A 64,599-nucleotide genomic window follows, 5' to 3' on the forward strand; every position below is an offset into this window, starting at 1 on the left:
AATGTTATGATTGCCAGAGATTAATGACGTCCAGTGGCCGCCCCTTCCCCGGGGGGGCTGAAGAAAAGCAAATTTTGCCGCCCCTTCCTCAACAGCCCGAAAAGGTTGCCCCAATTTTTTTTTCAGTCGTTTGAAAAAGTGAAGAGCAAAAAAAAAGGATTTATAGGCGCTACCGCCCCAAAAGCAACACATTTTGATGTTTAGTACAATTTTTTCACATTTTTCGCCTTTTTTTTCTTTACTAATTCTTTTTGCCGCCCCTTCTTCTTCCACCGCCCCTTCTTCTTCCCGCCACCCCTTCGATTTTGCCGCCCCCTGCTTTGACCCCGGGCTGGCACCCCCAAAGCCTCTCCCAAAATACGCGCATGACGTCATAGGCGTGTATATAGCCTAACTTAACTATTTCCAAAATGTACAAGATTGTTTTAATTATACTCCATAATATATGACAGTGAATAATTCGGCTTAACACCAACAGACTTGGGTCGACATCAACCTGCTTGATATGTGATGAAAATTCTTCAAAAGCATCAGACAAAAAAGAATTGGAAAACTTTTGTTGTTATTTATTAAACAATTTGGAAGGTAAATGATTATTGTAACTATACAATATGTCCTAATAAGTTATTCGTTAGTCTTACCATTTACCCATACAACGTTATAATACTTGGTCAATAGATACGTACTAAAAAAGTTTCCGACATTCGGCATGATGTTGTTATATTACATGTACTTTGCAACTTTTCGCAAGGACAAAGTTTAAATTGGTTTAAATTGGTTTTTTTGGAAATGTTCTCAAAACAAAAATAATTCCATTAGATGTATCATGGTTTAAATGTGAAAACTTTTTAAAGTTTTTGTTGTGAACTTAAAAGTTGACAATAAATCCTTGTTATATACCATGCTGGACCAGTACACTTCAAATCAAAATGGTAACTGGTTCCACATCTTTGGTATGTCCACTTTGTTTATACATTGTATTCTATCACATTTTAACTATTCTTGTCCTTAATGACCAGTTTCTTAAAGCTTGGCTAGAGGTTATGCTACTGCACTATTGGGCTAATTTGTCTTGGATATTTTCTTTTTGACTTTCCATGTTTATGCTAAAAAGTTCCAAATTTAACATTTTGCTTGTGATGTGTACAGATTAGTGGAAAGTCCAGAAAGAAGTCTACCTTGGTACAACTAATTCCCATACAAAAGCCATGTCTGTAGCAAAGTATTAAGAAATAAGTCTTGTTTCTTTTGAGAAGAGTAAGATTAGTTGCTTCCATTAACTCATCTACCTAACATCTCAAACTGACTCATCTCGTCTATACATTAGTAGCTTTCCAAAGGAGAGCCATTTCCTGATAATTCATGTCAGCATCTAACTAGTATTTTTTTCTGTGTGCAATCCATCCCTTTCATCGCATATTGACTTTTACTATTGTCTGTCCAATTAACTTAGACACCCAGTTTTTGTTACTTATTTGAAAAAATATCTACTTTTAAAGAAAGTCATGAAAGAAAAGTGTTAACATTCGCTGAGACCTAACAGGATTTTTGTGTTTCCAAAGCATTGAGTGAGAGTTTACCAGAAATTCTATTGAAATTGGAAGGTTTTTCTCAACACTTTAAAAATAATCCGGTAGAAGTTGGGTACCATTATTTTGGAAGGTCTCATTATACAGATTTGTAGGTATGGTGATTTTGGATAGTGAATGGATGAAGAGTAAATTAATTATACTCCTCACCAAAAACATTTTATAAAAATGAAAAATATAATTCAGTTCATAAAATGCAGATATTTCTAATTGGCATATTTATTCTTAGTGTATTAACTATAAGTGATCCCAGCTGTCCCTCAACCAATTACAACAATTCGGCGCGGTATTTGAATCTTCTTCTGTGCATGCTTTTGGCTTGGCCCAATTCTAAGAAAAAAACAATTGTATGCACTATAAATGTTCTGATGTTATTGGTGAGGAGTATAATTCACAATACACTCCAGCCGCATAGTAACTTGCTCTATCATTTGTTATAATGCACCAACTGTGACATCTTTTGAGTTATAGAGGTTGTGCATGGAATTATTGATTGGCTCCGAACAAATGATTTGAACTGGTGTCCTTCACCGATATCATGGCACAGTGTAGTCCATTCAATCAAATATTGTCATCAACATATTTGATCGTAGTGTATTTGTTATGTGTGTGAGACGACCTCTCGCGGTAGATTGCAAACATGCTTTTGTTGAATGCATTTGAGTAGACCGCCATTATTGTGACTTAGTAAAAGGATCAAAGAAAAAAGGGTGGAATCACTGATCAATATGCATGATTACAATGTTCAAACACCCCTTACTGTAAATAGATTATCGCATCAAAAGTTTCAAGTCATTAGGAATATTCGGCTGGACCCAGATATCTTGCTGTAAATCGGTCAAAATTGAATAAAAGTAGACAATGAAGAATATTTTTTTATCGCTTTACTAATAATTTATGTTAGGTCTGACCGTGTTTAGCAACTTTTCTTTCATGACTTTTTTCCAAAGTGAAAACGTTTCGAAATATATCCTAAAAACCGGGTGTCTAAGTTATTTGGACAGACAATAGTCTACAGCTCTCATTCAGCGTGATTATAGTGAATACATCGCATTTTGAGTATACATATACGATAATCCTTGTATATGTAACGATACTCTTGCTGTTTATAGTGAGACACAGTTACCGCACAAATTATATACCAACTAACATTATCGTACATTTGCAATGACCCCGAGGTCACATGGGAAATGAGTAAATATTGTGGTGCAGGCTATAAACGGCCCCATTCAACAATATGATCATGGCGGCAAACATGTAGCTTCTGTTTTGATTACTCTTGGGTGGTGAAAATCGTTCCAAATGTCCAGCGTGCATTCTATGCATCACGAAGAAGCTACTACTTCCGGTAATACCACACACAATTTATACTGGTGTGTTTATAGTGCAAATATCTCGCAACAATATCCTTCGGTTGAGAAGGATATTGATGTATCATACATACATATATTGCTAGTGTTTATAGTGGGCAAGTATCCAGATAATTTCTGACCGGATAGAAATTATACCGCAATGTACCGCAAATCTGCTCCCACTATAAACACGCTGAATGTGATTCTAAGGAGAGCTCACATTTTAAGTCGGCATAGTAATTGATTTTGAGTATAGCACCATCAATGTCGTTAATTTCTTGCTTTATCATATTAAAACAAGCTTTCATATTCTAGCATTTGGGCTCTGAGGAGGCAATGAAACTACAATGTTTATTTATAAATTGTATAATTGCATTACTCATGCACTAGAGCATTTTTCCCCATATTCAAAACTGAGGATACATTTACATTTAATGCAGTGAGTGCAAGCTTTGTAAACAATTACAATGGTCATGCTTTTTTTATAATGCACACCAGGTCTGTGCAAAGTATCCATGTTATGGACATTTATGGTCCATAGCATCTAAATCTCAAAGTAGGACAATTTTGTTAATACTACTACATTACCTCTATATAAATAAGTCCACATAATGACATTAAAAGAATGCAAATAAAAGTAATTAAGTAACAGCTTTTTCCATCACTGTCGAGTACAGTATAATGGGATAGAATTTGGCCATGTATCTCATCAATTCATAATTAGTAAGTTAATACACTAGAACAATCGGAATGTTTCAAACAATGTGACTTTCACTATAACATGTTAAAATTATTATCCTGTTTGGCAAATTACTCATCAAAAGCTCTCAAATGACCTAGACATCCCATTATGTTGAAAGTGAAAGCTGATTTAATATTATACCCTGGGCACTTGACAATATTGTCAACGTGCATTAATAAAATAACAGCATAGGCCCATCACACATTCATCTCTAAGTTGTACTTGAAAAGTGAACGTTTTTTGTGCAGGCATCTTTCAAACTATGCTTTGCATAAATGAGTGCAAGAAAAACATGGAAAAAGAAAAACACTTTTGGACATAACGCTTACATGGAGAACCTTGTTTAACTAACAAGATGGCGGATATGTCAGGGACGTAAGTTGGACTGAAGAAAAAATCCTACAAATCTGGAAAAAATCCTGAAAAAGTGTGTGAATTTGGGCTAAAATGCCCCAAAACGGGCTGATAATAAATAAAAGTGCGGAAATTTGGACACAAAAAAATCCTACATTCAGGATTAATCCTACAAACTTACATCCCTGGGATATGTGTGAAGGTTTCATTACAGAATAAAATGAAATTTGGCACTTTCAAGATTACACAAAAATTAGCCTATTGTCAAGACTTCATTGTGGGATTATACAGCTTTAATCCCGTCTTGATACTACAGCTAAAATAATAGTTTCTCGATCATGAGAGCTCAATAGGCACGCAATGACAATTGCGTTGGCGTACAACGCCTACAACACACGCTCTGCATTTCCTGTGTGTGCACAATCGATCGCGCTATTGTGTCATTCCACTAAACTTGCGACATTACGCAGTGCACGCAGTACATTCATACTCTCATGATCGAGAAACTATTATTTTAGCTATAGGCTAACTCTGAGCATGCTTGCATAAAGGTAATACTGGTGTTTAACTATTAAATCCCTGGCCACAATCAACACATCTCTAATTAACAGTGTACCATAGCATCGTTTTAACTTTTCAAAGTTCTACCACATGTGTATGTGTACAGCCCTTTATAAGATGATGCATACGACCTGATGCATTGGAAATACCACCAACCTGGTATTAAGCATAAAGCTTTTAGTTATATTTCGGTGGTAACAAAATGAAACAAAAATAATAACAAATACACTAAGCATTAAGGTTACAGCAATGAGTTTTTTTACATAAAATACAACAATTTGGTAAAAGCACGTTTTGAAAATAAACTAAACCCTACACTTCGTACAAAAACTTGTTTCTTTTGAATAAATAGTAAAAAACAATACAGTAATATCTGACATTGTTGGGAAAATCTAATACTACACAAGATACATACATACAAAGGTACTCGCAGCAACATATATCGTACAAAATAGGGATGCTCATGAACATGTCAATATATCTCCTAGCTCCCTATTGACAGCACACTCTCATAAACTTGCTTCTACATTCGATTTTGTAATAACTATCATCTCTGAATGCAAAATAACAAAAGATATATGCATGCCCAACACAATACTATTTACTGTTTTCAAGTTATATTCTCCTGAACAAATTCATTTTTTAAATAAATGTATCATTAGAGCAGATTCAACCCATGTGGGAAATTTTTCCAACAAATCCAGGCTGCCGGTCAATCATCTGCCAATCATGCATAGCGTGATATGCATGATCGGCTGGTAGCCTGAACTTGTTTGAAAAACGTCCCATGATGGGTTAAATCTACTATAAATTGAATTAAACATCAAAATCTACTCATTTAATAAGCTATTTAGAGAATTAGAGAGAAATAAATTGTCAGCCTTTAATGTACTAGTAGCAGTATTAATTAATCAAAACAATATTTGTGGCAATTGTCACAAACAAGTCAATTTTGGAAATATTGGGTGCTTTTTTAAAGTTTTGATTGTTGGATAGGGTTGGTCAGGCAGGGCAACATTTTTATTTACCCTTATGGATAGTTAGAAATGTAACAATATTAGTAGTATGGTAGTGAACCCCACTTCAGCATGAACAAATGTGACTAGCCAGCTCAGGGTCAAAAATCCACTTGGACAAAAACAGCCCTTCCCTTATCCTAGTTGACCACCACATAGCCCAACATGTGAAATCTTGATTGTGTTAAGAATTATCTACCTATTAAAATTGTTTTATCCGTCTATAAATAAACATAAAGAGGAAGTTAAGCAAAAAAATAACAGTGTCAGATTTTGTGTTGAATTGTAAGTAGTAAAATGTAACCATTAATAGGACAAAATAAACGAGAACCGGAATCCACCATGCCAGTACAAGAAAACCATACATGCTGTATACTTGTGTTTCCGATTTTGTTTATATTCATATTCAGGATGCCAAATTTGTAGATTGGTGGTCTTAATATGATTCCTTTGTGACATGGCCAATCAATGGCCCAACTCAACAACCACATTCTATTTCTGATAATTCCTTTCTTCAGCCTAATTACCTACATTAATTCAATGATGAGCTGAGGGGCCATCAACATGTCACAAATGCTGGGCAAATACTTCATGAAATAATTGTTGCTTTGTTTTTCAGGATATATTTTGAGTCCTTATTTTGTAAAAGAAATCATATTAATTTAACATTTAACCAGTAATTCTTAACTTGACATCCCAAAATACTGTCAAAGTGTTAATCTTTTGCATGTGTAATTGTTCACACTTTGCGAAAATGTCCACTTTTGTAGAATATGAAAAGGCAAAAACTACAGAGATGATTTAATTGAAGACAATGGTGAATGGGTGCTCCCTCCAATTGCTTGCATCCTGTCCATTTGTCCATTAATATAAAACACAAGCCATAAACAGTGACTTGCAGAGTAAAAATGAGAATCTGGAAAAAAATTGAGAAAAGATATTACTATTAACATATTTATCAAGCCAAGTTGTGTTACATTCTAGACATTTTTAAAGAGATGAAAGAGATCAGGTTTATTATTTACTATGTCTAAGATATTACTTTTTTTTTTCATGTGTCCTATCCCATAGGACATGACAATCCGTCATATGCCCATACACTATTGGGCATATTTGTTTCTAAACAGACTTCATTTGTTAAATTGAAATTGAAATTGAAACAAATAAGTGATATCCAGGAGAAAGATTATGAGAAAATACATTTCTGAAACAAGTATAACATGGTCAAGTAAAAATACAAATAAACACACACACACAAAACCTATCAGGCAGTATGGATAAGTCATCCCAGCGATATTTCTTTGTCTAAAATGCATGAGTGCATTACATGATTAGGAATTTAATTTGAAAAGATGAAATTAAACAATTTTAAACCTACTTTACTTGGCGAGCATCATTTTAGACAGGCTCAGATGGCATTCCACCTTGTGCCTTCATCTGTGCCTGCATTTGTGCCATCATTGCTTGCAAACGTTTCAACTGTAGAGATAAAATTGAGTGCAAATTAATAATTCAGTAATAAAGTTCACACATAATCTTAGTTTCAGTACACCATATATTACCATAACTCCCTATACTAAACGTGGAAACAATAACTTTGATACTCACATTACAGTAAGTTACATGCAGTATAATTGGACAAAACTTTTCACCACACAACATGAATAATAGCCAGTGAAAAGGATTTTATGTTGGTTAAAATTGCAACATTCATGTTTATTGAAAGACAACCATTTAAAATGTATTTGTTGTTGTAATAACGTGTTGTAAATAAAGAGAATAAATTCAATATCACGACATCTTACCTCTGCTTCCTTTTCTTGTAAGATCTTGTCCTTTTCTGACCCACCACCAGCACTACCACCATCTGGTTCATTCCTACTGCTTCTTCTAGAAATAGAAAAGAGAAGAATGCATATTTTTGTAAGTAAGAAAATTTGTGATGGTTATAGCAAAGCTGCCAGAGTTAAAAACACACACCTTTCATCCTAAATTTACATTTGAAGTGATATAAAGGGAAGTAAGAGTTACAATAAAACCACAATTATTCTACGATAAAGTATCTTGATTCTTCCGAGAATTCTAGACTTGGATAATACTAACAGCTATCTGACTCATATACACATATATTTTAGCTGTTTTGATTGTCTTTTCTCTATCAAATTATTCATATTTTTCTGCTTTTTTGTGGTAAATTTTATTCTATTATCTATATTTGTGTGTGTGAATTGGGGGCACCATTGACATATATTTTCAATTTTATTTAGTCAATTTTAATTGGCTAAATAAAATTAAAATTCTTTCATTTCAAGATTAAACTTTTTTTGAAAATGTCCTCACTATTTGTTACTCATTTTTCTGCTGTTTTAATGCCATTATACAATTGTCTACCCTTTATAAAGATGCAAAGAAGATTTAAGATAAATAGCACCATCAGTGTTCAGCTTAAGCTAAAAATGACTATAGTTCTACAATCTACATGCCATCAAACATCCGTGAGCATAAGACTGCAGACACATCTATGATTGTATGACTATATTAAATCCCACCGCATCTTTCCCCTGAGAGTCCTAGCGACATACAAGTATCAAGAACATTTATAATTTTGAAAGTGAGTGTCCCTCTTACATCAAAAGTAGAATAGACTTACGCTGTTCTCTTCTTCTCTACCGTTCCACCGGATCTTGCCAGTCTTTCTGATCGGAAATTCTCATAATGCACCTCATGAGTGACTTCTTGCAGATCCTGCATGTGAGTGCTAAATCAGAAAATAGTATACATGTGTAAAGAAACTTCATATAGATGAATGTACAAAGTGCATTATCTAAGTCCGCTCACTACAAATCCTCTGCAGGCAATGTCACAGCAGGTAATGGGCACCCTGTGTATTTATAGTGCCAAGCATCAATTTGGACACTGATTATGGGCATTAACATATTCAATTTGAAGCAGTAAACCTATGCTACTGCTACATAGGGTATGAAAAATTGAAATTTTTGCATAAATGCTAAATATACTTTAATTGGTCTTGTATCTCATCAAGTCTTTTCAAACTGCTGGAATACTTGGTCATGAAATTTCAGGTTTAAAGCTATTCCTCTATCAATTACTACTACTAGCCCATTTAATCTGGAATAGCTCTATTCTCTATACAATATCACTCATAAGTTGACTTCCGCTTTACAGCACTGCACTTACATTAGCATACTTCTGAGCTTGATAAAATCGCAGTGGTCTGGATTTTCAACTGAAAAGAAACACAGAAGAAACACAAGCTTTTAAGATTTGAAAGATTATTTTCACAATTAATGTTTGATATTAGTTTGAGACACATGAGCACAATTTATTACATACCTGACACAACTTACTCCTCCTTTATAAGTGGGATTAACAGTATTTCATTTAGTTATGAACATTACTTACCCCTCCCGATAGTACTCAAATGTTCTACAGGTTTTACCTAATGTGTCTAATACCCATTTTGGTGTCCCACAGGACTGCAATTAATCATCTTGAATTTTTGTATACATCCATCTCAAAGTTTAAACAAAGTCTGATGGATTTATTAAATTTTCACAATGACAACAAAGCCCAGTGAACAAATTACATTTACATATTTTAGTATATATCTAATGCAATGTAAAAGAGCCTACATACCTTCAACAACACCCCATGGGTAGAGTCGACCTCTAACCTTACGACCTTTCACCTCAATCATTTGACTGGACCCACATACTGCAAATGGTACACTATTCTGTTAAACAAAAGTGATAAAGAAAGGTCAGTATTAATCAAGTTTGTGAAAAAAAAAAAAGTTTTCATAAGTTAAATACAGCAAAATGTGCAATTTCTGAAATATAATGCAATTGATTTGAAAGTCATGAGAAATGTAATTATAAGTTACCCTAGCTTTTGCAAAACTAGAAATGACATGTGACATACCACATCATAAGCTCTGTAATATAAGTCACAAATCAGTAATAAAGTGAATCATTTCTATTTGATACCAAATCCTACCACATACATGGCACATTCACCATTTTAATTTTTCAATATTATATTAATCAGCAATACATTTTGACAGTATTCACAACATTACCTTTAAACAAAATAAACATTTGTAACCATTTCCTTTATAAGATTTCATTGATCATTTGGTTTGTTCCCTAAAATTTTCAAAATAAAATTATGACTTGCAATACACTCTATAGACTATTCACAACATTACCTTTAGCTGTCGATTTTGCTCCTTGAAATCTTCATCCTCATCTGAGTCTGATTCTGGCATATGGTAGATCTTGATACCATGTTCATCAATCTCATCTAAAATCTAAAGAGAGGAAGGAAAAGTGACAGACCTTATCTTGACAACGCTTCTTGCTAGGGCACTGCTTTATGTGGCTCAACATTAAGTCAATGAGGCACTTCTCAATATTGAACAAAAATGTAAATTTACCAATACTCTGCAAGAATCAAGCAACACTTTAATACCAAAACCATTAATATTATTTCCTGTTAAACAATATAGCATATTTAAATTTATAAGATTTACATGTTTATACTTTAACTGTAACGTGTTGGAACTATTTAACATACTATGAATTTCCAATTATGGTTTAAAATAAAAACTTTCCCATGCAAATCCCCAGAATTGTAATATCTAGATTTTGAACCCAAGACACACATACTATAAGCAGATTCAACCCATCGTGGGAAGTTTTTCCAACAAATCCAGGCTGCCGGTCAATTATCTGCCAGTCATGCATAGCTTGATATGCATGATCGCCCGGTAGCCTGAATTTGTTTGAAAAACATCCCACGATGGATTCAATCTGCTTTAACAATACTTCTCCACTGCAGAACAACTCGGAACAAAAGTGCATATTATGGGCCTTATCATTTTTCAATGTGTGAGAAAAGAAGAATAAACAGACATCATGCTTCAAAAAACTACGGAAATGCACATTTTAATAATCGAAATTGGTTTTGAAATTTATGTCAGGCAATATGTGTGCATAAATATGAAGAACAAATGTTGAGAGGTATCTGACTTTGAGAAACCAATGTGTTTAACAAAGACTTACAAATTGCAATTGATCATATGGTATATTAAACATAAAAGCAATAGTCTTTGTTAAATGAGCTCCGGGTCATATACATGAGCTTTTGTTGCCAATGTTATGCAAGCATGAAGTATAATAGTATTATAAACACTTTACATAAAATCACAGCAATGTATATGTACAAGATGGAGGAGGAAAACAACACATTTACAGTTAAGCCACTATTAAGGATTTGGTCAGCTTTGCATCTGTGCTGATTTTAGACAGTCAATACATTAAGGTTGGTCTGAACCCTGGAATTATGGAAACTTTCGGGCCTCATAACTTCTAAATTGTTTGTCTAAAGTATATAAAAGTATACATATTTAGAATGGCAAAGACTGGATAAGTTCATATGTGAGGTCAAATTTGGGCCAAAATGGCACTTTTATTTAAAATCTAAAATAACAGTTTTGGCCCACTTCTTTTTGTGCACCATAACAAAAAAATTCTTGGGCCAAAATTTAATTTTATTAATTTTAAAAACTAGATCAAAATATCTAGGACCCCTTTTTTTTTTTTTTGAATTTTGACCAATTTCACTAAAAATATTTGAAATTTGTGCCAAAATCGGGCTTTTTTATGATTTTTTTGAAAAATCAACATTTTTTGACCATTTTGGGGGCAAATTTCTCAAAGTTAGTCGAAATTCAAAAAATGAAAAAACGTGTCCTAGATATTTTGATCTAGTTTTTAAAAATTAATTTAAAAAAAATTTTGGCCCAAGAATTTTTTTGTTATGGTGCACAAAAAAGAAGTGGGCCAAAAACCGTTATTTTTGGGATTTTAGGCCAAAAGTGCCATTTTGGCCCAAATTTGACCTCACAGCTGAACTTATCAAGTCTTTGCCATTCTAAATATGTATACTTTTATATACTTTAGACCAACAATTTAGAAGTTATGAGGCCCGAAAGTTTCCATAATTCCAGGGTTCAGACCAACCTTAATACATTATGAACCAATCTTATAATTGGCGCCTTCCTGTCGTTGGTTGTGTGAACATTGATACAAACAATGAAAGTGAGGTCAAGAATGGTGTCATGTGATACATGTATTTCGATATTTTGTACCCAAGTGATACCATTCTTGACCTTGTTTTCCCGATTCCTGGTGATACTAGTATTCTCCCCATCAACAGCAGAAAGGTGCCATTTACAAGAATAGTCTGTTCAATTTATTCCAGGGGCTGTGTACTCCCATTCCCACCCATGGGGAATTTAATTGTGTCAAACGTTGTATGTACATGAATAAACAGAATATGGATACTCTTTGACCGAGCAAGACTCGACACTAAGGTATCAAATTTACATTTATTTTTACAAAAATGGTATCTTTTTAAGGACCATCATCTGCAATCAGGGTAGCTCTCCAAATGTTATTTATCAGAGTAGTCAGATATGGTATTGTTAATTGTAAGGGGCTGTCCTTATAATAGTGAATCAAGTGACAAGAGTAAGTTTCTGAAACAATTTAAGTTCCATCTTAGAAGGATCATTCATATTCATACTACAACAAGTTTGATTGGTTGCTCTTGAGATGTACATAACAATATAAGAAGATGAAACTTCGTAAGCCATAGATAAGCCAGTATAATACGTAGAATATGGAACTGATTAAGATCTAACAAGACACACAGCTACCACATAAACATGCACCACATTAGTTTACCGTGAGACACCATATTTGATTGAATAGAACAAATTAGCAGCAAAGCTCCCTTTTGCTATTTTGTTATATATTTCACAGGTTAAGGATAGAGGATTTGAAGAGACAAGAATTTAAGGGGAGCTATTCAAGTTATAATATTTCTACAAGTACGCTGTTGGTTATCATTAACCAGTGCAGTTGTCCCTCTGCAGTGGCGTACCGTGGCCGCCCCAACCCCGGGGGGCTGAAGAAGAAACAATTTTGCCGCCCCTTCATTAACAGCCACAAAAGGTTGTCCCAATTTTTTTCACGGTCGTTTGAAAAAGTGAAGAGCAAAAAAAAAAAAAAAAAAAAAAAAAAAGGATTTCAGGTGCTAGCGCCATAAAAGCAACCTTTTTCCAAAAATTTTTATGCTTTTTCAATTTTTTGCGCCTTTTTTCTTTGCTAATTGTTTTGCCGCCCCATTCGCTTTTTTGCCGCCCCTGTTTTTGCCGCCTTCTTCTTCCGCCGCCCTTCATTTTTGCCCCTACTTTTGACCCGGGGGCTGCGCGCCAAAGCCCCCCCAAAATCGCCAGCATGCTCTGTGAGTGGTCAAGCTTTGGTCAGATGTGTCACTGTCATCAGGACTGTGAAGACCGGTAGTATGACAACAGACGGCGCACTCATAGAAATACTATAACTTATTATGAATTAATGTCGAGAAAGTCTATCTACTTTACAGAGATATTCTGAGATTTGTAATTTAAACACAAAACACTGTTTGCATCCAACTCAGTAGAGGTAAATAGGTAAAGCTTAGTAACATCATAGGCCTACCACATACATGCAATTTGTAGCTGTAATATGATGGCTTATCATCAAAATTTGAACATGTTATATATACTCAATCCTAAATTGGTTACCAAAATAATGACTCTATTGGCTATTGAATCCATGCATATGCACCATACACCAGAGGTAGCTAAGTAAAACACTTATTACTACCCTGTATTAGGACTCCTTTGGACTTTAGAATATGCTTACCCTTCTTTTAAGCCCAACTACCTCCTTCATGGTGAGCATATCAGCCTTGGCAATCAACGGCACAACATTGACTTTGTTATGCAGCTTCTTCATTAGTAATACATCCAATGGCTTGATTCTACCAGACAGAGGCACAAATATACACACAAACAGTGACAAAGTGAATGAGTGGGTGAATGGGTGAGTGAGTGACTGAATGAGTCAAGAGGAAACCCTGATTCTCCTAAAATTGTGAGCCAGCCAGTCACATCCAATTTTGTCAAATTTTGTTTGATGGCATTGGTGGATGACTATTTTAAGACTGGTGTACACATACACAAAGTGAATCTGTTACCAAGTGGATAGGTCATCAGGTTTCCTCTTGTAAGTGCAAGACACTGTGCAAAGGCAGTATAATTTATGGGTGACATTGTTTCTTCCATTTACTTTCCATACACAGCGCATCCTTTTCATAAGCTATTAAGCTTGAAGTAACTTACTATATATGTTATCTAGTGCATGCACATTTACATGCAAAATACAGGATTTGAAATAACTGAACTAACTACGAAAAAGGATGCATAACTGGAAATAGTGAATAGAAGATACAACATATTGCTCACAAAAGCAAGCCACAGATTGTGATACATGTATAGAGAGTGAGAGGGAGTGGGAGATATCCAATCACACAATGCAAAGAATGAAAACACAGTCAGTACACAAACATAGAAAAACTCTAGCTAATAGTAACTGTATGCAGACAGGCAGGCAAGTTAAGTGTGCAATCCACCTGTTGTAGTAACACCTTACATACCCTGGCCTTGAGCTTAATGACCTCATTCTTGGTGAGTGTGTCCGATTTGGCTATAACAGGGACTACATTAACCTTGTTGTGCAAGGACTTCATGAAATTCACGTCCAATGGCTTCAGGCTGCGAGGAAGGTGGTAACACAATAATCATAATACAATTTATCTCTATTGCCTACTACTGAATTTATAAATGGGTACAAATACTCAGTTGATCAATTGGATCTCAGTCTGCAGAGAACTCCCCCATGGTGGATGTTTATGTTCAAAGATATAATAGAAAACTAGTAAGAAAACTGATGGCAAATATCACAATTGAATTGGTATCCATACTGTTTATTATTCTTTTACACAAATGTAACTAATTCTAATCACAGATTTGTACCCTTGCCCCCAAATAAAACTATTTTCTTTTCTTCAAAAGATATCAGTTATGGCGTGTCTATTCCGTCAGTATCAAGCAAAATGGAATTCAACAACCGAAACATTTAACTTTGGCAATTAACAACTTACCCATGTCCAGTAGGTGAAATAAAGTAGAAACAACAATGCACTCTGTTGTCTACTATATTTCTTCTGTTCAAGCCACTCTCGTCATTGAGGTATCTTTCAAATTGGTCATCTATGTATTTCAATATTGGATCAAAACTGCAGGGATATAAAATATCAGCTTTGTTTTATTTTGGTATATAATACAATTAACTCTAACCCAACCCATGATTTTTTTTCTATCAGAAGGGAAAGAAGAAACGAAAAAAGAGAGAAGATGAACAAAGAAGTCCTTGGTACCCCAGGATTCAAACCTCCCGACTCCCAGCACGCCATGCAGAAGATCACCAACCTGTAGCCACGGGAGCTATGCTGGCCTGGACAGCGATTCCGTGGGTATATATAACTTGGGCTAATTGCATCATGGCATCACATAGAATGCATGCATGCGCAGTGGTTTACATAGTGAGTTTCAGTCGGGTTAGGTTTAATCTTGTCAAGTTGTAATGAAGAGCTGTACAAGTCTTTTCAAGCTATGGAAATTACAGACACTGCATCGTTATTTGTAGGGCAGAAAGGTGAAATATTTGAGACTAGGATCATAAATGTTATTCATGGACTTCAAGTTCATTCACTTACCAATCATTATTGTTGATGGCATCACCATAGCCTGGTGTGTCCACTACTGTTAACCTAAGCTTAACTCCCCTTTCTTCAATTTCTACTGTAGATGCATCAATACTCACAGTCTTATCAATTTTCTCTGAAAGGTGGAAGGAAGAACAATTTTATGTTACATAATTATGCAAAATATCCTGCAATAACCAATTAAACTCAATGAGTCATGAATCTGGAGAATACTGGTGGCTTGCATGCAACTAAGCTATTAACATCTTCTGAGGCTTCTGTTAGTTTATATCTCTGTCATTTTGCAATGTGCTGAGAAAGAGAGACACAAGGATGTTTGTTGGAATAATGGGATTCATAAATATAGTCTCAATTACTACAAATCATCCCAGAATTGTTTTAAATGTCCATTTTAAAAACTTCTCCTTGAGTCCTCTGTTGCTCCAGGCTTCCCTTACAGCCATTTAACCTCCCTCCCAGATTTAACCAGTCCTTTTCATTACATGCAATGTAACACCTACCTGCAGCACTAGCTATATGTCTTTCTGGATACAAGTCTGTCAAAAATAAACTGTTGATTAAAGTTGATTTCCCAAGTCCAGATTCACCTGAAAATGCAAATGATTACAAAAAATGTTTATCAGGGTTGCAGGCACTGGGATAGTCAGAGTAAAACTCTCTAGTACACCTAATCTCCCTCAGGAGAGTGGTGTGTAACTCCTCTATTGCGATCAATGTCTAACTTGCCTGAAATTAAAGCATGTCCATGAAAGTTTTTATTGTTCTGCGATGTTTCAATCAAATTACAAGCAATTAAAACATGCTTACATTATGTTGTATGATCAAAGTAACACAAACCCATATGAAAACAGTTACGCAAATACATGTAATGTATAAACATAATACATACGTGTAAAATTATTTTTTGATAATAATTCAGAATATTAGAGCAATTTCACTTCAGTTTGCTGCTTCTGGAAGTTTGTTTTTGACAAATGTTGAAAAGGTGGGTTTTTTAATCCACTTACCTACAACCATCAGTGTAAATTCAAATCCTTTCTTGACAGATTTGCGGTGAACTTGGTTTGGTAAATTAGCAAAACCAACATATCCTGGGGTTTCGGGATTAGTAAACTGCTGTATGGTATGAAAGAAATAGTTTAATAGTAAATTGCAGCTACAGCACAGTAGTATTTACATACATTTATGTACAGTATAAATATTGATAATGTATCATATGTATATATAAAACCCTTTAATAACCGATGGCTTTGACCAGTGTTTACTTTACATGTATAATGCAAAAATCACACATATTTACGCGCTTACTCCCTTTTCGCACCCATTCAAACACAAAGTGAGAAGTCCAACGCATGCAAAATCTTGAAAACGTACACGTTCATATATTCAATGATTTGATATAGAAAACCCATTATTTTGATCTGGTAGTGATAGATGACAAAAATATACCCTTGACAGAATGAATCATGGGATTATGGCCGTAGAGTGGCGGCACGAGTCAGTCTCAAGATATTGTCTCAGACAATAACTTGAGATTATTGAGGCAGAGATTATCTTTTGAATCTTTTCTTGACCACTGAAGCATAGATGCGTAGTCAAGGACACTCACATGGATTGAAAGACTTGTGATTGTCGCTAGCAAGTAGTAGCAACAAAAGAATGTCAAACAAACTTACAAAGCAAAGGTCATAAAACACCAAGTTGGTGTTTTCCGCTCCCCATGTGCCTATACTAACTACGTTTGAGCCGCAAAGCATATTCGAAATACCCAGATGACTACAATATTAAAAACATATTGTATGGTCGCATACGCAAGTTTCGCTGATCATCATCACACTCACACACTGGATTTATATTGAAGGGCTTAGCTTGTTCGAGAAGTCTAGCCCAGAATTTGCTCACCGTTAGCTTCACATTCTACAAGTAGGCTAGAGACCATTGCATTCAAAATCTAGTCGGATTTGCTGAAGCATGACACGGGGCATGACACTGTGTAAAGCAATGGAAGTTCAGAAGTAAAAACAGCCGATCACGGCAGGCGATTGCATCAAAAATATTGCTAAAAATTACACTTCAGCAAAATTTTAGTTTGTCCAAAATAGGGAAATCTTGCTCAAAAGATACAGTTGACTCATCAAAATAACTTCCATCCAAATTCAGAATAAATAACATACAGTTCAAAAAATTGCACCACTGTCCGACTGAAAAACAATAGCAAAGCACTCTAGCATCGAATGCGTAACTATCGTGTACAAATTCGAAGCTAGAGTTCTCGAGTAAGGCTTAGCTTAATTTTGTGTGACAAATATCTTGCACAAGACCAGTTGTAGTTTATTTCGAACGTTTAAGGACTCTCAAGTTGTAGCATGTGCCATCTAGGGTTAATTCAGTGTTAATTGTTTTCATCATAAATGTGGCAAAATATTAATAAATATTGTTAACAACCTGTTTGACCTCTCCGTATAATTTTTATACAATGTACATTGCTCATCTGTGTTTTCATATTTCATGATTTTGTGGTGAAAAATGATTATGTGTAAATTTGCAATCATTTTAGGAGCAACAATTTCTTCAGTATGGACTTGAGGCCTTGCTGCTTGAGGCGAGCGATCGCTCTCGCCGCCACCGCCGCCTAAACTCAATTTCTAGCTTAGCGATTTTAAACTCGCTAAAGACACTAAATATCGCTTTCGCTGCGAATCGCCCAAAATTAATTGAATCCAATATCAATTTACATGCAAGTTCAGTGAGTTTCAGCACTTCAGTGTATCCTGTATCCAATCTACCGTAATAAGTTAGCCTTAAACCCTGGGTACATACGAAAGAAAGGTTGTGAAGCTTTGTGAACAGTGTGTAATATTTAGGTATGCCAGGCAAACACATTTGCTAGTCAGCCAAATTCGCCGACAATGTTAATGCATTTTTACATAGAAATTTAAAACAACTGGCCGAAGAAAGAAACCTACATAAATATGTTTTCTATACTTCACTTGACCCAAATATATGACTTTTTATGGTGATAAGTCACTCGCACATGGAATTTTAGAGGGATTTTGATAGCAGTTCCATTAAAAAAAGCTGCTATCATAATGAGACTTAAGATCTAGAAACACCCCGAAATGCCGTTTTGGGGAATTTTGCTAGCTGAATCTTTTTGACATTGTTTGATGAAAGTCAATCTTTGACAAGATGTAACTTTGTTACGGAAAGTGCTATGAAAAAAACGTTTTCAGTTTTGGCTTTGTTTACTCAAGCAAGGGCTTTAATTTGATATATAAAATGATGCAGTTTGATGGCAAATTTGAATTCACCTAGCATACCTATAATATTCATTGTGATTGTTTCATATTATTACTTTTAGTTTTAGTTTTAGACTGAAAATTTGGTCATGAATGCATGAATGTAGAAGCAAACTTGCAATCAAACAGTCAACATATCCATGTCATTTTCTGCAGACAATATCACAATACCATGCCAAATGCCTTAACATTGTAAACAATGTAAGTTAGATATTTCATTTTATTATTTATTTGGGGAAAAGTCGGATCGATCGGTGAAAACAAGAAAATGTCAAAAAATGGGCAGGGCACATCGATTTATGAAGATTTTTCTCCACTTACTTGCTGCCTTCCGTCTTTTCCTGACATCATTTTGGTAGAGTAAGTACTTTCCGTTGGATTATCACACGATTGTAAATCGTCTTTGGGCTAAATATTTAGAAAATTGCAGCGATTATTCTAACAATTTTGGTCGCATTCAATTCTGAACAGTGGCCATGTTGTCATTGAATAGTCCTTCCCATCATGCAATTGGATTAATCATTCACAAAAAATGCAGTAAGTACGCCCTCATGGCCTCATTATCTGTGACCACAGCTATTCTGTGGTTGTGGTGACACTTTACTTTAATTTCCTGGACTTTTACTTTTAATACTCATTTTATGATACAAACACTAGATAGGTATAATTAATAGACATTTATTAGAACATACGCTTTTACATCAGCGGCACACGTTTAAGACGATTCATTCTACATTTAGCCTACAGAGTTACAAAAGGTGATTCAATAAAAAAATTGATGAAAGGTCCAAACACTTCCCTGGCTCGGTGTAAGCCCTAGACCTACATGTAGAACATTACATTAAAATGATATATACATATACATGTAATTGATACAACACTTTTTAAGCTATAACTCGTTTTGGCCTATAGCAAAGCTGAGACTAGTAAACCAACTATTGGTTTACTAGTCTCAGAGCAAAGTCGGGACTTCAAGACAAAATAGCTTGACATTTATGAACATAGGCCCACGATGACAGTGGACTATTGATTTTAAGGTTATTTCTATGAGCCCACTACCTTCTTCATGTTCTTGAGAAAGATATTTTCATACAATACTTATCAAAATACAATCAATGGCTTGATATGATTCTGGGGGGTGGCATAAAGTACCGTAAAGAACATTACATTACTGCCTAAGATGAAAGAAACGCATTTCAGCATCCCATTAACTCCGCCACTGGTGAAAATGTTCCAGACTCATTGTATAACCTACATTACAAAGTGAGTATTCAAGGCTATTTATTTCATGAGTTCTGATATCTTCATATGCCTTAGGCCTACATTGCAACATAAAATGTTTAACATCTTCTTGACCATCATTACAAAGGCTAAAAATGCCAGAAATTGTTCGATCCCAAATAGGCCTACTTACTTTCCTATCAAGAGCCAAAGTATTGGAGCGCGCTTTGAATTTCAAACTTACTCCACATACCTATAAAGAGAAGGCGCATTTAAGTTTTTAAAACGAACATAATCGTTTTAACTGGGCCATATGGAAGAACAGGGGAATACTTAAATTTTCCCCTGAATATGGACCCAGTATAAAGAAGAAATAAATAAACAAACGAGGAAGATTAAAGAAGCATTTCGTACCACAATATATTGTGGATCACGACGAGTGTGATTTTGTTTAAGCATACCAAACATTTCATTATTTTTATAATGGTAGGCTACGTACGTTTTGAACATAAAATCCATATCATTATTATTTTCTATTGACTGAATCCATTTCCATCTCATATTGAATTCATAATTAATACGGTATAAATTGCATTAAATACAATTTAGCTTTTTAGGCCATCTTTTTAGATCCATATACTGAGTATCCTTCAGTAGTAGGGTAAATTGGGGTAAATGGAACGGTGGGGGTAAATGGAACGCTGAGAATACAATTCCCTCAATCAAGAAAAAAATTGGGCAACATCATACCGACTGTTCCATTTACCCCCAACGCCATACGTTCTGCTTTCGTTTCATACCCCAAGCGTGGGTTTACTCGGTATTTGAGTGGAAGAAAATCTCAAATGTTGTCACTGACCTTGAAGTGGTGCTACGGTTCAGTGAACATTACTAATTTAAGGGTATTGATTCCTAACTATTTGAATGTTGTGCTGAGAGTTGTCTTACAATATTGGCAATATGTTTGTTATCTACAATAACATAAATGTTTTAAACAATAAAATAGCAGATTTTAATGATGAAATTATGCAAATTAATATGCTAATTAGCTAATTAATTAGTTTGGTGTTCCATTTACCCCACAACAGATCCACTTGGGGTAAATGGAACACGGTTGACTGACTTCAAATATATATAACATGTTAATATTTTTTTTACTAATTGGTTTAATTATTATGAAATTATATATTACAAATAACTAATTCATGGTAGATTAGGCCTCCTATTGATTTTTAAAAAATCTGAAAACCATTTTTTTCTGTTATGTACCGAGAGAAAGTGTATTTTTACGTGGTATTTTACCATGTTTATAAAAAAACATGAAAACAAAATTATTTTTGTTAATCTTTTGTTTAGTCACAAAATATATGTTAAATAAAATATTCTGATGTCTTTTCAATGTAAATATAGCTATGAATGTAGGCTCCTTGCAAGTAATTCTCCTTGTTCCAATTACCCAACCCACTGTTCCATTTACCCCAATTTGTTGGGGTAACTGGAACACCGTGACCATGCATGTATTTGGACCGATACAAGAAACAAAGCCATAAAATGGGAGTTTATCTGTTAAAACAAGTTGTAAAAACATATTATCTACTTATTGAAACAAACAAAAATCATATGTGACGTGTCATGTCAAAAGGAGACACTTTTGGGCAGGAATGTAAATTGAGAAATAGCCAAAAATCTGCCGGTGGGTGATTTTTTCACAATTTGAGTTTGTGCGAATTTGTGATGTTATTAATGTTAAAAATATTGTCTAGTAGTTTCAGACCGGAATATAACTGGCATCTTGTAGTTTTTGAGACATTTTAAAAATTAATTCCTATTCTCAACATTGTCAATAATATTTTTAAAGGCCGATATCTCAATTTCCAATTTTATAATACCATAACTTCCGAACTCAATATCTTCGCTTAGGTATGTCCGATTTCATTGGGGGAAACGGCGTTGTGGAGCAAAATATCTCTATATTTAAGATATGTAAAAAACTCAAAATTCATAACCTGCCCAAAAGTGTCTCCTTTTGACATGACACGTCACATATATGGATACCCTCCTGACCACAGAAAATGATTTATTGCTTAAGCGTTCCATTTACCCCAATTTACCCTACTTGACTTTTACCATGTCATGAGTGTACCTGATACATGAATGAAGGGAAAAAAGATACAAGCAAAACAAAACAAAAAAACAAACAAAAAATAATGATAAGTAGGCCTAGGCAAAAAAATACTTTTTGTCTCATAAACCCGCCGTGATTGCTATCTTCGGTAGACAGTCAAAATGATAATCATTAAAAAATCATTAAACATAAGAAAAAAAATAGAGGTATGAATTATTTTTTGTAGGCCCTAAATGCTATCTACAGAAGATAACAAGCAAAGCAAAAAACATGCAAAATAAGAATGTTCCAAAAAACATTGCCTAACACGAGTTCTAGATGATGGTGATTCAGTATTAACGCAAGGGAGGATTCAGTATACGCAAAATCCTGGGGCCGCCGGCCGGTAAAACGGCTATAATTTGCCGCGCGCTAAAATCGGTACTAGGCCGAATGCAAAGCTATAAAGAAATGTTAAAATGAAGAAGCTGACCAAAATTTAAAATGGCACTTATATAGCATAAATTATTGGAAACATGAAGGAAAGAAAATAAGAAAAACAAACAAAACAACAACAACAACAACAATAATGATTCAGTACGCAAAAAATTACTTTTTGTCTCATATAAACCCGCTGTGATTGCTATCTTCGGTATACAGTCAAAATGATAATCATTTAAAAAAATCATTAAACATAAAGAAAAAAATACAGGTATAAATTTATTTTCTTTGCAGGCCCTAAATGCTATCTACAGAAGATAGCAAGCAAAGCAAAAAACATGCAAAATAAGAATGTTCCAAAAACATGGCATAACACGCGTTCTATAGATGATGATGATTCAGTACGCAAAATGTGAGGATTCAGTGCGCAAAATCCCGGGGCAGGTAAAACGGCTATAATTTGCCGCGCGCTAAGAAAAAAAATCGGTACTCTCTAAATGTGAAAGAGTGAAAAATCACTCAAAAAGAGTGAAATCTCACTCTTTCAAAGAGCCATCTGAGTGACAACTCTTAGAGTGAAGCTCACTCTCAAGAAAGAGTGAAAAAATTCACTCCGGAAAAGAGTGAATCAGAAAAGAGCATTTATTTATTTATTTATTCATTTAGGCCTATTTTATATACAGGAATATCACAGCAGTATACTATGTGCTTTAAATTGTTGTGAGGCTAGGCCCCAGGTTAGGGTAGGGCCCGGTCTAGGAATATTGAACTGGTCTAAAGCTTAAGCACATACACCATGTGTCGAACTTCAGTGTGGAATGAATGATGAAAAACTATGGATTTAGTGAAGCTAATAGTCAAACTGTTCAATGGTGAGTATACTTAGGTGTAGGACATAACACTTGGCAAATACCATGTTTACGGTCACAGTCTGAAGCGTGATGCGGCGTAACCTACATAAGCTTACATATATGCGTACATGTAAACCGGCACTGGGCCGGTAACAAACTGCTCACGTATGACTTAGGCCTAAGCTTACTGCCGCCGTTGTCTCCAGACCAAGTGTATACTTGCTACGAGTTATGACCTACACATAAATGTAATCACTATTGAGTATGCTGTCTATTTCTTCATCAAATCCGCTTTCTTTTCGCCATTCATTCACACACTGTTCGCCATTTTGTTACACAAGTTCAACAAACATCGGCCGATTTTCGGCGCTTCTGATTGGCTGACAGTTCACTCCAAGAAAGAGTGAGATTTTGCGCCACTTTTGAGCGAGTGAGGCTCACTCGAAATCGCGAGTGAAATTATGTGTACTGTTTTCACTCTTTTAGAGCTAAAACCCACTCTTTTAGAGCTAACTTAAATTCACTCTGAAATTCAGAGTGGTTTTTCACTCTTTTACATTTAGAGAGTACTAGGCCGAATGCAAAGCTATAAAGAAATGTTAAAATGAAGAAGCTGACCAAAATTTAAAACGGCACTTATATAGCAGAAATTATTGGAAACATGAAGGAAAGAAAATAAGAAAAAAAACCAACAACAACAATAATGATTCAGTACGCAAAAAATTACTTTTTGTCTCATATAAACCCGCCGTGATTGCTAGGCCTATATCTTCGGTATGTAGACAGTCAAAATGATAATCATTAAAAAAATTCATTAAACATAAAGAAAAAAATACAGGTATAAATTTATTTTCTTTGCAGGCCCTAAATGCTATCTACAGAAGATAGCAAGCAAAGCAAAAAACATGCTAAATAATACTGTTCCAAAAACACATTGCCTAACACGCGTTCTAGATGATGATGATTCAGTACGCAAAATGTGAGGATTCAGTGCGCAAAATCCCGGGGCCGGTAAAACGGCTATAATTTGCCGCGCGATAAGAAAAAATCGGCACTAGGCCGAATGCAAAGCTATAAAGAAATGTTAAAATGAAGAAGCTGACCAAAATTTAAAACGGCACTTATATAGCAGAAATTATTGGAAACATGAAGGAAAGAAAATAAGAAACAAAACATAAAAGCAAAACAAAAACAAAACGAAGAACAATAATGATTCATTACTCAAAAAATTACTTTTTGTCTCATATAAACCCGCCGTGATTGCTATCTTCGGTAGACAGTCAAAATGATAATCATTAAAAAAAATCATTAAACATAAAGACAAAAATACAGGTATTGAATATTTTCTTTGCAGGCCCTAAATGCTATCTACAGAAGATAGCAAGCAAAGCAAAAAACATGCAAAATAATTATGTTCCAAAAAACATCGCCTAACACGCGTTCTAGATGATGATGATGATTCAGTACGCAAAATGTGAGGATTCAGTGCGCAAAATCCCGGGGCCTGTAAAACGGCTATAATTTGCCGCGCGATAAGAAAAAATCGGCACTAGGCCGAATGCAAAGCTATAAAGAAATGTTAAAATGAAGAAGCTGACCAAAAATTAAATTAAAGAAATGTTAAAATGAAGTAGCTGACCAAAAATTAAAACGGCACTTATTTTACAGAGATAATTGGGAACATGAAGGAAATAAAATAAAAAGCAAAACAAAAACAAAACAAAACAAAAAACAATGATGATTCAGTACGGCAAAAAAAAACCCTTTTTGTCTCATATAAACCCGCCGTGGTTCCTATCTTCATTAGACAGTCAAAATGATAATCATTAAAAAAAATCATTAAACATAAAGAAAAAAACAGAGGTATGAATTATTTTTGAAGGCCCTAAATGTTATCTACAGAATATAGCAAGCAAAGCAAAAAACATGCAAAATAAGAATGTTCCAAAAAACATTGCCTAACACGAGTTCTAGATGATGGTGATTCAGTATGATACCGTACGCAAGGGAGGATTCAGTATACGCAAAATCCTGGGGCCGGTAAAACGGCTATAATTTGCCGCGCGCTAAAAAAAATCGGCACTAGGCCGATTTTAAAAATTTAAAACGGCACTTATATAGAAGAAATTATTGGAAACTTGAAGGAAAGAAAATAAGAAAAAACAAAAAAAAAAACAAAGAACAATAATGATTCATTACTCAAAAATATTACTTTTGGTCTCATATAAACCCGCCCGCGTGATTGCTATCTTCGTTAGACAGTCAAAATGATAATCATTATAAAAAATCATTAAACATAAAGAAAAAAATACAGGTATAAATATATTTTCTTTACAGGCTCTAAATGCTATCTACAGAAGATAGCAAGCAAAGCAAAAAACATGCAAAATAATAATGTTCCAAAAACATGGCATAACGCGTGTTCTATAGATGATGCTGATTCAGTACGCAAAATGTGAGGATTCAGTGCGCAAAATCCCGGGGCCGGTAAAACGGCTATAATTTGCCGCGCGATAAGAAAAAATCGGCACTAGGCCGAATATAAAGCTATAAAGAAATGTTAAAATGAAGAAGCTGACCAAAATTTAAAACGGCACTTATATAGCAGAGATTATTGGGAACATGATGAAGGAAAGGAAATAAGAAACAAAGCAAAAAAGCAAAACAAAAACCAAACAAAAACCAAACAAAACAAAAAACAATGATGATTCAGTACGCAAAAAATTACTTTTTGTCTCCTATAAACCCGCCGTGATTGCTATCTTCGGTAGACAGTCAAAATGATAATCATTTAAAAAAAATCATTAAACATAAGCCCACTGTACTGATCACCTAAAAGTGTGGTCCACTTCATCAGAGAATAATCTCTCTCGTCTCTTTTTAAAATCAGTAGCTAATGAATTTTAAGTATGTTCCAGTCAGACGGGTTTGTTTTATCAGCCTAACAATTTGCTTAGGAAGATTTTCAACATGAGGGGGAGGGGGGCTGAAAATTGAAATAAATTGGTGAGCCACCCTCAGCCGAGGCCCCCCCCTTCCTGGAAGTCAGAAAATGTTGCAAAATATAGGTCACAATCACCCATTTCCTCTATTTTATCACAATTTTTTTACTTCACCTAGGATTATTGAGGGGGGGGGGGGCTGAAAGGTATATAGGCCACAAGCCCCCGGTTCCTAAGTCTTATATGCTAACAGCAAATTTAAAAAACCTCCAGTCTCCTGGCGCAACTTGAGCGCAAACGTTTTCTGAAACGAACCACTGAAAGTTGATAGTAGGCCTCATATCAGTTATGAGCAGAAATTCAGTGAAAACCTTTTTGCCGTGCCTTTTTGGCTGGCTTTTTTCACCCAGGCTTCAGCCTGGTGATATTACATTCAGTTTAGACCTTGTCCTTTGAACCCAAATTGGCTACTTTGAAACGAAGTAGCCAAATGCATTTGCTTCGTCCTCATTAAAATTATTTTACAGGATAATGCAGAGTATCTAATGGATCTGCAGGCTACTAAAAACTAACCTCACTCCCCATGACAAAATTCATAAAACTATATTCAGTAGTGCTTGACTTTACCCAGGAATGGATGGAATATTAACCTCATTCAAGTCCCCATGACAATTATTCGTACAGCTGTTCTGTAGCCTATGAAGTTATTTTTTGACATATAGGGATGATGTTGCAATCGGAAAGTTGACCGGTGAATGGCCATGGCCACTAATTCATGAACTTGGCTAGCTGGCTGGCTGGTCTGAGGTCACACTTCTTAAACATCTATGATTTGAATTGCATTGTTGCTCTCATCACAGACTGAATTAGAAGGAACCATTAAACTACTACTATTAAAGTCTGCTATTATAATCGGACACTAAATTAATTGTAAAAAATCCTCCTGCTCCCATCATGCAAGTTATTCCACTTAGACTGTTTGATATAGGCCTATACTTTGATCAAAATAATTAAGCATTGATTAAGCATTTGCCAGTGAAACATTCTCACTCACAAAAATCACAGATACTCAACATGAGAATCTGTGCAATGTTTGACAGAGAAGGTCACTAAATCTGGCCATCTCAAGTTCATAATTAGTTTTGATTGATCTTCATGTACCAAATCATTTACTTTAAATTGATATCCTAGCTGTGACCTATGAGCCAAATGTTCAATAGCATAGTAACACCACATGCATTCATATACATTTCACATATTGGCATAATGGGGATTGATGTTCTCTGACTGCAGTCAGAGGGCTACATGTATACCAGTATGGCTAGTAGTAGCATACAGGTAGTTACTTATTCAGCAATCATAGCTCAGTTGTGGAGTACTAGTTCTTTAATCACCACCTTCTTGACCTTCTTGACTGATCAGAAGACTACGGTGTTTTATATAGGCTTACTGCATACACTGCCTACCTCTTTGCAGCTATGTGGAGCTAAGGTGGGGCAGTCGGGGGGGGGGGGTTGTGCAGTCATGTGACCTCCGTACGGCCTGGGTACTCCCTTTTAAAGGGATTTTTATTAGCCCTTCCCCATAATATAATATTCTACAGGAACATAGGCCTAGACCCTATTAAATAGGCCTATATCAAAAATATACCTGAAATATCATAAAATGTTAATTTTTTTTTTAAATTTGGGTGTATCAAGGCTGTAGTATCAAGTATAAAAGTTAAATTGAGGAAAAAAGTCAAGGTATGACTTGTTGTACCCATCCCAACCATAATAGAAGTAAACTGATTTGTATTGGGAATTTTGTATACTTCTTTTACAGAGTGCGCGCCCTCACATTTAAGTGCACACGAGCTGTAATTAACAGAGCAAAGTGGGGAAAATCCGCCGAAAAATCCGAAGAAAGTTACACTGTAGTTTTCCATTTTGGTGCATATCTTTACAGTGTCTGATGGCTATAACGGCAGAAACAGTTGAAAAGAAACTTCGGGATGAACTAGAAGCAACTCACGTGGTAAGCATTTCGTGATTTTACGGCACCTGATCTTGCTGGCCAAGGTCATGACGGGGCAAAGACAAAGTAAAGTTGCCGAATTCTGAACCGAGTTCCATGAATGATCTGCATGATCATACATAAAATGTATTAATATATGTAATTCATGAATTGGGCTGAGTATTTAGGGATGGTGCAATAATTATGTGTACTCCAGGGTGGTGAATATGGGGGGGGGGGTTGGCAGGTCGAAAAGGGGGGGCAAGCATTTTTGGCAGGTTGAAAGGGGGGGGGGTCAACCCAGGCCGTGGGTCAAGCGATTTTTGGCAGGTTGAAAGGGGGGGGGGGCTAGCGATTTTTGGCACAGATATTTTGGGCACTGTTTCTATATTACGTCCTATAAAGGTGGAGGAAAACATTATGTAGGTATCCCAGGCAAACCTAGTTAACACATTTGCTAGTCAGCCAAATTCGCCGACAATGTCAATGCATATTTACATAGAAATTTAAAACAACTGGTCAAGAAGGAAACCTACATAAATATGTTTTCTATACTTCACTTGACCCAAATTTTTGTTTTTATAAGGTGATAAGCACAGAGATCTTGGATCTTTACAGAGATGTTGATCTTAGTTCCAGTAAAAAGAGCTGATTTCTAATGTAGGTATCCCAGGCAAACCTTAGTTAACACATTTGCTAGTCAGCGAAATTCGCCGAGACCGGGGCCCAAACACAATGCATATTTACATAGACATTTCAATTTTTTTCGAGAATAGGTCGGTGAAGGAAACCTACATAAATATGTTTTCTATACTTCACTTGACCCAAATATATGATTTTTTATGGTGATAATCAAGTCGCACATGGAATTTTAGAGGGATTTTGATAGCAGTTCCATTAAAAAAAAGCTGCTATCGCCATGAGACTAAGATCTAGAAACACCTGTAAATGCCGTTTTGGGGAATTTTGCTAGCAGAATCTTTTTGATGAAAGTCAATCTTTGACAAGATGTAACTTTGTTACGGAAAGTGCTATGACAAAAATGTTTTCAGTTTTGGCTTTCTTTACTCAAGGGCTTTAATTTGATATGTAAAATGATGCAGTTTGATGGCAAATTTGAATTCACCTAGCATACCTACATAATGAGACTAAGATCTAGAAACACCCCCGAAAAGCTGTTTTGGGGAATTTTGCTAGCTGAATCTTTTTGATGAAAGTCAATCTTTGACAAGATGTAACTTTGCTACGGAAAGTGCTATGAAAAAAAGGTTTTCAGTTTTGGCTTTGTTTACTCAAGAGCTTTAATTTGATATATAAAATGATGCAGTTTGATGGCAAATTTGAATTCACCAACCTAGCATACCTACATTATGATTAGGAACACGTTCAAATATGCACAATTTCCTGCTCGCTACGTACGCTTGTATTCTTCCTTCCTTCCTTCCTTCCATATACGTTAGGGTGATTCACAAAAAATGAAATTGGTATTTTTCAACGGGACACCCCCTCATTTTGTTCATTTTGGTAATAAAATCATACCTGCAAAATATGAAAAAATTCAAAAAGTTTAGGGGTGCTACCGGTCAATGAACTTTTGTACACAAAGTCAATGGGATTTATGAGCCATTTTCTTTACAACACAAAAAAGCCATGTTAATTTTCCCTGATTGTGCCAAAAATATTTGATCATAGTGTGAGTAATGTCCTTAAAATAAATGCTAAAGAAAATTGTAAAAATGTTAACCCGCTTTCCAGAAAATTGCATTTTTGTGAAAACTGTTACATTTGGGGCAAGGCAGTTGCTGGAACAGCCAAAATATTATGGTACTTGGCTAATATAAAGTTGTGTTTATGGGGCTCTAGTTCTTTCTTTTTTTTAAAAATGTATGTAGGTTTGTAACTGTAAATTATGTTATTCAAGTGTTGAATGTGTGTAGGTTTGTAATTTTATGTAAGTGTAGTGTAATGTTTAATGTGTAATCCAGTAGTAAATGTGTCTTAGCCACTCTAGCTCTTGTCACAAGTACCTTGCACAAGGTGTAGTTTTGAACTGGCCACTATCCAATGTTGTGACCCCAATTTATATACATTTCTTTTCAACCATGGTGAATCTAATCCTTCATGTGGTCATTCAATTCAAACAATACAAATCTTCATCAGGTATGGCCATAATGACCACCCCTGATACAGATGTATGGATTTTGATAGTTACTATTACATAAGAAAACTAATATGTGAAGAATTTTTATCTTTTTTTTTATCAACAGTTCAGTTCAATAAGGTATCAATTTGGGGTGCCTGGTGGGATTCCAGGGGATATCCCAGGGTATTCTTTTCTTGAGCTACACTCCCTCTGTCACTTTTGAAACATTTTTTATTATTACAGTCAACTATGAACTTTAATTTTGTAAAAACCCATGTTTTCACAAAGTTAGGTATATCATTGAACATTTACTTCAGTTTTGCAAGCCTGGTAGACTTTTTAGGCCCTGAAATAAGCGTTTGAAATTTTTGACAAAAAATCCCATTGACTTTGTGTACAAAAGTTCATTGACCGGTAGCACCCCTATACTTTTTTGAATTTTTTCATATTTTGCAGGTATAATTTTATTACCAAAATGAACAAAATGAGGGGGTGTCCCGTTGAAAAATACCAATTTCATTTTTTTGTGAATCACCCTAATATACGTGCTTACCTCAACAGTTTCAGTATCAACGCACAGGCTTTACGTGCAATTTTTTTACCTTTGCACGATCCTGGAACCTAGGATAGATGAGTGTATTTTTGAAGTACAGTCAACAGTACCGGGATGATCCCCTGCTCTTTACGAATAGCCTGTGACATTCTTTAACGTGCACACTACATTAATGTGAGAAAATATGCATGTACACGGGACCGACAGCTTAAAGTTATTGTTATTTCACTCCAGAAAATTGATTTCAATTCTATTCAAATTCAATTCTTTCTATACCTGGAGTCTTCCTATTCAATTCCAATTCAATCCACCTTGCTTTAGAATTAATTCAATTCGATTCCAATTCAATTTGTCAATTGCAAAATCATTTCAATTCAATTCCAATCCAATGCAGTGAAATTAACAGCTAATCCATTTCAATTCAATTCTGAGCATTCATTTCAATTCCAATTCAATTCCAATTCCAATACAGTTGCAGTTTAGTGTTAATTGACCAAAGGCACACTGCAGAATTGTGTCTAGAGGTTGAACACTTTTTTGTCCTCGATTTGTAAACACATGTAAAATCTAAACACAAATGTCAAACTTCAAAACATTAAGTGTTTAATATCTAAACACAAGGCATCAAAATCAAATTACTAAACATGTTTAGCAAATAGCAATGTTTACAAATCGAGGATCGACAAGATGGTGTCTAGAATGGTGTTTAATATTTAGACGCTGTTTTTGCAGTGCATGTTTTAAATGTTATACCAATTTTATAACACTTTAGTCAGCAACACAAAGTCAAAGTCAACAGAAGATACTTCATTGTAACTCACTTTTCACATTCAAACAATGTAAGTGATCCTTGACCTCTGGGTCCTATTTTATGAAACGTTGGAACTTCTTAGTTCTTAGGTGACTGACTTCCTAATATTTGTCTTATCTTCTTGTCCACCATGCACATCATTTTCTAAACTTAAGGTGTGATTGATAATGGGACCCTGTCCCCACACTGACCTCAAAGATGTCAAAAATCAATTGGTTTTGATACTATTACATAGCCCCTACTTGTTACACCCAAATCCTTGTACTTTTGAAAAGTGTGAAAAAAGCTGTCAAAGATATAGGCCTAAGCATTTTCTTTAATGGTTTTCTCATAAGGGCTTTATGATCAGTGCCAAAAGTTTGAGATCTTTGGCAAGTTGGGGGGGGGGTCTTATACTCACATTATAGATCATATCAAGTAATTAAAAAGATTGGGAATGCTAAGAATCAATTTGCATCATGTTAGAAGATATTAGTGTCTTAATGAACATAGAACCTATAATTTTCCACATGACAAGAGAGACAGTTGATATTCTTCTAAAGAAAGATTAAGAAGAACTCCAAAAAAGTCTCAAAAAAGTTTAACTATACCTGTGTATGAGAAATGATATCATATACTTTTAATTTTCTCCAATATACAGGGTGTCCCAGAATGATTTGTACCGTGTTTGCAAAAATAACTAAAAATAGAAGACGGGCAGTGTATCTATTTTTGATACCAGCATTATAATGTTGGATATGTCTCCTACTTATTCTGTTAATTTCAGCACGCTACCTTTATTTGTTTTGGCGTGGCATGCATTAATGTAAAATCGATGAAAAACGACTCGGATACCTTTGAAAAATGGCACGATACGATTAAATGAAGAACGTGGGATGTTTGGCACAGCATTTCGACGACAACTACTGTTGGGGTTGCGCCTTAAAGCCCGCCTTAAAGCTTGCCGGACAGCTGCAATGTTCGCTCTAGTTCTTGCAGTCTTACGAGCACCTGAAGCTTCACTCTGCCGATTCCTGACAGTTCCGTGCTCGTCAAACTTCTTTACGTTATACACTATCGTCTAATGAATCTTCTTTGCGTCTCAACATAGCTGCCGGTTTGCCAGTAAGTTTTTGAAAGAAATCCACGCTGCTGTACAGTAAATTGAGGAGCCGACTTTTCTGTACCACAACCAGTTCGATCTCTGCAAGCATTTCAAATGACATGGACCTCACACCACAATAACTATATTTAAAACTACCGCCAAAGAGAGAATGGGATTAGGCCACAAATCCTTAATTCCATATAATGATTGCTTCAATAACGTCATAAATAATAGATAGATATCGGCTATTTAGTGGAAATATGAACAGGGCACAACTAAAATACCTGCATAACTTTGTCCAAATAACTTTGTGCTGAACGGTTAGTAATGTTACGGATTTTCAAAATAGGTTGCGTTGTCAAAACTTAGAATTCACCATTTTTACATAATCTTCTATAACTTCTACTAGAAAGCGTCCAATTTTTAAAAACTAAACAATCTGAGAAAGCTAACTATATGTAGAACTTAAAATGCAAAACAATATGACCATTCAACATGCCCTTCATACCTAAAAAATTCCATCTTTCCCGGTACAGATCATTCTGGGACACCCTGTATGTGTATTTTATGCTATCATTTTTAAATGAAAGCTTTCCAGATTACTTAGTTGCAATATGTTTTGTACCACTTTATGTTTATGTTTTGTACCAGTTTATGGTGACCACTGTTTCTTTTTATTTATCATGTTTAGGGAAAACAGTTTGCTTGTTTAAACAGAGCAGAACTTCATGAGGGAAGGGTACTTTTTACAGGTGGAATGATCTGGAATCACAGACATCTGCTTGTGAATTGAAATGCTGAATTGAAATCAAAGCTGAATTTCATTTCAATTCCACTTCATTCTTCATCACTCAACTTGATTTCAATTCCAATCCAATTCAATTCTTCATTGCTCACGATGATTTCAATTCCAATCCAATTCAATTCATGCCCAAGCCCACTCATTTCGATTCCAATTCAATTCCAATGCATTGAAATGAAAATCGCCCAAATTTCATTTCAATTCAATTCGATTTCAATGCATTGAATTAACATTACTTAAAGTGCCCTCCAAAGCACTAAGCAAGTAGAGTGAATTGCCTTGCTCAAGGACACAAAGAGCCAGCCGAGCTTAAGTGGACACCCAGAATCAAACCTGGGACCCTTGGGTTCACAGTCTAACGCCTTAACTGCTCGGCCATTTAGACAATTTAAGATTTTAAATTCGGGTTCCCAAAAATCTTAGTGTGTAAAGGCGGGGGGGCAAAGATTTTTTTGCATGTCAAAAGGGGGGGAAGGTTTTTGGCACGTCAAAAGGGGGGGGAAACGGTTTTTGGCACTGCAAAAGGGGGGGCAAGCGATTTTGGGAATTGTTTAATCAAGTGTTTCTGTACTGTTTTTAAGCCTTTTTAGAGCGTTTCATTTAAAAGGCGCCCATGAATATGTGCCAAAATTGCTCCCCCCCCCCTCGGCTTGCCAAAAATTGCTTGTCTCCCCCCTCTCTCCTTGGCGGGCCAAAAAAGGCTTTGGGAGCACTAATTTGTGCCTTAAACTTTAAAAACAAAATGACAAATGCAGCAATTTTGGGTTGATCCTTCATGTAATTATTTTGTGTAAGCTAATCCTAACCCTAACCCTAATCCTAACCCTAACCCTAATCATAACCCTAATCCTAGCCTTAACCCTAATCCTAACCCTAATCCCAACCCTAAACTAACCCTAAACTTAACCCTAACCCTAACCCTAACCCTAATTTCGTGTAAAATTACATGAAGGAATAACCCAATTTTGGTAACAATTTATTGCACTTTACAAATCATCCCAATTTTTCCCCCACTTTTCTGGGATTTGCATTCCCACGTTCCTGCCCTAGTGCCCTGAATGAAAAGCGGACTCCGTTTTCATACCTTTCAACTTGGTGTCAAGTGGAATGAGGAAACTATTTCATTATTCATTACGATATTTCTTGCGACATATTTTTATGATTTGGTTTGCCAACACACAGATACCAAAATATGTTAAGTTTACACAATCCACATATAAACTGCTGAGTCATGTACCCAATAACTGCTGAGTCATGTACCCACTATGATGTAGCTCTTTTTTATTTTCTTCAGGAAGTGATTGATGATTCTGGTGGGTGTGGTGCTAAATTTAATACTGTGATAGTTAGCAACAAGTTTACAGGCAAGCCACTATTACAGCGACAAAGGTTAGTGCTCAATTATTTACACATACATGTATTGGCTATACCCCGCCACACACACCCCCACATTGGACCTATACACACCTACACATCCATCCCCACACCAAGACAATGACCAAAACCTGGGTACCCCTGTTCCGTCCCGTTGATGTCCTACCTGGGCCTGAATGGACTTAACGGGGGGCTACCCGAGGGTCATTATTGAATTAACAAGCTTTGCTCTAGTTCTGAAAACCTTGTGTGAAATTCGAAAAGTTAAATGACTTGGTTGAGGTGGTCAGTGGCGTGCGCAAAGGGGGGGGGGGCATGTGCTCCCCAGTTTTGTCAAAAAGTCGGGTGAAATGCACCCAATTGGGGAAATTGGGGAATTAGCTATGATGGCGAGCAAAGTGATCCAAAAAATTTATGATCAGTCGGGGGAATCGAGACCTGTGCCCCCTGACCTTTGAAAACCTGCACACGCTACTGGAGGTGGTCAATCAGTACATAATCCAATTCCAAGAGGCCAAGAGTTTATTTCCTGGGATAATTAAACTAAATGGTAATTTAAACTTTAAAGATTAAACAATGCCAAATAGTATCTTAAGTTGCAAGCTGTTGTTTACATTAAATATTTTGCAGGTATGTTTATTTTCACTAAATACCAGTGCTACTCAGTAACAGCTGTTTGGAGACAATTTATTTAAAAACAATTGAGTACAAATTTCTCACTCCACTTGACTTGATCCATCAGCAGGGGCCGGGCACCCACATGTAAATTACTTAGAGTATGGGTGTGACTTACCCACACTCATATACACACCATTACCCTCCATACACCTACATTTTACATTTGCACCCCACCCACAATTATACACACACTTCTGCCCACAGAACACACAATTGAATACCTAAGTGGAAGAAGGGACCAACTCCAAATTTTTACAAAAATGAGTTTGACCCAGCATTTTATTGCCAGCAGACTGTTCTTCCTTGTGTGTGAAAGATGAGCCAAAATCCACTCTCTAAATAGTCTTCCATGTACACTTAATCGTGGTTTTCATGGAAGAAAAGCCCAACTCCATGGAGTTGGGCCCTTCTTCCACAAATATTGGATTAAAGATGAATTTTGTTCATCCATGAACTCTGCTTTTCACAACAATAAACTTTCTTGCTAGCATATTACATGCTTCTACTTGTGCAATTAATGGATAATTACCAAATTTCTGTAGCTATTTATAACACATCTGCTTACAGAACGGGCGCTAGTAGTATATTAGTGGAAGAAGGGCCCAATTAAAGCTTGTATTAAGATCTGTACCATTGCCATGGATCATATATAATTTCGAATGTACGTATAAATACTGTATGTTCATGTATCAAAGGTCCCCTGAATGTATATGTATATAAAACTTTTCAAAATATTAAGTTTTTTTTTCTCTTAATATCTCAGTTTTGATGGAGCTGTGCCCTTCTTCCACTCAGGTATTCAATTGTGCTTGCTGAACATTTTCTTCAAACTTTACATCCATATATCCACTGTACATTTGCTAGCGTACTATGTTTGAAAATCCTACATACATGTATAGCAAGTTGGTATAAGGCATGTGGGATTTTTGTATTTTATAACTCACACTAAAATAGTCAATTCTGTTTTCTTTTCTTTCCAGAATGGTACACGCGTGCCTTGAAGAAGAACTGAAATCCATCCATGCCTTTTCAATGAAAACCATGACACCAGAACAATGGGAACAGAAGCAACAAACGAAATGACACCAGCTTTACCTGATTCCATATCATCATTTTTTTCTACATGCTTGTATAAGAGGACAATACCTGACATGCATTTAACCCACATAGCTGTGTGATATACACATATTTTTAATTCCAAGTACCAAACCTTAAGAAGAATCATAGCAGTGTACATATTTTTGACAGTATTTATAAGCAGAATGAAAGAGTGTACGTGGATATTATGCATCTCAAAATTGGATATATTTCTATATAGCTGCTTCTGCTTTGGTATACATATTTTACAGTGAATGATATGATAGCTTATACATTGTAATCCCTCACCTGACTTCCTGGGAATGGTTCTGGTCAACCTGAGAAGAAATTCCACCAACAAATTACAATAGTGAAACCATACCTTGACCCCGGACCTTGACCTCCAAGACTTTTTTAGTTTTGTATATTTTCTTGAGGATGGTCAGGTTTTGTGACATTAATTAATTTTTAACCTTGATTGAATGACCCCCTGCGTATTTCCAAACTGAATATTCAATCTCATTTGATATAAGAGAGAAAACACATTTACCATATTCGACCAAATATACTGAACTTCCTCAATAAGCACTCCCTGTGGACTTACATACATATTCCTGTATGAGAGTTGAGAGACCCTTCTGGTACACTTTGAGCTTGCAATCGGGGTCAAAAATCACAAGAAAGTGATCTGAGAATGCAGTTTCAATGTTTAGATATGCCATTTGCTTGAATGTAGTAGTGAATAACAACATTGTTTTGTATGGGAAGTGTCTGTTTTAATTTGCATAACATAGAAAGGTCAAAATGGTCCAAGTTCTACACTATTTTTTTGGTATAATTTGTTTGGTGTTATGTAACAAACCTGTAGTACAGTGTTTTATATATTTCACTCAACTTTAACCCTTCGTAACTCAAGTAACCATTTGTAAGTTACAAATACCCTTTTACTAGACTTAACTTTACGAAGGGTCCCTGTAGTAAATCCCTAATACTTACGAAGGGTACCAATCTCGGATCATGTGTCAGTTTTGTGAAATGGAACTTACGATACGTTGTAAGTTACAATTGATTTTGAGACTTACGAAGCTTTGTAAAGTTTAGTGAAATGGACCCTGGTCCTTTTAATGTACGTAGTATTCATAATGTCAATGACTTGGTTAATATTGTAACGGGACCGAGCTTGCCCTAATACTTTTATAAACGACTGGTGGAGAAGACTAGCCTTCTAAACATACAAGTAGTAGTAAGAGTATGAGCGGCGTGAGCCGCGAATATTCTTACAAACTAGTAGCACCCACCAAAATGCTCTTATAGAGGTGTCCTCTTTATGGCCATCTGTCTTGGTCTCAAACTTGTCATCAACTCCAACTTGTTTCTCTATAAACCTGTCAACAACAATTCCTACAATTATCTACATGTAGGGTCATGGCAGGTAACTGGGTAATTCATTGAGCAAGGTAGACATGGTAGATGGTCATTGTATGTGTCCAGATTTATAGACTGAGTTTGACAGTTTGTTGTTGTGTGACAACCTTAATTTCTTCCTATACATTTTTACCTTGCTTTCTTTACTTCTTCCTTACTGTCTTCCTTATTTTCTTTCCTATCTTTTTTCTTACTTTCAATCTTTCTTTCCTTCTTCATATGCATTTCTTTCTTTCTTTCCCTTCATCCTTCCTTTCTGTTTTCTTTCTTTCTTTCTTTTTCTTCTTCCTTCCTTTCATTCTTTCTTTTCTTTGTTTTTTCTTTCATTTTTCATTCTTATTTTCCTTCTTTCCTTTCTTTCATTCTTTTTTTACTTCTTTCTTTGTTTTTCTTTCTTTTTTTTTTTTTTTTTTTTTCTTTCCGTCCTTCTTTCTTTCCATTTTTCCTTCAAAATCCAAACTATCAGTGTATTAAAAGAGTATCTTAGCTTTAACCAGCTAGGTCCCTCACATTGAGATGTTTCAAACATCTGTCAAATATGGTACATATCTCTTGTCACTACTATAATTAAAAGGTGGTCTCCTAACAAATATGATCTGGTTTAGTTTTGTATGTGAGGTGAAGGTCAGAGTATAGTTGCCTTTGCAAATCCAAAATATTGGGTATTGGTTTTACACCCACATATGTTTACAACATCAATCTGTCTCAAAAATCTGTTATCAGTCAAGTATGTCACATATCTGTTGTCACTTAATTGAAAGTGTTCTCTTGTTGAAAGTTCTTTTTAAAAGACACAATGCAGTTCATATTGCATTGTACAATTTAAATATGGAAAATTATAGCACTGCTGGAAAAGGGTACGGTGTGCTACTAGTGGTAGCGTAGTATCAAAGACTAGAATTCTCCCCAAGACATGTTGAATCAGTGATGCATGAAAGGAGAAGTAACAGGTAAAAAATGAGACTTGACAATTCTGTTTTATATTTGTTTCTTTTGTTATATCTTGTATTGTTATTTTGCTTTCATATTTGTCTTATCACATCACAATTCATAAATACAAGTAAACACTGGTAAATACACAATCTCTGTTGATTTGATGATCATGACGATATTTCCTTATTCCTCTCTTTTAAATCCAAATAAATTACCAATAAATGCTGCCGAAAAGTATATACTAGGCCCTATACGGTATCTGCTTGAATAATCAAGAAGCATAAAAATACAATTTAATCAACAGAATCTCTCATCACATGACATAGTCATAGGCTAGGCCAAGGCCTAGTAGGCCTACTACAGAGTATCCATGCCTGTACACCAAATATGAGCTTGCCATGCAACAATGAATGCACATGAATACAGTGCATAATTTTCCATTGGACTTGTGCGTGTGTGCGGCAAGTCACTTGCCCAAATTAGGCATAGGCGCTAGGCCAAATCACCGGAGTGTATAACCACCCTGGTGTTGCCACTATTGTGGTAGACAAGCTGCCCCTAGCTCAATCTGAGCTCCTGAGTAGGGCGTATTTGCTTTGGTTGGCAGTGCTTACCCTGTGGTTTCCCTTTCAGGGTTCGTGGGTGGACTAATTGTCCACCAAGCAATCTGATTAATTTGCGTCGTGCACGGCCTTTATATACTCTCCTGAACGCGTTCATGGAACCTTTTGGCGGCCGCGTTCAAAGCGTAAGCTCCGTTACTATGGATATCGCGCAGTCACTCCGCGTCAGGCGCTCACTTTCGAAAAGATTTTGAACATGACGAAATTTAATAACTAGAACTGCTAGCGTTTTTAAATCAGGAATCAAACTGATGACCCCTTTTGACCATGTAAAACGTGAAAATACTCAAAATTATCTTAAAATTCTACATCCTTAAACAATTACATCTTAAATAATCCAAAGTTTGATCAACAAAAGTCGTTTTTAACGAAATTTACAATTTTTAGGAAAACTTGTTTACGTGCCAGACGATTGATGGCCGGGAAGTTTCAAAATGGAAAATCTAAAATTCTGTAAACAACCGGGTAAACAACACAAGAAAAGCCTGAATTTTGCCCTGAATATTTACTCATAGACGGTATGTAATACCTTATTTTGTTCCTGACAAAATTATTTACACAATATTATAAGATCTCTGTACAATATAAGCTAAAATAGCGGAAATAGTGAAATTTTGAAGCCAAATTCACACGCACGACATGACAAATTTTCTCTGCCGTATTTTTAACACTCTGCTTCTGCTTCTGCTTCTGCTCGATTTCTGGCTGGGCTCTTAATTGAGCATTAAAGCCAGGCATGTGCGGGGGTTGAGAAGTTCTAGATGTAATTTGTGCAGTGAGTCTTAAAGGTTTCTGTACTTGGTGAGCTTGTGATTGATTCTGGTAGTGTGTTCCACTCTTTTATGGTGCGGTTGAAGTAAGAGTTCTTGTGAATGTTAAGGCGGCCAAATGGTATCTGAAAACTGTAGTTGTTGCGATGACGAAGGCCTTGCCGGGTTGCAGGGGTCAGGTACCGGTCACTGGGTATGTCCACCAAGTTGTTGTTGATTTTGTATAACAATGCTAATCTGGCAACTTGGCGTCGGTGTTGTAATGATTGCCAATCCAGCTCAGACAGTAACTTGGTGACTGTTCCTGGGGTTCGTTCATGATTGTTCTTAACAAATCTAGCCGCATTCCTTTGTATTTTTTCAAGTTTATTGGTGTGGGTTTTGGTGTATGGATCCCATACAACCGAGGCGTACTCCACGTGGGGTCTTACGAGAGCTGTGTATGCTGTTTCTTTGATTTTTTCTGAACAGTTGTACAGGTTTCTCCTCATGAGACCAAGAACACGACTGGCTTTGGAGGTGACATGTGATATTTGAGTGTCCCACTCCATGTCGCTCTGAAAGTGCACCCCGAGATAGGGGTGTGATGTGACAACTTCAAGTTTTTGCCTACAAAGTTTATAGGTACGGGGAGTGACAGATCTACTTCTGTTGATGTTCATAACATAGCATTTGGATGCATTGAAGCGCATGAGCCATTTATTTTGCCAGTTATAAAGGTTGTCTAAGTCTTTTTGCAAGGCATTAGAATCCTCTGGTGAGTCTATGGTTCTGTAAAGTAAGCAGTCGTCTGCAAACAAACGTGTGGTCGAGGTTAAATTATCAGGTAAATCGTTAACATAACGCAGAAATAAAAGCGGCCCAAGGACCGTTCCCTGGGGAACTCCAGAGTCTACAGAAAGCGATGATGATGTTTGTCCTTCCAACACAACTCTCTGGGTTCTACCTGCGAGGAATGATCCTATCCATTGTGTGAGTTGGTTACTGATGCCGTATGACTGAAGTTTGTTGATAAGGCGGCAGTGAGGCACGACATCAAAAGCCTTACTAAAATCTAATATTACCATGTCAACTTGCTTTTTGTCATCCAGTGCTTGTGACAAATCGTTGGCAGTAAGAACCAGCTGCGTATCGCAAGATCGGCGTTTGCGGAACCCGTGTTGGCTGTCTGTAAGGATCTCATGGGTGTCAAGGAAATCCATCATCTGGCTGTGTATAATATGTTCCATTACCTTACAGCAGATGCTCGTCAATGAAACAGGCCGATAGTTTTTCGGGTCAACCTTTTCACCTTTCTTGAAGATGGGTGTTATATGGGCATGTTTCCAATCTTCTGGGAGCTGCCCTTGTTGGAGCGACATATTAAAAATGGAAGTGAGCACCGGAGCAATTTGTTTTGCAAGGATTTTCAAAACTCTAGATGGTAGTCCGTCAGGACCAGCAGCTTTAGCCGGATCTAAGTTTGCCAAGAGTTTGTAAACGCCTTCCTCGGTGATGGTGAAGTTCTGCATGCGAGTGAATTCAGGTGCTGTTGGTTCCGGAATGTTTGTCATATCTTCACGAGTAAAAACGGACTTGAAGTATTTATTCAAAACCTCAGCTTTCCCCTTAGGCTCGGAGATAAGTTGACCATTGTCTCTTAGCGCAGAAATACTGGTGTTATCGCGTTTAAGTGCCTTAACAAATCTCCAAAAGATTTTTGGGTTTTCTTCCATTCTTGGACTAAGCGTGTTATTGATGTAGTCCCAATATGCCTTGCGGAAACTCTGTTTGGTAGCTTTTTGTATGTTCTTGTATGTTTCCCAAACATGTCTACCCTTAGAGTGCTTGGCTCTTTTAAACCACCTTTGTTTCCTCCTAATTTGACGCTTCAGATCCCTCGTCATCCATGGCAGGTCCCTGGATGGTCTCACAAGCTTAGTAGGGATATGTTTTTCCGTTAGATGCTGCAATCCGTTACGAAAAAAGGTCCAGTTATCTTGGACAGATTTCCCTTCAGGATCAGATTGGAAATACGAGTCTTTCAGTTTTTCAGCATCATTAGTGAAAGCTTCAGAGTCCAAATGTTTGTACATGCTAACTCTTCTTGGTGGTGTACGAGCTCTCTGGGGGCTGATGTTAACATGTGTCATGATTACATCATGCTTACAAACGCCAAGACCTGGCATGTGATACAAATTATCAACAACAGTAGGATTGCTGGTTAATATCAAGTCTAAAATGTTTTCTGTATCGTCGGTTCTGTGAGTTGGCTCTGTAACCATCTGCGATAAGTTGTGGTCATTACTGATAGCAAGTAATTTATGACACAGGTTGCTGTGATTAGCATACTTGGGGACAGAGTGGGAGTCCCAATCAATATCGCCGAGGTTGAAATCCCCACCAATCAACATGTTCTTAGTATTTGACTTTTCAGCAAGGCTATCCAGGGATTTTTCAAATTCATTCAAGCTGTACTCACCATCAGATGGTGGTCTGTAAAAACAGCCAATGAACCATGCTTTAGCACCCTGAAGTTGTAATTGGGCCCATAATATTTCGCTGTCACTATCAAAATCTGGACGATGAGTCAGAATCAAATCATTTTTATGTGCGATGAAGACGCCACCACCAGTAGTCTCAGTAACACGGTCCTTCCTTATCACACTATAATTCTCTGGAAAGATCTCACTATTGGTGTGGGAGTCATTTAACCAGGACTCGGTGCCGAGTATAATATCGGGTTCAGTTGAGAGAAGTAAATTTTGAAATTCAGTTTTTTTACCCCTTATACTTTGGCAGTTGACTGTAATTATCTTCAGACTTTTAATCCCTTTCAGTTTCCTACGTGATGAAGAAATTGTGGTATCACTTGAGGTTTTAGTAGACTTGCCATTACTAAAGTTGAATTTGCCCTGAACATTAGGTGCCTTGGGTGATGAAGTGGCTAATGGTTCGGGATGCAATGGCGACGGGTTCTCATCAAGGGGTGAGAAGGGGTTTGACATGGTAAGTTCAAAGCTGTTGAACAATGACGAGCTAAAATTTGGTAGGCCGCATTGACAGCACATCCAAGTAATACTGGTATTACATAGATAGTTATAGTTCTCTGAGTTCATGCCCATGCAGTTGGCGTGTGTCCACAGTTTGCAACTATCACACCGGACTGCTTTTTGTCCCCACTTACAGGCCAAGTTGCAGACGGTACAAGGATACTTAGATTTATATGGGCCTGGGTTACTCTCAAGATCTCCTGCAAGCAGCAGGAGGTTTGTACAAAGGAATCTTAACAGCACTTCGTTTTGAGAGGTTCCGTGATTGGACAACATATGTTGATAAGTTTATTACCATTACTAGAAGCAGTTTTGCAGTTTGACAATACAGCAGCTAAGTAGTTCTGGTTTTCAAGTGTTGAGGTCATACCATGACATATAGTGATATTCGATGGTGATTTGTGACCACACCCAGTGTGGTTGAAGTAGTGCTCAGCCTGCACAGAATCAAAATGGCTGCTGATGTTATGTAACACTCTACACAGTACCAACGCTGAGGTGATCAACATTAATGTGGCTCTGAACTCCATATTGGTAACAAAATAAACAGGAAAGATCTCACCTGAAGAATCTTGACCCAGTGACCGGCCCCCAAGCAGCAAAACCCGGCGTATGGCCAAAAGCTCTACTCCATGATGAACAAAGGTAGCAGAATTTGGAACACTTGCAGATTCACTGTGTGGTCGGCCATATTGGAACTTGATGTAGCCAGAACAGGTAGTAAATCACACGCTATTTATGACTCACGATGAAAAATTTGCACAACAAAGTAACTCTACGATGCAACAGCAAAAATATCCACCAGATGACAGTTAGTGGGATATCAGAATCTCAAGTAAAGATGATAAAAACTGAGATTTTCGGGAGAGGAAAATATTGTGTTGCAACCCCGCACATGCGTCCCGACATCTCGGACGACCGGACTGGTCATCAAAAACAAATATTTACAAAAATATACCTTGTGCAGAGCCATGCAATCATTTTTAAATTCATAATAACAATCAAAAACTACCACGAACACGTGAGCATCGTGACTTTTCTCGAAATATGAATTTGACAAGAGCTGAATTTTCGTATCTCTGCAATGGACAAACACACAGGAGGTAAGCTTAAAAACAGGCCAAAAATCTGAAATCGCATTTTGGCTCTCCGTTTCACTACCCCCTCTTCGAGACTATTTCGTCCCGAAATGTAACATGTATAAATTATTTAACTTAATTACAATTAAAAAAAAAATGAGAGCATTTCCTTCACAAAACTTTAGCAGTAACATAGCATCTCTGGCATAAATTATTTATCACCTGGTTTTTATGCATACTCTTCTTCACCAATAAAATATTAATTTACAAGAACCATTTAATTCACCTTGGTGCACATTTCCATCATTTTCATTTTCAAATGAACAATACCAGTTATAATCTTGACTTTCGAGCTAATGAACAGAAGCCTGTCTCTGCATCAAGTTACACAAAACATCAGTATAACATTTTACATTTTTGCCATCAATTAATGATCAATATTTAAGTTCAGATATTATAAAAGTTCTATATTCCTCAGCGTCCTTTCTTCTGATGGACCTTGTCTTCAGTTCGATATCTTCAACATCTGAGAATCTACCTTATCATACCTCTTTCGCAACTCTCATGAGAAACTGCCAGATTGGTTCACCGTCGATCATGAGAGGAAATGTTGACTGCGCCGCCCTTACATCAATTATGCAAGGTGTAAAGAAACCATACATCATCCAATAAAACATTTGACCTGGTAAAGAATAACCATTGACTAGTCAAATATCACTTTTGCCATTCATTCTTGCACCTGAGTTCTATTAAGTCCATGTAGACTTTCTCAGTTGGCAATCCACCCAAGAGCGAAAGTTGATTTTCTGTTGCCGATGGGCCTACATAGTCTGACATTTCTCTGACATCATGACTGCAATCAGCGAGTCACCGTCGCACCAACCAGAGTTCCAAAATCATAAGATCTGCATAACCGGCCCGTGGTGATGCCTCAACAGTATCAGTAAGAAAACAGATGAGATCTAGTTGATTTTCATTCGTTAATCTTCTTAAGAGCACATGCCGTATACGACGAAACTTATTGCTATCTTCAGTAGATAGCACGTACAGATCTAATGGCTATACAATGAAGCAACCATTATTGTAGGCTTAAAGTCGATGTCTGTTATTTAACTGTAGCTATCTCCGTCTCCATTTTGTTTTTCTTTATCTGTCTTCGTAATCTGCAATATCTGACATTCAATTCAGAATTAAGGCATGAAATCTCATGTAAAACAACATGAGTGCCCGACAATCAACACTGTCCATTTTTTTCATGGTGATGTCCCCATATCCATCATTCCACATGATTGTAAGAATAGTTGTGTCGAAATAAAGTGACATGTCTTTCACTTTATCCAAATTAAGAAATCCAGAATATTGCTCTTTTTAAAAAGAACAAGACTTTCCCAGAGACAAAACTTGATCAAAAGATTGGCATGACAATACCGCTGCAGTCAGTAAAGTCATATCAAACTTCTAATCACGTTTTGGCTGAAATAAAATTTCATTCATGAAGTTCTTTTTATTGGAGGCTGTTCCTCTCAGAGTCGAGTTATTATGATTACATAATAACAATAATAATGAAAACAATTTTTATATACAGGGTCTACATGTCGAGTAGACAATTCGCTATGAAACACGTTTATATGATGATGATGTCGGCAAGGCCTATACCTGACTTCATCTTCATAAAACAGTAATTTCATATTTTAGCGGCAAGGAGTTATCAGTATGCAGTGCAAGACGTCGGTGAGCCCTTTTCTGGACTTTTTACACGACAAGGATCAATGACTATACGGCGAGGGCTTTTCCGCATATCATTATCCCATAATCACGATAACTGTCTCCTTGAATCTTCCTTGTAAAGCTATTTACAAATTATATACCATCAGACATCATTGCATGTCTGCATGATAACTGGTCACTCTTCCAGACTCATTCTGATGATGGCAAGTCTCCTGGTGCCAATGAGTTGGTGCATAGGCCCGATCGTGTGTCTATACCATCATGACCGTCATCAAGTAGCATAGCTGACCTCTTCCAAAGACTCATCTGAGATGACAACTTTCTCAGAGTGTCGGCGTATTGGCCAGATGAAGTCCATTCACCTACGCCTATACGGTCAACTAATACCGTCTGATTATCACTCAGGGTACCTGCTAGTTGGCAGTCTTCCCCATTTATCAAGGGAGTGTCCTGACCACCAGTTAACTGTCTCCTTACAGCTAATCGTCTCCTGGCTCGCCTTCTAGATGATGGAGACTTCCGAGTCTTCCTCCCTTTATTCTTTGAACTGCTTGAGCATGTCATTGGGCAGGGTAGATCATCACAGTCTTTCCCAATTACGGGAGCATGCGGCCTGGTTAACCCTTTCTGGATCTTCAAGAAAGCTAACCTTCTCCTGGCTCGCATTTGTGATGAGGGAGACTTCCGCTTCTTTCTCGATGATCGCCCAGTCTTCTTTTCCACGTCTATAAATTGCCCTTCAGCAATTCCACCTGCACCATCTGCAGATACATCATATTGATGCTTTCTGTACTTCTCAGCTTTGTAAACAGCTTCTGTTTCCACTGCAAACTTGATTGCATCATCAAAAGTAGCAGGTTTTGCACGCAGGATGTTTAACCGCAACTCGCTTTCTCTGATAGCACTTATGAAGTATTTCTTTGCTATCTCCTGTGAGAAAGGACTTGGTATTGTTGGTAAAGCTAGCTTGACTAACTTCCTGATGTTGTGAGCTAGGTCAGGCAATGACTCTTTTGGGTGCCTTACTCTGTTATTGAGTTTCACCCAGAATAGCTCTTCCTGATTTTCGGTTCCAAACCTCAGGTTCAAACAGGCCACAAGTGAGTGGTAATCACGCCGTTCAGTCGAATCCAAATATCCCAGTACACTCTGAGCAACACCTCTCAGACTAGTTGCTAAACAAATGGCTTTGGTATACTCATTCCATTTATTCCATTCAGCAACAAGTTCGAATTGTATCAAATAGTCTGACCAGGAAGTGGTTCCATCGTAAGTTTGAGGCTTTATTTTTACTCCAGGCTGAGTGTCATTGCTAGAATGTTTAGGCCTACTTCTCACTGACTCATCACTTTCATGATCATTAAATTCATCACCAGCTAATATTTCTGAGCTGGTATCGGTTGGAGAAGTATCAACACTATCTTCAGTCGCTGCCATAATAAATCGTGAGCCAAAATCTGTTAAAATTTTGAATTATCCTACCGCCAGACACCAGTTGTAACGGGACCGAGCTTGCCCCTAATACTTTTATAAACGACTGGTGGAGAAGACTAGCCTTCTAAACATACAAGTGGTAGCGTAGTATCAAAGACTAGAATTCTCCCCAAGACATGTTGAATCAGTGATGCATGAAAGGAGAAGTAACAGGTAAAAATGAGACTTGACAATTCTGTTTTATATTTGTTTCTTTTGTTATATCTTGTATTGTTATTTTGCTTTCATATAAATTGTCTTATCACATCACAATTCATAAATACAAGTAAACACTGGTAAATACACAATCTCTGTTGATTTGATGATCATGACGATATTTCCTTATTCCTCTCTTTTAAATCCAAATAAATTACCAATAAATGCTGCCGAAAAGTATATACTAGGCCCTATACGGTATCTGCTTGAATAATCAAGAAGCATAAAAATACAATTTAATCAACAGAATCTCTCATCACATGACATAGTCATAGGCTAGGCCAAGGCCTAGTAGGCCTACTACAGAGTATCCATGCCTGTACACCAAATATGAGCTTGCCATGCAACAATGAATGCACATGAATACAGTGCATAATTTTCCATTGGACTTGTGCGTGTGTGCGGCAAGTCACTTGCCCAAATTAGGCATAGGCGCTAGGCCAAATCACCGGAGTGTAACCACCCTGGTGTTGCCACTATTGTGGTAGCCAAGCTGCCCCTAGCTCAATCTGAGCTCCTGAGTAGGGCGTATTTGCTTTGGTTGGCAGTGCTTACCCTGTGGTTTCCCTTTCAGGGTTCGTGGGTGGACTAATTGTCCACCAAGCCCGAGAAAAGAGATAGAGAAGCGACACTCTGTACAAACTGCCTATACCATGCTATACAGCAGTTGAAGACATGCAATTCGCAAGCGTCGTCGCCGGCCAAGTCTTACTACGAACGTGTAATGAGAAGATACCATAGAGTCCTACATAGAGATCTGAGGAAGAGACGGTCCGAATTGACCTAGTGACCTATAATTTATTAGAGAATCACATTTTTAGAGTATAAGTCCGCCCACCGCTGTCAATCATTCTAATGAACAAATGAAACAAGCTCTGGCATTCTGGCAATGACGTAATCCTAATTATAAATGAGAAAATCACATTGTACATGTAACTGTCTGCTGTACTTCATGTCTTCCAACAAGTGCCGGAGTGTCGCGGCCCTGACCAAGCAATCTGATTAATTTGCGCAGAGAAAATAAAGGTAGAGAAGCGACACTCTCTGCAAACTGCCTATACCGTGCTATACAGCGGTTGAAGACAGGCGTCATCGCCGGCCAAGTCTTACTACGAACGTGTAATGAGAAGATACCATAGAGTCCTACATAGAGATCTGAGGAAGAGACGGTCCGAATTGACCTAGTGACCTATAATTTATTAGAGAATCACATTTTTAGAGTATTTGCTCCGCCCACCGCTGTCAATCATTCTAATGAACAAATGAAACAAGCTCTGGCATTCTGGCAATGACGTAATCCTAATTATAAATGAGAAAATCACATTGTACATGTAACTGTCTGCTGTACTTCATGTCTTCCAACAAGTGCCGGAGTGTCGCTAGCCCAGACAAACGAGAACCTAGACCAATGACTTTGACTCGCGTAGTGAAGCCGACACTGCTTAGCAACGAATTTGACAAGGACGCATACCCGGACGCAAACAAGCAGACATGTTCGCGTCTATGGAACATGTTGCATTTGACGCGGTGATAACGGCGCAGTAATCACGCAAACGAGCGCGTCGAACATGTCAATGCGATATTTCTCCGCGCCTAGTAACCCCGTCAATCCGTCAATATCACCTTGGATACGGGGCTTCACCTCCCGCTGTGGTAAAGGATGGGCAGTAATAGGTCTAGGTGGTATGTCTATGGTCGCTAGCCTGATTTGCGTCGTGCACGGCCTTTATAATTATACTCTCCTGAACGCGTTCATGGAACCTTTTGGCGGCCGCGTTCAAAGCGTAAGCTCCGTTACTATGGATATCGCGCAGTCACTCCGCGTCAGGCGCTCACTTTCGAAAAGATTTTGAACATGACGAAATTTAATAACTAGAACTGCTAGCGTTTTTAAATCAGGAATCAAACTGATGACCCCCTTTTTGACCATGTAAAACGTGAAAATACTCAAAATTATCTTTAAACATCCTTAAACAATTACATCTTAAATAATCCAAAGTTTGATCAACAAAAGTCGTTTTTAAGGAAATTTACAATTTTTAGGAAAACTTGTTTACGTGCCAGACGATTGATGGCCGGGAAGTTTCAAAATGGAAAATCTAAAATTCTGTAAACAACCGGGTAAACAACACAAGAAAAGCCTGAATTTTGCCCTGAATATTTACTCATAGACGGTATGTAATACCTTATTTTGTTCCTGACAAAATTATTTACACAATATTATAAGATCTCTGTACAATATAAGCTAAAATAGCGGAAATAGTGAAATTTTGAAGCCAAATTCACACGCACGACATGACAAATTTTCTCTGCCGTATTTTTAACACTCGACATCTCGGACGACCGGACTGGTCATCAAAAACAAATATTTACAAAAATATACCTTGTGCAGAGCCATGCAATCATTTTTAAATTCATAATAACAATCAAAAACTACCACGAACACGTGAGCATCGTGACTTTTCTCGAAATATGAATTTGACAAGAGCTGAATTTTCGTATCTCTGCAATGGACAAACACACAGGAGGTAAGCTTAAAAACAGGCCAAAAATCTGAAATCGCATTTTGGCTCTCCGTTTCAATATTCCCATCATGCTTTTGCTAGTTGAAAGTAACATGGCATAATAAACAGATGAAGTGCCAAGTGTAACCTACTGGTGTATTAGTTTGATTATTTGTAGTATCAGCCATCTATTTCACAGAACCTACAGGTATAAGAAGCATTTCATCCAACAGAAGTTTTCAAGGGTTAGCAAGAAACATTTTTTTACTCCTGAGATAATTGCAGTTTGATCAGAACATTAACAAAAACGTTTTCTAGAGGCAATTGTAACTGACATAATGAGCGTTTCGACAATATTTTTTGTGCTATGGGACATGAGAGCACATCAGACATATCGAATTGCATTCTGAATACGAATCAAATAATTTTTCATTTTTGAAATTCACGATATAATACAAATTTTATGACAAATTATTAAAATTTGATATTTTTCATATTTTGATATATAACAGTCCTCGAAGTAAATTTTATAAATCTAATGACGTATTCTTAAAGTGCACATAGCTGGGAGGAAAAGCCGATGATCAATTGAAAATTTTGACCTTTCATATTGAAGATATGGATTTTTTTCCCCAAAAGACCTACTTTTTTGGTGTTTTGGGGAAAAAATCCATATCTTCAATACGAAAGGTCAAAATTTTCAATTGATCGTTGACTTTTCATCCCACCTACATACACTTTAAGTATAAATCATCAGATTTATAAAGTTTACTTCGAGTAGCCTACTGTTAAATATCAAAAATATCAATTTTTAATCACTACCATAAAATGTGTATTACATTGCGAATTTCAAAAAATCAAAATTATTTGATATCAGATATCATGTCTGATGTGCTCTAATGTCCCACAATAAATACTGTCCAAACGTTCATACCCCATCCCTTAAGGAATCGAATACATGTATTAACATTTGCACAGAATTTTTTTGTGGGAGCTGAGATTACATCAGACATATCGAATTGCATTCTCATTCTGAATACAAGGAATGTCCTGATACCAAATAATTGTGATATTTTTTTTTTTTTTTGCGATATAATAAAAATTACAATTCTATAGCAAATTATTAAAATTGGATAGTTTTGAAATTTAACAGTCCTAGTAAGTAAAATTTAGAAATCTACTGAAAAGTGATATGTACTTAAACTTAAGTTAAAGTGTATGTAGCTGGGAGGAAAAGCCGACGATCATTTGAAAATGTTGACCTATTGTATTGAAGATACACATTTTTTCCTATAAGACCTAAAAATTGTAGGTCTCTTTGGGAAAAAATGTATATCTTTAATGCGAAAAGTCAAAATTTTCAAATGATCGTCGGCTTTCCCCCCAGCTATATACACTTTAAGAAAATATCATTCGAATTATAATTTTTACTTCAGAGGACTTAAATATCAAAAATATCAATTTTTAATATGAATTTGCCATAAAATTTGTATGATCGCGAATTTCAAAAAATCAGAACTCTTTTATATCATCAGGACATACTTCGTATTCAGAATGCAATTCGATATGTCTGATGTGCTCTCAGGTACCACAAAAAATACTGTACAAAGGTGGGTGACCGACCCTTAAGTTTTTACTTTCCCATTTGAAGTCTTATTGTCCATCGTTAACGATGACGTCCATAAAGGATAGTCTGTGCAGGAGCTCCTCGCTACAGGAATCTTTCTATTATAAAACGTGAACATAATGCACTCCTTGCAGTAGAAATGTTTATATTGTTACTTTAGTGTAAACTTACTGATACTTCGTGCAGTAGGAATATTAATTGTTATTTCAGCGTCAACTTTGCCCAATACTGGAACTTCTTGCAATGGGAATCTTTCTATTGTTATTCTAGCGTCAACTTACCCGACAGTGCAACTCCTCACCCGCAGTAGGAAATTTTATATTATTATTTTAGTGCAAACTTACCTGATACTGGACCCGATACTGGAGCTCCTTGCAGTAAGAACCATACTATTTGTTATTTTACTATTACCGACTCATCACGTTCCAGACCTACATGTTTCTCTGTTTTTAACCTTTTTTTAATAGTTCATCATTAGGCCGAATGACGATTTTAATGTTAGCAACTATTTTAAACTGTTGCGATGTGGTAGTTCACAGCATCTTGCGAATGGTAGTGAGCTTTGGCAAAAAAATACAATATTTCATAGCGAGTGTGTAGAAGAATTCAAATATTACAGATATACTTTTGTAGGTGCTGCGGTTCTTGAGTTAGGTTGTAAAGAGGGCTGAAACAACAACACTTTTGTAAACCGTACATAACTCATCAACAACAATAAATCAAGCAAGTTGTCAAAGTATATGATTTGTAGAATGATCTTTTGCAAAACATCAAAGTGTTATTTTTCAATAACGGGAAAGTCTTGGGATATAATTTGATTTTTTTTAAATGATTTTTCGCTATCTACTGAAGATAGCATTTAGCATCTCATCTCGATTCATCATCTCTTTCTACTCTATGTTTTACATTGTTTTCTCTATATTTTTATTTCATCACGTAGCGGGTAACTTTTTCTTTCTTGTACATCAGTCTCGATTATAAATTTTAAAGCGACACTATACAGACTCATCACGTTCCGGACCTATATACATGTTTCTCTGTTTTTAACCTTTTTTTTTTATATATAGGTCGATTGATGATTTTTTTTAATGCGCGCTAGAAAAGTATTAGGGTATATTTTGATTTATTTTTAAAATGGTTTTTTTTTTCGCTATCTACTGAAGATAGCATTTAGCATCTCATCCCGATTCATCATCATGTGTTTATGTTCTTTTCGGCTGATTAAAAACTCTCTTGGGTAAAACCAAACTCTCTCAAATTTTAATAATTTGTCATAAAATTTGTATTATATCGCGAATTAAAAAATCAAAACAAAAGACGTTCCTCAAGTCGATATGTATGATGTGCTCTCAGCCCGCGGGGTTCTCATCTTCCCAAAACGACTGTGCGAACGTTGCTATCCGGTTCCTAAACCTTCATTTCACGCCGGGATTTCACTGTATTTTCTGTACACCTTTCAATGTAAGGTCATAGTTTAAACGTTACCATTTTATCTTCGTTTGATTGTATACCGATAACACTATCGTAAATATACAAATGTGTCGATAGACAATATGTATTAACTGCACCCACCTTGGATTCTGTGTTAAACCAGGTCATGGAATAATTGATTCAGCACATGCATCGCTATATCTTTTACAGTTAGTATTAGTCTGTATTAGTTTATGAAGTTGTCAGTTAAATCAAATAAAAGACTCCACTTTATCACGTGCTTTTGACATGTATTTAATATGAACTTAACTGTGTACAACTTTAAACAAGTAGGCCTACATGTATATGGGATAGGAGGCTCGTCAGAAAAACGTAATCCAACTTGATTTGGACCTATACTGATCATAATTAATCATATAACTATATCAATTATAATAGAATAAAACAATTACAGCTTGCTATGTTTTATTCAAGTTGTGTCTCGTTCTGTTATGATCAGTCAAGGTAAATGCCTGAGTGTATTTTGTTATCAAATTGTTGCCATTGACAGCTATTGACATAGACAATTCTTTCGAAACTGCTAAGGAGCCACCAGAATTAATTCGTGTAGTTGCCTATAGTTGCATGCTTCAGAATGTATACCGCGAAGGAGATGGATGTCAATTCCGTTGAAATAACTATGTCATAGACTCATTGGTGTGTGTACCTGATCTCGTCGAAAGTCGACCACGACGTCCGATGAGTTTCACCAGTAGGCCCTACTACTAACCCTGTCAAAATTGTCAAAGACTCGACCAGTTAAGAACTTAAGACTGCATTCGAGTATGTCTTCTTCAGGTGAGGGACATTCCTTGTTGAAAGGAGCACAGAACACCGATGATGCAGATGATACCATTGTGACAGGCTGTAGATCCACAGCGGCATGTAATCCACACAGAACTTTACATAGAATAATAGTGCTTATTCTTATCTGCTTTCTCAGTTTTGGTAAGTAAAAACGAACAACCCTAAATATCATTGCCTCCACTTACTTCTATTTTTCCCGGTCAATGTCGGCTCAAATTTTGGATCAGTTTCACGCTTTGTTAGCATAACATAATGCGTTGGCATAAGTTTGTTGTGGTTATTATGTCTAGTACTATATATTCACTGTTTGAGAAGAATTTAGTACATTTTGGTGTGTCAAAGAAACTTCAAAAACTATAATTTTAAAGAAATGCACTGTATCACCTGATAGGTGTGTTTGGACTATAACGGGAATAGACAAATTGAAACCTTTGACATTCATAATTACGATGATTTCCCTAATATTCTTAATAATTGTTCCCCGGAATTGTTCTCATCTATTTTGTTTGCCTATGTCTCTTGAAAGAATAGAAACGGTGCCAAACATTCAATATACTAGTCTTGTATAGGGTATTTATTTCAAAATAAATAATTATAATATAGTAGAAACAAAACCAAATAAAATGACACAACACAAAACAATTAAACAAGCAAAAACACTTTGGCATATTTCTTCTTTTCTCAATTAATACTATAGGAGCTTACTTTTGCTATGACAACCCGAGTGTTTTGCAGAGTGAGATCAAATATGTAAGTATGATGATAATGATGGTAAAATGTTGATGGGTGATAACTGATGATGAAGATGATGATGAATTAATAGATGATGATACTGGCATTTGTTGCTTCTGTGTCTTACTGCTACAACGACAATTACTACTATAGTACTCAGGGGCGTAGCATGCGGTTGGACACAGGGTGGACGAAGTCCATGGCCCGAGGGTTCAGGGGCCCCGAGCAAAAGCGAAAATGAAATTAAGGGGTTCATTCAGCTTGAGGTTCAGATGGATGAATGTAGAGCCTTCATGGTTGAAATTGTAACACTTTATACCATACTTTCACTTTATTACATGTATGTGCAGTGTTTAACACTAAAGCGGTAGAGTGGTTTGTCCTATGTACCAGATCTTGATGGGCCCCTGTAAGATTCGCCATAAGGCAGTTTAATAAAATTATACTCCCAAATTATACTTTTCAAATTTAACATTTCCATCTTTGTGGTATTTGAATTAAAATCTCCCATTAGAACACCACAGTTAACATGGTTAAGCGGCTGAGATAATGAGTGAGTTTGCTGTCATTTAAGTTACCTCAATACGGTAGTTTGGATTAACATGACCAGAAACTTTCCTAATAATATTGCATAATATTTTGGCAAAGAATAATCAAATTAAAATTTGACCGAAATCGTATACTAACACTCAGATTAACACTATTTATAAAACGCAAAAGTCCATGCTATAGGCTCTGTATATACGTACAGTGATGATGTAATCGCATTTTGTACCTTATTTCAATGTCAAATATTTTCTGTAAATTGTTGACATGGAAAGATTTATATAACTGGGATTTATGTGTACATTATTTTGTCAAAGGTTTCCATGACTACTTGATTCATGAGAAAATGAATAATTTTCATAATGATCAAATGACCCGTGAATTCTGTATAGAATAAAGTTCATTACACATGTTATACAGGTAGACTTAGAACTATATTAAATTTAGTTACGATGATAAAAATATGGAATAACTCCCTCTTCCATTTTTTTTGCAGTCATTAAAGTTTCAAAATTCATAACCATACATTTTGGTCAAGGATTATAGACTTTAGCAAACATGGAAACATATGAATTAATTTACATAGTTTACAAAATTCAAACGATATAGGAAATTAGCCAATTAAATTATTGTAAATGATTTTAATAGTGCACTTTGAAAATAAAATGTGCAGCCCATGCAGTTTTCATTGTTTATTTCTAGCCCGGCGTGTTAAAAAGGTGGCCTACCCTTGCTTTAGATGGATGCTGATGACACTCTCATCATCAATGACAGAAGAATAAATACGTTAACATCATTCCCAGTCATATATATAATAAACCAACAACAAAGATTCAAAATGGCCATTTGCCAATTTATGGCTAATACCATATAATTTTGGGCCACGTAGTTTCTTATTTGCCTAGAAATACTGGAATTTTCGATATTTCACATTTACGTTAGAGGGAGGAGTTCGGCCTCCTATAAAAGAGGGAGAGATTCGACCTCCTAACGAAAGGACTTTTGTTTATAGGACTTTTGTCGAACTTTCGGGTTGTTTCCTTAAGGATAAGGCTAATAAATGAGATGTTAATCGCTATCATTACTTTTACCAATACAGGCAATGGATGTAGACACCAGCAAGTTTATGTTGTTATATTCCCTCTACTCCTGGCCAAATGTGGTTCTCTGCTTCTTTGGAGGTTTTCTTCTTGACAGAGTGTTTGGTATCAGGTATGCAGTAATCGAATATTTCATACTAACCTAAAATTGGCCTGCCAGACGGACACATTTTCCCCTGGAAGACACCGGCAGCAGAATTACCTATTTTGCCCATGATTTTTTTTTTTTTGTATCGAACGAAAAGAACTTTATTCACTGACATGACATCAGTGCTTAGATTGATACATCGTGTTATTTAGGTTCTAGTCACGAGTAAAAACAGTTTTCCCAAGTTTTTACTACAAATATCTAATGAATGGGAAAATAATATACTAAACATACTGTTCATTTTCCTATACACAATACACAGTGCTCTCACCATTGACGCGTGACCTCTACAAACAGTGTATGTTATAGGTATAGGGCATTGCCTAGTCAACGTCACTGTGTGAAAAATAACCGGCCAATATGTTTTGTACTCTCTGAAATTCTAGAAAATATAGTTTTGTAACATGTCCTAAATTTTTAGCTAATGTATATAGATGTTTGGAAATATTCGCACTTTGGTGATTTAATAAGGAAGGGCACGCATGGCCTGCAAAATTCCCTGTGTAAATCGAATGCAACTTTTAGTGACTATCACTCACTTGTGGACCGCTCTCTTCCGAAGGGCATTAAAGCTTAACCACTTGACGGATATTTTTTGTATATACTTGATGTCAATCAAGCATAATATATATATTACATGTAGGCTAAAAACTGAGTATATAGGTGGGGCATCTGCAAATGTTCGTACCTCCCTTATATGTAAGTGACAAATAACAGCAAAAACAACTCCCATGCATATCTGTCCATAACTTTCGTCAGTGGAGCGAGCCAGGGGATTTCAAGTGGGTGATTATTGATTGGCAAGTGCCATATTTGGGCATAAGTACAGTCCACCATTCAATGTGGTGGATGGGCTGGACTTTACCGATTGATTTTGCTAGTGTAATTTCCTGTTAACCAGGTTTAAGTACTGCAAAGGTCGAATCATGTTTGAGGTGCAGGATAAAAGTAACATTTAAAGAAGACAGTGTACAGCTGATAATGTCGACATATTCTGTTTGTTTTCAGACTAGGGGCTATTGCTTTTAGTACCTTTGTTGTATTTGGACAGGTAAGGCTTATGTAAAATATAGGCCTAATACTGCTGAGAAGGAGAAGTTCGAGCACGTGAAGCTTCTTCGTTATACGCTGGAAGTAATGTTGAAAATAGGCCTATACTACATCAAAGTATTGATGCCAAATATTTCTCCAATGATAGATCAAAAATATGAAATTTCATTATATACCGCTTTCCAATTCGCGCCATTTTCTCCTTTCTGTCAATTGTTAGTGTATAACAGCTGCAGGAGCAACACTCAATAACTACAACATCATGCTAGCGGGTAGATTTGTTTTTGGGTAAGTATTTAAAAGTTGGTATAATATATTATTGTAAGATACAAATTTGGTAGGCCTAAATGTTACTTAGCTTTTATAGGACCTAATATAGCCTACGGAATTTCAGTGGACGGTTGAAATTTGTAGGCCCTATTAACTTTATCATGTTTAATATGGTTACAGAATAGGTGGTGAAAGTCTTAACGTGGCACAGAACACCTATGCAGCAACATGGTTTAAGGATAGAGGATTAAACCTGGTGTTCGGGTTGCAGAGGAGTATCTCCAGATGCGTAAGTAACGACAAAATAAATCTTCTATCGTTGATACAACGTCGAAGTTCAACCTAACATGATTACAACCTACAGGATCTTCCCCGGGGATCTTCCAGGTGTATGGTTGAAATCAGATTAAAATTTTAAAGTTAATGTACATCGCTGGTTTGCCCGCTGGGTTCACTGTGGACTACGCCGTATTACAGATCCTGGAAAGCTTTACAGGATCTGTGTCTATATCAATGATATACTACATTATGGATGTTTTACTTCTTCGATATATGTTTGCAGGTTGTCAGGAATGAAATTATGCCTACTTTATTTACAGAATTCTTCAAAGGCCAATGAAATTTCATTCTATTGTATATTCCATACCGTTTCTCTTGATCTTCAGAAAATATTTCATAGTGGAATCTGGTGAACCTATCACTTTTTGACTTGAATAAAAGTCGCTAGCATATTCTTATCATTTTACCAGTTCTCTTCTAAAAATCGTTTGAACACCCGTCGCATTAGTATAGGTAAAGATTATGTTATACAAAACAAAACAAAACAAAAAGCATTTTTTAGCAAACAATGTGTTATTCAAATATTCAATCGTTCTTATGAACTATGGCTTACTTTTGCTGCAGGGAAGCACACTTAATATGAACGTTATGAAACCAATATACGACTTGACCAATGAAAATTTGGAGCCTCATTACAGGGTGGCTGTTGCATTCTGGGTTGGTAAGTCATGCTGTGTTAGGTGGTTTGGGCCCGGGGTTTTGGTGTGTCTTTCGTCTCTCTTTGTGGTGCTTGTTGATATATAACAAGCGATGTGCGAACAACAAAACATGCAAAACAAACAAGTTGTCTATTATTTATTTAGTCTGGATATAGATATTCCAAGCAACACATTAAAACAATTAATATAAACAAAATATTATCAGTTGCCAGCTCAGTTGATTTGTGTTCAAAATGGGATTTACAGTGTCATTATTATTGGTTTGTAGGTACTGGTGTTTGTGTATTCTCTCTCCTCTGTAGTATTTGCCTTGGGTATCTAGATAGAAGAGCAGCCAGAATTCTTAAAAGAAAGGTGGGACGAACAGGTAATACGACATATTTATTCTTATAGTGATTTGATTTTTAAAAGGAACCGGCGACTTTTTAACCCCTGTTAAATCCTCCTCCGTTAAATCCTCTTCCCTCATCCTCTCACTAATTCACCCCTCCTTTCTGGTTCGCTTGCTTAACTTTCTATGCCAATATCCTTCTTAAAATAAAATCAAATGGAAATTTGTGGGAAAACCGTTTATAGGCATATACACACTGTATACATGGTAGACAAGACGATTACCACTATAGGCTAGGCATATGGAACTGACAACCTTAATGTATATTCTGATGTGTAATCCATCAGTGAGGGCATTCAGTTTATTTAAGTGAAGCGCCTATTGACGTCAGGTGGGTGATAAAGAAGTGTACATCGACAGCTAAAGTCAGCTTATAGGCTTGAGACCCGTACAAAGACACCTTCGGGTTACGCGAGAACAATGGTATGGGCGCTTTCACATGACTTTCTATTTAATCAATTATTGACAGTCACCTGCCAGATAAAGCGTTAATATGCTGTTGGGTCAGTTACCAATTTACTGGAGGAATCCTTTTGTTCGAAACAATGGTACCACTTTCATGAATAGTCAGTCGGCAAATCAATTCGGCACAAAGGAACAAAGCGTTACGTAATCTATTTCTCTCCATGTTTAAATAACCTTCTTGTTGACAACTTTAGCGTAAATTAATACTAAAGTAATTATTAATGTTTACCGGATAATGACCGCAATAAACTACATTATTTCGGTAGCTCTCATCTGTCAGACCATAGGTCAGACAAACTAAAGCACATTTCACTCACTTTTTACTTACATAATATCTTCTTGGGCTTTTCCAAACACAGGCGAAGTTGTCTACCTCAAAGACATCAAAGACTTTCCATTGACTTTGTGGCTGTTATTTTTGATATGTGTTGCCTATTATGTCGCTGTTGTTCCATTCATTGGACTTGCAATGTAAGTCTTCCATCCTCAAATAATATTCATAATTATTTAAAATATTTTATTTTACTCAACACAGCTTCATAAAAGTGTGGATAGAAGTGTAGGGTGCATATGTAATTTATTTGAAATCATTTCGCATATCATTCTTTGTCATTATAGTGTCTTTTTTGAAAATAAATTCGGACTGTCTTCGCAAGAAGCCAACGCGGCGAACAGGTAGGTTAAGAAAAACCCAAAACAAGTCTAAAGTTATTGCACTCATACAATCAAGTTTCAAAATAGCTAAAATCGCTCAGCCTCATTGGTCAAAAATAAATCGCTCACCGACTGAGTGTAAATTAAGGTCCTAACGTATATAACATAGGCCTAATTGCTGTATGCTTATAATTATATCATGATCTGAATAATCTTGAAGTGAAATGACAGAATATTTAGCGTCTTGATTCAAATGCGAAGGATTCTTGAGAGTTTCAAGATGTTTCAAAGATGTGGATTAATTTAAGTCTCTGCTGGTTCTTAGTTTTGCTCCGCAATTTATCTGTCGACTTACTTATTTTTAATCCATATTACGACAATTTTTAAAACATGCTGATTCTGGAAAAAAGCGTCTTGTTCATATTTTCAGTTTGGTGTATTTAATCTCGGCTGGAGCATCGCCACTTTTTGGATATTTGGTGGATAAATTTGGACGCAATGTATTGTGGGTAATAACTGGGGTAGTTGGAACTCTTGGTAGCCATGGCTTACTAGCATTTACGTTTTACAATCCCTTCATAGCAATGGTAAGTTTAGGGGTGATAATTTGGAAGACCACACCTGAACAAGTTTTGTGTTCAGTGAGCTTATGCTTTACTAGCATTGAGATAATTAGCCTAAATATTTAAAGTAGGCCTATCATCTCAATTTTAGCCTAATTCTAACAAAACCAGAAATTTAAATGCTAGACCATGTTTCTCAGATAACAGTTGCATTATATGATAATATTAATGATAAATATTTTGATAAGACAATACGTGCATGGCTACATTAATATGTAATTCTGAATTTTGTATTTTTTTCTTTTAAATAGTCACTAATGGGATGTTCGTTTTCTATATTGGTATGTGCTCTATGGCCTATTGTTGCTTTCATCATGCCCCAACATCAATTGGGAACATCATACGGTTGGTATGTATATGACAAGATTGCAAGTTATAGAACAAATGAAAACGAGGTCTGAAGGTCTGTAACCTTCTCCCATCACCCCTGTGCAATATATTCCACACCGTTGCCTCTAGTCACAAACATCTGACTAGAGCAGGGTCACAAGGTAACCTGGTCATCCCACCTTGTAAGAGCGAGTCGGCTAAGCGGAAATTCACATCCAGAGGTGTGGTCTCTTTTAATTCTTTGCTAACCCAGGTTAAAGTTCCATTACCTCCTACACCAGGCCATTTCAATTTTTCAAAGCGATGTGCAATTTAATTATTTAAATATTCAGGTTGTTGCATCAGTGATGGTCGGCTGCAGTGCGGACTTTGTCAGCGGGCTGTCTTAGAAGCCTGCTGACATGGCGCACTGCGGCCGCTCCAACACAGGTGTGCTTCCTTGGTGTGTTCATATATAATGTTATTTGTTAAATCCATGGTATGTTATTCTTTGTATGTATTTAATTTGTATTTTGATGTATTTTGTTTGACCCCTGGGCCAGACTGGAAATCAGTGTGGACCACTGAGTTTGTTCCCCAGGCAAAATAAGATCTAATAATAAAATAAAATAAAATAAGAAAGGAAGAAAGAAAGAAAGAAAGTTCAGAAAGAGAAAGAAAGAAAGAAACAAACAAACAAACAAACAAACAAACAAACAAAGAAACAGAGAAAGTAATAAATATACACTGTTGTAGGCTACTAACAAAAGTAAGATTCCTACTGTGAGAAGTTCCAGTATCGGGTAAGATTACACTAAATTAACAAAAGTAAGATTTCTACTGTGAGGAGTTCCAGTATCGGGTAAGTTTGCACTAAATTAACAATAGAAAGATTCCTACTGTAAGGAGTTCCAGTATTGGGTAAGTTTACACTAAAGTAACAAAAGTAAGATTCCTACTGTGAGGGTTCCAGTATCAGGTAAGTTTGCACTAAATTAACAATAGAAAGATTCCTACTGTGAGGAGTTCCAGTATCAGGTAAGTTTACACTAAATTAACAAAAGTAAGATTCCTACTGCAAGGAGTTTCAGTATCGGGTAAGTTTGCACTAAATTAACAAAAGTAAGATTCCTACTGTGAGGAGTTCCAGTATTGGGTAAGTTTACACTAAATTAACAATAGTAAGATTCCTACTGTGATGAGTTCCAGTATCGAGTAAGTTTACACTAAATTAACAATAGTAAGATTTCTACTGTGTGGAGTTCCAGTATCGGGTAAGATTACACTAAATTAACAATAGAAAGATTCCTACTGTGAGAAGTTCCAGTATCGGGTAAGTTTGAACTAAATTAACAATAGAAAGATTTCTACTGTGAGGAGTTCCAGTATCGGGTAAGTTTGCACTAAATTAACAAAAGTAAGATTCCTACTGTGAGAAGTTCCAGTATCGGGTAAGATTACACTAAATTAACAAAAGTAAGATTTCTACTGTGAGAAATTCCAGTATCGGGTAAGCACTAAATTAACAATAGAAAGATTCCTACTGTGAGGAGTTCCAGTATCGGGTAAGATTACACTAAATTAACAATAGTAAGATTCCTACTGTGAGGAGTTCCAGTATCGGGTAAGATTACACTAAATTAACAAAAGTAAGATTCCTACTGCGAGGAGTTCCAGTATCGGGTAAGTTTGCACTAAATTAACAAAAGTAAGATTCCTACTGTGAGAAGTTCCAGTATCGGGTAAGATTACACTAAATTAACAATAGAAAGATTCCTACTGTGAGGAGTTCCTGTATCGGGTAAGATTACACTAAATTAACAAAAGTAAGATTCCTACTGTGAGAAGTTCCAGTATCGGGTAAGATTACACTAAATTAACAATAGTAAGATTCCTACTGTGAGAAGTTCCAGTATCGGGTAAGTTTACACTAAAGTAACAAAAGTAAGATTCCTACTGTGAGAAGTTCCAGTATCGGGTAAGATTACACTAAATTAACAATAGTAAGATTCCTACTGTGAGAAGTTCCAGTATCGGGTAAGTTTACACTAAAGTAACAAAAGTAAGATTCCTACTGTGAGGAGTTCCAGTATCGGGTAAGTTTACACTAAATTAACAATAGTAAGATTCCTACTGTGAGGAGTTCCAGTATCGGGTAAGATTACACTAAATTAACAAAAGTAAGATTCCTACTGTGAGGAGTTCCAGTATCGGGTAAGATTACACTAAATTAACAAAAGTAAGATTTCTACTGTGAGGAGTTCCAGTATCGGGTAAGATTACACTAAATTAACAATAGAAAGATTTCTACTGTGAGGAGTTCCAGTATCGGGTAAGATTACACTAAATTAACAATAGAAAGATTTCTACTGTGAGGAGATCCAGTATCGGGTAAGATTACACTAAATTAACAATAGAAAGATTCCTACTGTGAGGAGTTCCAGTATCGGGTAAGATTACACTAAATTAACAATGGTAAGATTCCTACTGTGAGGAGTTCCAGTATCGGGTAAGATTACACTAAATTAACAAAAGTAAGATTCCTACTGTGAGGAGTTCCAGTATCGGGTAAGATTACACTAAATTAACAAAAGTAAGATTTCTACTGTGAGGAGTTCCAGTATCGGGTAAGATTACACTAAATTAACAAAAGTAAGATTCCTACTGTGAGGAGTTCCAGTATCGGGTAAGATTACACTAAATTAACAATAGAAAGATTTCTACTGTGAGGAGTTCCAGTATCGGGTAAGATTACACTAAATTAACAATAGAAAGATTCCTACTGTGAGGAGTTCCAGTATCGGGTAAGATTACACTAAATTAACAATGGTAAGATTCCTACTGTGAGGAGTTCCAGTATCGGGTAAGATTACACTAAATTAACAAAAGTAAGATTCCTACTGTGAGGAGTTCCAGTATCGGGTAAGATTACACTAAATAA

At 36.3% G+C, this 64,599-nt stretch overlaps 3 protein-coding genes across 4 annotated transcripts in view; 2 read left to right on the forward strand and 1 right to left on the reverse strand.

The window, feature by feature from the left end:
• Positions 1 to 6,995: 6,995 nt before the first annotated feature.
• On the reverse strand, positions 6,996 to 19,113 carry LOC140155058 (septin-2B-like). 2 transcript variants are annotated; one of them, XM_072177743.1, is made up of 12 exons: positions 18,931 to 19,113; positions 16,318 to 16,426; positions 15,811 to 15,897; positions 15,302 to 15,425; positions 14,687 to 14,821; positions 13,387 to 13,504; positions 9,843 to 9,944; positions 9,272 to 9,368; positions 8,813 to 8,861; positions 8,265 to 8,372; positions 7,420 to 7,504; positions 6,996 to 7,093 (listed from the first exon to the last, which is right to left on the reverse strand). In XM_072177743.1, exons 1-12 carry the CDS (start codon positions 18,958 to 18,960, stop codon positions 7,013 to 7,015), a joined length of 1,125 nt encoding a protein of 374 aa, XP_072033844.1. In that variant the 5' UTR covers positions 18,961 to 19,113; the 3' UTR covers positions 6,996 to 7,012. The 2 variants fall into 2 exon arrangements, with proteins under 2 accessions (XP_072033844.1, XP_072033843.1); XM_072177742.1 differs by lacking the exon at positions 13,387 to 13,504 and adding an exon at positions 14,180 to 14,297 and having other exon boundaries at positions 18,931 to 19,112.
• An 8,895-nt stretch (positions 19,114 to 28,008) lies between these two features.
• Positions 28,009 to 36,830, forward strand: LOC140155059 (bolA-like protein 2). Its single transcript, XM_072177745.1, has 3 exons — positions 28,009 to 28,184; positions 34,851 to 34,945; positions 36,589 to 36,830. Exons 1-3 carry the CDS (start codon positions 28,122 to 28,124, stop codon positions 36,689 to 36,691), a joined length of 261 nt encoding a protein of 86 aa, XP_072033846.1. The 5' UTR covers positions 28,009 to 28,121; the 3' UTR covers positions 36,692 to 36,830.
• Positions 36,831 to 53,058: 16,228 nt separating this feature from the next.
• Positions 53,059 to 64,599, forward strand: part of LOC140155062 (lysosomal dipeptide transporter MFSD1-like) — a 16,003-nt gene continuing 4,462 nt past the window's right edge. Inside the window, exons 1-12 of the mRNA XM_072177748.1 lie at positions 53,059 to 54,513; positions 55,070 to 55,122; positions 56,750 to 56,862; positions 57,907 to 57,949; positions 58,169 to 58,236; positions 58,399 to 58,507; positions 59,122 to 59,218; positions 59,485 to 59,583; positions 60,432 to 60,543; positions 60,691 to 60,747; positions 61,157 to 61,313; positions 61,601 to 61,698. Coding sequence (XP_072033849.1) covers positions 54,351 to 54,513; positions 55,070 to 55,122; positions 56,750 to 56,862; positions 57,907 to 57,949; positions 58,169 to 58,236; positions 58,399 to 58,507; positions 59,122 to 59,218; positions 59,485 to 59,583; positions 60,432 to 60,543; positions 60,691 to 60,747; positions 61,157 to 61,313; positions 61,601 to 61,698 — 1,169 coding nt within the window. The 5' untranslated portion in view covers positions 53,059 to 54,350. The remainder of the gene's footprint in view (positions 54,514 to 55,069; positions 55,123 to 56,749; positions 56,863 to 57,906; positions 57,950 to 58,168; positions 58,237 to 58,398; positions 58,508 to 59,121; positions 59,219 to 59,484; positions 59,584 to 60,431; positions 60,544 to 60,690; positions 60,748 to 61,156; positions 61,314 to 61,600; positions 61,699 to 64,599) is intronic.

The sequence above is a fragment of the Amphiura filiformis genome, chromosome 6, assembly GCF_039555335.1.
Source record: "Amphiura filiformis chromosome 6, Afil_fr2py, whole genome shotgun sequence".
NCBI lineage: Eukaryota > Metazoa > Echinodermata > Ophiuroidea > Amphilepidida > Amphiuridae > Amphiura > Amphiura filiformis.

What these genes read in the sequence shown, in the direction of transcription:
- LOC140155059 (XM_072177745.1), top strand. Translation starts at nt 28,122, where the DNA reads ATGGCTATAACGGCAGAAACAGTTGAAAAGAAACTTCGGGATGAACTA. An exon ending in AACTAGAAGCAACTCACGTG is followed by an intron (nt 28,185 to 34,850) that starts GTAAGCATTTCG and finishes TATTTTCTTCAG; the next exon opens with GAAGTGATTGATGATTCTGG. An exon ending in CCACTATTACAGCGACAAAG is followed by an intron (nt 34,946 to 36,588) that starts GTTAGTGCTCAA and finishes TTTTCTTTCCAG; the next exon opens with AATGGTACACGCGTGCCTTG.
- LOC140155058 (XM_072177743.1), bottom strand. Translation starts at nt 18,960, where the DNA reads ATGATGTCAGGAAAAGACGGAAGGCAGCAA. An exon ending in TAGTTGGGCTTAAAAGAAGG is followed by an intron (nt 9,945 to 13,386) that starts GTAAGCATATTC and finishes TCCTCTCTTTAG; the next exon opens with ATTTTAGATGAGATTGATGA. An exon ending in AAGCTCAGAAGTATGCTAAT is followed by an intron (nt 8,373 to 8,812) that starts GTAAGTGCAGTG and finishes TTTCTGATTTAG; the next exon opens with CACTCACATGCAGGATCTGC.